Source organism: Triticum urartu, chromosome 4A, assembly GCF_056163025.1.
Source record: "Triticum urartu cultivar PI428250 chromosome 4A, HENAU_Tu73, whole genome shotgun sequence".
Lineage (NCBI taxonomy): Eukaryota > Viridiplantae > Streptophyta > Magnoliopsida > Poales > Poaceae > Triticum > Triticum urartu.
In genome coordinates, this window is record NC_141876.1 from 582,142,508 (window position 1) to 582,214,596 (window position 72,089).

A 72,089-nucleotide genomic window follows, 5' to 3' on the forward strand; every position below is an offset into this window, starting at 1 on the left:
GAGAGGTGCATCATTCCAACCCAGCATTGGGTATGGAGGTAAGGCAAACATCAGATTATCAGGCACCAGATTGCCAGGCAAAGGGTGAGGGTTTCCATCGAGAGGCATAGGGTCTTCGTCATTTGGCATCTGGTCTGCAAAATCTGTGCCAAGAACATAGCAAGCGGCCGTCCAAGATACTTGAGCACCTCCATACTCTGCATAATCACCAAAAACCACATCCCTTGGAACCAAAGGCGTATCTGGGAAACTAGCTTCAACCAAAGTCTGGACAAGATAAGGGTCTTCACTGTCCCAAGAAATAAACTTTCCGAAGGTGCCTACTGCCTGCGAGATGTATTCAGGGGTGCGGTAATCCAGGGGAATCCCAATGAACATTAACCAACCCTTACGAAAACCATGTGTTCCTTTGAAATTATCTCCCTCATCATGCTTCATAAATCTGACAAAACGGTCATTGCCCAAAGGAAAAGGTGCATGCTGAACTAGGGTATATCGAATAGTCGGATCTCTGACTTGAAACAGACATATCCCATGAAACCACGGCTGAGCAGATCGAACCATAATACCTCTATTCTGCAGAAACTGGACGACTTCGTTCCGCACCGGGCCGAACGGCCCCTCCGGCGCCGGCATCACCTCTGCAACCATGTAATCCTCAAGCCGGCGGGGCGGACGCGTTGCAGGCGTGAAGAAGGTGCGTGGAAGCCGACGATCGCCACCATCAATGATGAGATGTCAAGGGGGCACAAAGCGCTGTGGGTCGAGCTCGTAGTTCGCCATAGAAGAGCCCGGAGCTTGTTGGAGGTTTTCGTTGATTTGGGGAAGGGGAAGATGCAATGGAGGCAGCGGCGATGGGACTGGACAGTCTATCCCAATAACTCCGGCTCTGTTCCCATGAGTAGCAGTAGATTCCAATAAACTCGTTTTTTGTTGAACCGAAATTGGTCTCCAAACCAATCCATTGGAGCGCGCGAAATCATTACAGGCCTGGCTAGAGTGACCAGGACGGGAGAAAGCCGTGCAGACTACTCGCCTTCCACAAGTCGTTGACATGTGGCCCTTCTGAGAGCAAATAGTACAGGTGATCACACGGTCCACCATGTCATCGACCATGGCATCAAACTGTCTGGCTGCCTCCTGAGATGAGGGGATATCCGGACGGTGAGAAGGAGATGGGCTCGAAGGCCCCGAGGCATATGGGCCAAATATTGAAGGTGAGGTAGAATCCTGACTGGCCTCCAAAGCCTCTGGGCCAGAATCCGGGCAAATATTTTGAACTGGCGACAATCCCGCCTCTACGCAACTGTCGAGCGAGAATTCTGCATGCACAGGGGAAGGGCCCTCCAAAACCGGATCAATTACCGGCGAAGCAGATTCCGGACGGCTCAACGCCGGCAAGGGAGTAACTGTTCCAAAAACAATAGGTGGACATGCCACCGTCCAACACAAGTCCATGGGTGGTGAAGGATGTATGACTACACGTTCATGTGCAGGAAGATTATACCCCGCATCTGTCATGAAATCAATGCACTCTTGCGTAGCCGGATATCTATATCCCTTGCAAGCAGAGTATCGCTCAAACGTGGCAAAAGAAAGCTTTTTACGAGCAGAAGTAGCAGTCTTAAGAGCTGATCTAACCGGAGGCTTATTCATGGCCAAAAGACCTAAAGATGAACGACGCTTAGTAGGACTAACTAGAATCCATTCGGCGTCACATTCCTTCCTCCAGATCCGGAGCTCTCTAATCCAATTTGGCCCCCCATTTCCCCACAGATGAAAATAGCATTTGAACAGATCGCATGCATAGGAACGGAGATCCATAATAAGAAAACCAACTTGCTTGCAAGAGACATGAAAGGAGTAAACCTTATCCTTGATGTGAAGAACCTGAAGATCAATTGCCGAACCTCCAATTACTGCCTCCAAAACCGCGGCCACAGAATCCTTCGAGAGACGAAAAGTATGGCGGCTGAATGAAACCACTAATATGAATGACCTCCTGTGCCAGGCGGGGTGGACCGTATGTCCAGTAGATCTGAAAACCTCTTCTGCAAAACCCTACCCTTGGAGAAATCCAAGCCAAGGGTAGATCCACCAGGCGAACCCATACTAGATGGGTATTACCTTGATCCCAGAAGAACGTCGAAACAGATGATCGGAGAGAATCCAGAAGTTAGTGGAGAATGAGGCAGATCGCCGGAGAGGGTGGGGGAGCCGAGGTGGAGGGTAGGAGCGCCATCTCCGCGGCGTGTTATGGTCATCGCCGGCCGTGCTCCGGTGAGTGCCGACGTGGCGCATCATTAGCGCTAACCATCGCAGCTAAATCACCCACATATGCTGACAGATGGGCCCTAGCGCCCACTAATTTTGTAATTAGGCTAAACACACCCCTGTTTAACCCTGTGACACTGACGTGTGGACCCCACACGTCAGGTTTGACCTGGACCGAGCCATTGACCTGCTGACGTCACTATGAGGTCATGCTGACGCAATAATTCCTTTTTGGAATTTAAATAAATCTTAAATGATTTATTATTTTTAGAAAATATCCAAAACTTTGAAAAATCATAGAAATTAATCTATAGCTCCAAATGAAATAAATTATATATGAAAAATTATCAGAAAAATTCAGGAATCCATCTGTACCATTTTCATGCATGTTTGAGCAAGTTAACCTCACTGTTTAGGATGAAACATGATTAGGGCAAATTTCATAATAGGTTTGGAGTTGGAATTTGATATAGTTTTGAATTCCACTTCAATTAAAATGACTTACTGTTGCATTAGCCCAAAACACATTCATATTGCCATGTCATAGCATGCATCATATTGTTGCATATCGCCTTGTGTTGATTGTGTTCTTTCTCAGTTGCCGGTGTTTGTCCCCCCTCAGTAGACGTTGATCCAGCGATGAATTCGATGACACCGATGAAGAGCTATACTATCTTCAGAAGTGCCAGGCAAGCAAAACCCCCTTGTTCATTCCGATACAATCCCACTCTCTCGCTCCTGCTCTCTTTTACTGCATTAGGACAACAACGATTCAACTGTTACATGCTGCGGTAGTTGAACCCCTTTTCCTCTACATGACCTGTCATTGCCACAGTAAATAGATGAAACCCACTAGCATGAGTAGGAGTTGTTTGAGCCCTGATGTGCCTACTCATTCGTGCTTGTATGCCATGCCTGCTACTGCTTAGAGTTGAGTCAGGTCTGATTCATCGGGGATGAATTGGAATGTGGTGAACATGTCCTACCGTTGAGAGCTAAGTGTGTGAACACCATTTGGTAAAGGTAGCGGTGAGAGGCCATGTAGGAGTACATGGTGGGTTGTCTCATTGCAGCCGTCCTCAGGAACTGAGTTCTGTGTTTGTGATCCATGAACAGTTACTACCACACATTGGGCTCCGGGCTCTCCAAGCTCTCTCGACTTATTAATCAACTCGATCTCTGTCCAGGAGTCGCAACTAGTTTCTGGTGTTTGTAGGTAGTGTTAGTCGTCTACCAAGTGGCGCCCGGTACAGGTGGGCTTGGGATAGACTAGGCACAGTGGCACGGTGTACCAAGTGGCACCCGGATGGTGGGCTTGGGAACCCTGCTCACATCGTTTGGGGCCGTGAGCGACACCCCGGCCAGATCTCCTTGCGGATGGAACCCGAATAGGCGATAAACCTGGACTAGAGACTTGTTGGTTAGTCAGGTCGTGGCCGACTCCCTCGCCCGGCTTCCGCTTGAAGGTTGCCGAGGTACATGACGTGTATAGGGCGATAAGTGGCGAGAGCGTGTGTGAAGAAGTACACCCCTGCAGGGTTATCATTATCTATTCGAATAGCCGGATTCCTCGGATATGGAAACTTGGACCCCTTGCATAGTTCATGGACAAGTGGAAGTGGATACTCTAAAACTCGCAAGATAAGCGTGAGTGCTATGGATGGCCTTCTCGTAGGGAGACGGGAGCGGATCCATAGTGGTGTATTGATATGGTGAATATGTGGACTCGTGTGCGCCACCTCAAAAGAGTTGCTTGCAGTCGTAGTTCAGGTTAGCCACTGAGTAAAAGCTGGCTTGCTGTAGTTAAACTCCACCACCCCCTTTATTGATACTGATGCATATGTAGATAGTTCTGATGTAAGTCTTGCTGGGTACATATGTACTCACGTTTGCCTATTTTATGTTTTGCAGAGAGACGTCAGTCTCGCTAGTAGTTCCGTGTGGACTTCGACGTTTAGCATGATACCTCAGCTACGATCCTGTGTCCTCGGCGGGATCTGGTAGATAGTCAGGCTTCTCAGCCTTTTTCATTTGTAGATGTCTGTACTCAGACATGTTAAGCTTCCGCATGTGTTTGACTTGTATGCTCTGAATGTTGGGTCATAAGACCCATGTTTGTAATATCTCGCTCCTCGGAGCCTATTGAATAAATACTTGAGTCGTAGAGTTATGTTGTGGTGCCATGTTGTATTTACACATATCGAGCATATTGTGTGTATGATTGAAATGCTTGGTATGTGTGGGATCCGACAACCTAGTTGTTTATCCTTGGTAGCCTCTCTTATGGGGAAATGTAGTCATGTGCTTCCATGAGCCATAGTAGTCCGCTACAGTCTGGTTCACCGGTGTCCTACTAGCCTAGCACTACTGCTCCAGAGCACTTGACTGGCCGGCGTGTGATTCACTTCGTTCCTGTGTCTGTCCCTTGGGGGAAATGTCACGCGGTGGCATCCGGAGTCCTGCCTAGCCTGCTACAGCCCGGGTTCCCGGAGTCCTGTTAGCCCAGTGCTACAGCCCGGATTCACACGCTGCTGACCGACATGCTCGATGTTGATTCATGTATGCCTGTCCCCGTAAGTTAGTGCCACTTTGGGTTCACGACTAGTCATGTCGGCCCGGGTTCTCTGTCATATGGATGCTAGCGACACTATCATATACGTGAGCCAAAAGGCGCAAATGGTCCCGGCCATGGTAAGGCAACACTCGTGGGAATACCATGCGTGAGGGCACAAAGTGATATGAGGTGTTACTGGCTAGATGGATGTGACTTGGAATCGGGGTCCTGACAGATGCTTATGTGAAAAAGCTTCAACCCGATAAGATCGAACCCAAATCAGAGAAATGTGTCTTCATAGGATACCCAAAGGAGATTGTTGGTACACCTTCTATCACAGATCCGAAGGCAAAATATTCGTTGCTAAGAATGGATCCTTTCTAGAGAAGGAGTTTCTCTCGAAAGAAGTGAGTGGGAGGAAACTAGAAATTGATGAGGTAATTGTTGTTGGGGAACGTTGCAGAAAACAAAAATTTTCCTACGGTTTCACCAAGATCCATCTATGAGTTCATCTAGCAACGAGTGATTGGATTGCATCTACATACCTTTGTAGATCACGCGCGGAAGCGTTCAAAGAATGGGGATGAGGAAGGCGTACTCGACGTGATCCAAATCACCGGAGATCCTAGCGCCGAATGGACGGCACCTCCGCATTCAACACACGTACGGTCAGCGTAACCTCTCCTCCTTCTTGATCCAGCAAGGGGAGAGGAGAGGTTGAGGAAGATGGCTCCAGCAGCAGCATGACGGCGTGGTGGTGATGGAGCTGCAGTACTCCGGCAGGGCTTCGCCAAGCACTATGGAGGAGGAGGAGGTGTTGGAGAGGGAGAGGGAGGCACCAAAGGCAAGGGTGAGAGGTCCTCCCTTCGCCCCACTATATATAGGGGGCCTAGGGGGGGCGCCGGCCCTAGGAGATCCAATCTCCTAGGGGGGTGGCGGCCAAGGGAGGAATCCCTCCCCCCAAGGCACCTAGGGGGTGCCTTCCCCCTTTGGGACTCTTCCCTTCTTGAACCCTAGGCGCATGGGCCTCTTGGGGCTGGTGCCCTTGGCCCATGTAGGCCAAGGCACAGCCCCTACAGCCCATGTGGCCCCCCCGGGGCAGGTGGCCCCACCCGGTGGACCCCCGGGACCCTTCCGGTGGTCTCGGTACAATACCGATGACCCCGAAACTTGTCCCGATGGCCGAAACAGGACTTCCCATATATAATTCTTTACCTCCGGACCATTCCGAAACTCCTCGTGACGTCCGGGATCTCATCCGGGACAACGAACAACATATGGGTTACTGCATATACATATCCCTACAACCCTAGCATCACCGAACCTTAAGTGTGTAGACCCTACGGGTTCGGGAGACATGTAGACATGACCGAGATCGCTCTCCGGTCAATAACCAACAGCGGGATCTGGATACCCATGTTGGCTCCCACATGATCCTCGATGATCTCATCGGATGAACCACGATGTCAAGGATTCAAGCAACCCTGTATACAATTCCCTTCGTCAATCGGTATGTTACTTGCCCGAGATTCGATCGTCGGTATCCCAATACCTCATTCAATCTCGTTACCGGCAAGTCACTTTACTCGTACCGTAATGCATGATCCCGTGACCAGACACTTGGTCACTTTGAGCTCATTATGATGATGCATTACCGAGTGGGCCTAGTGATACCTCTCCGTCATACGGAGTGACAAATCCCAGTCTTGATTCGTGTCAACCCAACAGACACTTTCGGAGATACCCGTAGTATACCTTTATAGTCACCCAGTTACGTTGTGACGTTTGGTACACCCAAAGCACTCCTACGGTATCCGGGAGTTACACGATCTCATGTTCTAAGGAAAGGATACTTGACATTGGAAAACTCTAGCAAACGAACTATACGATCTTGTGCTATGTTTAGGATTGGGTCTTGTCCATCACATCATTCTCCTAATGATGTGATCCCGTTATCAATGACATCCAATGTCCATAGTCAGGAAACCATGACTATCTGTTGATCAACGAGCTAGTCAACTAGAGGCTTACTAGGGACATATTGGTGTCTATTATTCACACATGTATTACGATTTCCGAATAACACAATTATAGCATGAATAAAAGACAATTATCATGAACAAGGAAATATAATAATAATGCTTTTATTATTGCCTCTAGGGCATATTTCCAACAGTCTCCCACTTGCACTAGAGTCAATAATCTAGTTACATTGTGATGAATCGAACACCCATGGAATTCTGGTGTTGATCATGTTTTGCTCTAGGGAGAGGTTTAGTCAACGGATCTGCTACATTCAGGTCCGTATGTACTTTACAAATATCTATGTCTCCATCTTGAACATTTTCACGAATGGAGTTGAAGCGACGCTTGACGTGCCTTGTCTTATTGTGAAACCTGGGCTCCTTGGCAAGTGCAATAGCTCCAGTGTTGTCACAGAAGAGTTTGATTGGCCCCGACGCATTGGGTATGACTCCTAGGTCGGTGATGAACTCCTTCACCCAAATTGCTTCATGCGCTGCCTCCGAGGCTGCCATGTACTCTGCTTCACATGTAGATCCCGCCACGACGCTCTACTTGCAACTGCACCAGCTTACTGCCCCACCATTCAAAATATACACGTATCCGGTTTGTGACTTGGAGTCATCCAGATCTGTGTCGAAGCTAGCGTCGACGTAACCTTTTACGACGAGCTCTTCGTCACCTCCATAAACGAGAAACATTTCCTTAGTCCTTTTCAGGTACTTCAGGATATTCTTGACCGCTGTCCAGTGTTCCTTGCCGGGATTACTTTGGTACCTTCCTACCAAACTTACGGCAAGGTTTACATCAGGTCTGGTACACGGCATGGCATACATAATAGAACCTATGGCTGAGGCATATGGGATGACACTCATCTCTTCTATATCTTCTGCCGTGGTCGGACATTGAGCTGAACTCAATTTCACACCTTGTAACACAGGCAAGAACCCCTTCTTAGATTGATCCATATTGAACTTCTTCAATATCTTATCAAGGTATGTGCTTTTTGAAAGACCTATGAGGCGTCTTGATCTGTCTCTATAGATCTTGATGCCTAATATATAAGCAGCTTCTCCAAGGTCCTTCATTGAAAAACTCTTATTCAAGTAGGCCTTAATGCTGTCCAAGAGTTCTATATCATTTCCATCAAAAGTATGTCATCTACATATAATATGAGAAATGCTACAGAGCTCCCACTCACTTTCTTGTAAACGCAGGTTTCTCCATAAGTCTGCGTAAACCCAAACGCTTTGATCATCTCATCAAAGCGAATGTTCCAACTCCGAGATGCTTGCACCAGCCCATAAATCGAGCGGTGGAGCTTGCACACCTTGTTAGCATTCTTAGGATCGACAAAACCTTCTGGCTGTATCATATACAATTCTTCCTTAAGGAAACCATTAAGGAATGTCGTTTTGACGTCCATTTGCCATATCTCATAATCATAGAATGCGGCAATTGCTAACATGATTCGGACAGACTTTAGCTTCGCTACCGGTGAGAAAGTCTCATTGTAGTCAACCCCTTGAACTTGTCGATAACCCTTAGCGACAAGCCGAGCTTTATAGATGGTCACATTACCATCCGCGTCTGTCTTCTTCTTAAAGATCCATTTATTTTCTATGGCTCGCCGCTCAACGGGCAAGTCAGTCAAAGTCCATACTTCGTTTTCGTACATGGATCCTATCTCGGATTTCATGGCTTCTAGCCATTTGTTGGAATCCGGGCCCGCCATCGCTTCTTCATAGTTCTAAGGTTCACCGTTGTCTAACAACATGATTTCCAAGACAGGGTTGCCGTACCACTCTGGTGCGGAACGTGTCCTTGTGGACCTTCGAATTTCAGTAGGAGCTTGATCAGAAGTATCTTGATCATCATCATTAACTTCCTCTCTTGTCGGTGCAGGCACCTCAGAAACATTTTCTTGAGTTGCGCCATTTTCCGGTTCAAGAGGTAATACTTCATCAAGTTCTACTTTCCTCTCACTTACTTCTTTCGAGAGAAACTCTTTCTCCAGAAAGGATCCATTCTTGGCAACAAAGATCTTGCCTTCGGATCTGAGGTAGAAGGTATACCCAATAGTTTCTTTAGGGTATCCTATGAAGACGCATTTTTCCGACTTGGGTTCGAGCTTTTCAGGTTGAAGTTTCTTGACATAAGCATCGCATCCCCAAACTTTTAGAAACGACAGTTTAGGTTTCTTCCCAAACCATAATTCATACGGTGTCGTCTCAACGTATTTCGACGGAGCCCTATTTAAAGTGAATGCGGCAGTCTCTAAAGCATAGCCCCAAAAAGATAGCGGTAAATCAGTAAGAGACATCATAGATCGCACCATATCTAATAGAGTGCGATTACGACATTCGGACACACCATTACGCTGAGGTGTTCCAGGCGGCGTGAGTTGTGAAACTATTCCACATTTTCTTAAGTGTGTGCCAAACTCGTGACTCAAGTATTCTCCTCCACGATCTGATCGCGGGAACTTGATTTTCCTGTCACGTTGATTCTCAACCTCACTCTGAAATTCTTTGAACTTTTCAAAGGTCTCAGACTTGTGTTTCATTAAGTAGACATACCCATATCTACTCAATTCATCAGTGAGGGTGAGAATATAACGATAGCCACCGCGAGCCTCAACACTCATTGGACCGCACACATCAGTATGTATGATTTCCAATAAGTTGGTTGCTCGCTCCATTGTTCCTGAGAATGGAGTCTTGGTCATTTTACCCATGAGGCATGGTTCGCACGTGTCAAATGATTCGTAATCAAGAGACTCTAAAAGTCCATCAGCATGGAGCTTCTTCATGCGTTTGACACCTATGTGACCAAGGCGGCAGTGCCACAAGTATGTGGGACTATCATTATCAATCTTACATCTTTTGGTACTCACACTATGAACATGTGTAGCATTACGCTCGAGATTCATTAAGAATAAACCATTCACCATCGGAGCATGACCATAAAACATATCTCTCATATAAATAGAACAACCATTATTCTTGGATTTAAATGAGTAGCCATCTCGAATTAAACGAGATCCTGATACAATGTTCATGCTCAAAGCTGGCACTAAATAACAATTATTAAGGTTTAAAACTAATCCCGAAGGTAAATGTAGAGGTAGCATGCCGACGGCGATCACATTGACCTTCGAACCATTCCCGACGCGCATCGTCACCTCGTCCTTTGCCAGTCTCCGCTTATTCCGTAGCTCCTGTTTTGAGTTACAAATGTGAGCAACCGCACCGGTATCAAATACCCAGGAGCTACTACGAGTGCAGGTAAGGTACACATCAATTACATGTATATCACATATACCTTTCGTTTTGCCGGCCTTCTTGTCCGCTAAGTATTTGGGGCAGTTCCGCTTCCAGTGACCACTTTCCTTGCAATAAAAGCACTCAGTCTCGGGCTTGGGTCCATTCTTTGGCTTCTTCCCGGCAGCTTGCTTGCCGGGAGCGGCAACTCCCTTGCCATCCTTCTTGAAAGCTTTCTTTCCCTTGCCCTTCTTGAACTTAGTGGTTTTATTCACCATCAACACTTGATGTTCCTTTTTGACTTCTACCTCTGCTGATTTCAGCATTGCAAATACTTCAGGAATGGTCTTTTCCATCCCCTGCATATTGAAGTTCATCACAAAGCTCTTGTAGCTCAGTGGAAGCGACTGAAGGATTCTGTCAATGACCGCGTCATCCGGGATATTAACTCCCAGCTGAGTCAAGCGGTTATGCAACCCAGACATAGTGAGTATGTGCTCACTGACAGAACTATTTTCCTCTATCTTACAGCTGAAGAACTTGTCGGAGACTTGATATCTCTCGACCCGGGCATGAGCTTGGAAAACCATTTTCAGCTCTTCGAACATCTCATATGCTCTGTGTCTCTCAAAACGCTTTTGGAGCCCCGGCTCTAAGCTGTAAAGCATGCCGCATTGAACGAGGGAGTAGTCATCGGTACGTGCCTGCCAAGCGTTCATAACGTCTTGTTCTGTAGGGAGAACAGGTGCGTCACCCAGCGGTGCTTGTAGGACATAATCTTTCTTGGCAGCTATGAGGATGATCCTCAGGTTCCGGACCCAGTCCGTGTAGTTGCTGCCATCGTCTTTCAGCTTGGTTTTCTCTAGGAACGCGTTGAAGTTGAGGACTACGTTAGCCATTTGATCTACAAGACATATTGTAAAAATTTTAGACTAAGTTCATGATAATTAAGTTCATCTAATCAAATTATTCAATGAACTCCCACTTAGATAGACATCCCTCCTGTAATCTAAGTATAACATGATCCGAGTTAACTAGGCCGTGTCCGATCATCACGTGAGACGGACTAGTCAACATCGGTGAACATCTTCATGTTGATCGTATCTTCTATACGACTCATGCTCGACCTTTCGGTCTTCTGTGTTCCGAGGCCATGTCTGTACATGCTAGGCTCGTCAAGTCAACCTAAGTGTTTGCATGTGTAAATCTGTCTTACACCCATTGTATGTGAACGTTGGAATCTAACACCCGATCATCACGTGGTGCTTCGAAACTACGAACTGTCGCAACGGTGCACAGTTAGGGGGGACACTTTCTTGAAATTATTATGAGGGATCATCTTATTTACTACCGTCGTTCTAAGTAAACAATATGCAGAAACATGATAAACATCACATGCAATCAAATAATAGTGACATGATATGGCCAATATCACATAGCTCCTTTGATCTCCATCTTGGGCTCCATGATCATCTTGTCACCGGCATGACACCATGATCTCCATCATCATGATCTCCATCATCGTGTCTCCATGAAGTTGCTCGCCAACTATTACTTCTACTACTACGGCTAACGCGTTTAGCAATAAAGTAAAGTAATTTACATGGCGTTTCTCAATGACACGCAGGTCATACAAAAATAAAGACAACTCCTATGGCTCCTGCCGGTTGTCATACTCATCGACATGCAAGTCGTGATTCTTATTACAATAGCATGAACATCTCATACATCACATATATATCATTCATCATTCATCACAACTTTGGCCATATCATATCACAAAGCACTTGCTGCAAAAACAAGTTAGACGTCCTCTAATTGTTGTTGCAAGTTTTACGTGGCTGAAGTAGGGTTCTAGCAAGAACGTTTTCTTACCTACGTGAAAGCCACAACGTGATTTGTCAACTTCTATTTACCCTTCATAAGGACCCTTTTCATCGAATCCGCTCCAAGTAAAGTGGGAGAGACAGACACCCGCCAGCCACCTTATGCAACTAGTGCATGTTAGTCGGTGGAACCGGTCTCACGTAAGCGTACGTGTAAGGTTGGTCCGGGCCGCTTCATCTCACAATACCGTTGAAGCAAGATAAGACTAGTAGCGGCAAGAAAGTTGGCAACATCTACGCCCACAACAAATTGTGTTCTACTCGTGCAAAAAGAACTACGCATAGACCTAGCTCATGATGCCACTGTTGGGGAACGTTGCAGAAAACAAAAAATTTCCTACGGTTTCACCAAGATCCATCTATGAGTTCATCTAGCAACGAGTGATTGGATTTCATCTACATACCTTTGTAGATCACGCGCGGAAGCGTTCAAAGAACGGGGATGAGGAAGGCGTACTCGATGTGATCCAAATCACCGGAGATCCTAGCACCGAACGGACGGCACCTCCGCGTTCAACACACGTACGGTCAGTGTAACGTCTCCTCCTTCTTGATCCAGCAAGGGGGGAGGAGAGGTTGAGGAAGATGGCTCCAGCAGCAGCACGACGGCGTGGTGGTGATGGAGCTGCAGTACTCCGGCAGGGCTTCGCCAAGCACTATGGAGGAAGAGGAGGTGTTGGAGAGGGAGAGGGAGGCACCAAAGGCAAGGGTGAGAGGTCCTCCCTTCCCCCCACTATATATAGGGGGCCTAGGGGGGCGCCGGCCCTAGGAGATCCAATCTCCTAGGGGGGCGGCGGCCAAGGGAGGAATCCCTCCCCCCAAGGCACCTAGGTGGTGCCTTCCCCCTTTGGGACTCTTCCCTTCTTGAACCCTAGGTGCATGGGCCTCTTGGGGCTGGTGCCCTTGGCCCATGTAAGCCAAGGCGCAGCCCCTACAGCCCATGTGGGCCCCCCGAGGCATGTGGCCCCACCCGGTGGACCCCCGGGACCCTTTCGGTGGTCCCGGTACAATACCGATGACCCCGAAACTTGTCCCGATGGCCGAAACAGGACTTCCCATATATAATTCTTTACCTCCGAACCATTCCGAAACTCCTCGTGACGTCCAGGATCTCATCCGGGACTCCGAACAACATTCGGGTTAATGCATATACATATCCCTACAACCCTAGCATCACCGAACCTTAAGTGTGTAGACCCTACGGGTTCGGGAGACATGTAGACATGACCGAGATCGCTCTCCGGTCAATAACCAACAGCGGGATCTGGATACCCATGTTGGCTCCCACATGCTCCTCGATGATCTCATCGGATGAACCACGATGTCAAGGATTCAAGCAACCCCGTATACAATTCCCTTCGTCAATCGGTATGTTACTTGCCCGAGATTCGATCGTCGGTATCCCAATACCTCATTCAATCTCGTTACCGGCAAGTCACTTTACTCGTGCCGTAATGCATGATCCCGTGACCAGACACTTGGTCACTTTGAGCTCATTATGATGATGCATTACCGAGTGGGCCCAGTGATACCTCTCCGTCATACGGAGTGACAAATCCCAGTCTTGATCCGTGTCAACCCAACAGACACTTTCGGAGATACCCGTAGTATACCTTTATAGTCACCCAGTTACGTTGTGACGTTTGGTACACCCAAAGCACTCCTACGGTATCCGGGAGTTACACGATCTCATGGTCTAAGGAAAGGATACTTGACATTGGAAAACTCTAGCAAACGAACTATACGATCTTGTGCTATGTTTAGGATTGGGTCTTGTCCATCACATCATTCTCCTAATGATGTGATCCCGTTATCAATGACATCCAATGTCCATAGTCAGGAAACCATGACTATCTGTTGATCAATGAGCTAGTCAACTAGAGGCTTACTAGGGACATGTTGGTGTCTATTATTCACACATGTATTACGATTTCCGGATAACACAATTATAGCATGAATAAAAGACAATTATCATGAACAAGGAAATATAATAATAATGCTTTTATTATTGCCTCTAGGGCATATTTCCAAAAATTGTACCTTCTCCCGAATTGGAAAGTAGTTCATCACAGAAATCAGTTCCAGTTATTCCTACACCAATTAGTGAGGAAGCTAATGATGATGATCATAAAACTTCTGATCAAGTTACTACCGAACCTCGTAGGTCAAGCAGAGTAAGATCCGCACCAGAGTGGTACGGTAATCCTATTCTGGAGGTCATGATACTTGACCATGACGAACCTACGAACTATGAGGAAGCGACGATGAGCCCAGATTCCGCGAAGTGGCTTGAGGCCTTGAAATCTGAGATGGGATCCATGTATGAGCACAAAGTGTGGACTTTGGTTGACTTGACAAATGATCGGCAAGCAATAGAGAATAAATGGATCTTCAAGAAGAAGACTAACGCTAACGGTAATGTTACTATCTACAAAGCTCGACTTGTTGCAAAAGGTTTTCGACAAGTTCAAGGAGTTGACTACAATGAGACCTTCTCACCCGTAGTGATGCTTAAGTCTGTCCGAATCATGTTAGCAATTGCCGCATTTTATGATTATGAAATTTGGCAAATGGATGTCAAAACTGCATTCCTTAATGGATATCTTAAAGAAGAGTTGTATATGATGCAACCAGAAGGTTTTGTCGGTCCAAAAGGTGCTAACAAAGTGTGCAAGCTCCAGCGATCCATTTATGGACTGGTGCAGCCTCTCGGAGTTGGAACATACGCTTTGATAGTGTGATCAAAGCATATGATTTTATACAGACTTTTGGAGAAGCCTATATTTACAAGAAAGTGAGTGGGAGCTCGGTAGAATTTCTGATATTATATGTGGATGACATATTGTTTATCGGAAATGATACTGAATTTCTGAATAGCATAAAATGATACTTGAATAAGAATTTTTCAATGAAAGACCTCGGTGAAGCTGCTTATATATTGGACATCAAGATCTATAGAGATAGATCAAGACGCTTAATTGGACTTTCACGAAGCACATACCTTGATAATGCTTTGAAGAAGTTCAAAATGGATCAGTCAAAGAAAGGGTTCTTGCATGTGTTACAAGGTGTGAAGTTGAGTCAGACTCAATGCCCGACCACTGCAAAAGATAGAGAGAAAATGAAAGTCATTCCCTATGCCTTAGCCATAGGTTCTATCATGTATGCAATGCTGTGTACCAGACCTGATGTGTGCCTTGCTATTAGTTTAGCAGGGAGGTACCAAAGTAATCCAGGAGAGGATCACTGGACAGCGGTCAAGAACATCCTGAAATACCTGAAAAGGACTAAGGATATGTTTCTCGTTTATGGAGGTGACAAATAGTTCGTCGTAAACGGTTACATCGATGCAAGCTTTGACACTGATCCAGATGACTCTAAGTCACAAACCAGATATGTATTTATATTGAATGGTGGAGCTGTCAGTTGGTGCAGTTCCAAGCAGAGCGTCGTGGCAGGATCTACGTGTGTAGCGGAGTACATAGCTGCTTCGGAAGCGGAAAATGAAGGAGTCTGGATGAAGGAGTTCATATCTGATCTAGGTGTAATACCTAGTGCATCGGGTCCAATGAAAATCTTTTGTGACAATACTGGAGCAATTGCCTTGGCGAAGGAATCCAGATTTCACAAGAGAACCAAACACATCAAGAGACGCTTTAATTCCATCCGCGATCAAGTCAAGGAGGGGTACATAGAGATTTGCAAGATACATACGGATTTGAATGTTGCAGACCCTTGACTAAGCCTCTCTCACGAGCAAATCATGATCAGCACCAAGACTCCATGGGTGTTAGAATCATTACTATGTAATCTAGATTATTGACTCTAGTGCAAGCGGGAGACTGAAGGAAATATGCCCTAGAGGCAATAATAAAGTTGTTATTTATATTTCCTTATATCATGATAAATGTTTATTATTCATGCTAGAATTGTATTAACCGGAAACTTAGTACATGTGTGAATACATAGACAAACAGAGTGTCCCTAGTATGCCTCTACTAGACTAGCTCGTTAATCAAAGATGGTTAAGTATCCTGACCATAGACATGTGTTGTCATTTGATGAATGGGATCACATCATTAGAGAATGATGTGATGGACAAGACCCATCCGTTAGCTTAGCATAATGATCGTTTAGTTTTATTATTATTGCTTTTTTCATGACTTATACATGTTCCTCTGACTATGAGATTATGCAACTCTCGAATACCGAAGGAACACCTTGTGTGCTATCAAACGTCACAACATAACTGGGTGATTATAAGATGCTCTACAGGTGTCTCCGATGGTGTTTGTTGAGTTACATATATCGAGATTAGGATTTGTCACTTCGTGTATCAAAGAGGTATCTCTGGGCCCTCTCGGTAATGCACATCATTCTGAGCCTTGCAAGCAATGGGTCTAATGAGTTAGCCACGGGATGATGTATTACGGAACGAGTAAAGAGACTTTCCAGTAACGAGATTGAACTACGTATGATGATACCGACGATCGAATCTCAGGCAAGTAACATACCGATGACAAAGGGAACAACGTATGTTGTTATGCGGTTTGACCAATAAAGATCTTTGTAGAATATGTAGGAGCCAATATGAGCATCCAGGTTCCGCTATTGGTTATTGACTGGAGATGTGTCTCGGTCATGTCTACATAGTTCTCGAACCTGTAGGGTCCGCACGCTTAACGTTCGATGACGATTTGTATTATGAGTTATGTGATTTGATGACCGAAGTTTGTTCAGAGTCCCGGATGAGATCACTGACATGACGAGGAGTCTCGAAATGGTCGAGACATAAAGATTGATATATTGGGCGATGTTATTCGGACACCGGATGAGTTCCGAGAGGTACGGGATAATTATCGGAGTGCGGGAGGGTTATTGGAACCCCCAGGGGAACTAATGGGCCTTGATGGGCCTTAGTGGGGAGATAGGAGGGCCACAAGGGGCTGGCCGCGCCCCCCCTTTGGGGTCCAAATTGGACTAGGGGAAGGGGGTGGCGCCCCCCTTTCCTTCCCCTGTCCCTCTCCCTTTCCTTCTTCCCCCTTCCTCCAGGTGGAATCCTACTAGGACTTGGAGTCCTAGTAAGACTCCCCTCTCTTGGCACGCCCTACAAGGGCCGGCCGGCCTCCCCCTCCCCTCCTTTATATACGGGAGCAGGGGCACCCTAGAACACACAAAGTTTCTCTTAACTATGTGTGGTGCCCCCCTCCACAGTTACACACCTCGATCATATCGTCGTAGTGTTAGGCAAAGCCCTGCGTCTGTAACTTCATCATCACCGTCGCCACACCGTCGTGCTAACAGAACACTCCCTCGTCCTCAAATGGATCAAGAGATCGAGGGACGTCATCGAGCTGAACGTGTGCTGAACGCGGAGGTGCCGTACATTCGGTGCTTGGATCGGTTGGATCGCGAAGACGTTCGACTACATCAACCGCGTTACTAAACGATTCCACTTTCGGTATACGAGGGTACATGGACATACTCTCCCCTCTCGTTGCTATGTATCTCCTAGATAGATCTTGCGTGATCTTAGGAATTTTTTTGAAATACTGCATTCCCCAACAGTCTGTGTGTGGGAGTGGGAGCTATATGAGGTCGTTACATCATGTACCTAAGATAAAGTGTGCTCTACTACACCATTCAACGGTTGGAGGTGCAACAATTGACAAAGCATCCCACGAGAACAAACTGGAGGACAAGTCATCAAGGAGTCCCACACCTTGACAACACTATGTGCATTTAGAACTTTGTATATATTGATATCCACTAGTAGAAAACAGGGCTTTGGTTCGGCCAGAAAAGAGCATTAATGACGGTTGCATTACGAACTGGGACTAATGTGAGCATTAGTCCCGGTTCGAGCGGCTAGGGCACCATACAGGCATTAGTCCCGATTCAAATGGGACCTTTAGTCCCGGTTGGTGCCACGAACCGAGACTAAAGGGTGTGATGCCCATTAGTACTGGTTCGTGGAATGAACTGGTACTAAAGGTTAGACCTTTAGTCCCGGTTCGAGCCACCAACCGGGACAAATGGGTTTGAGGCATTAGTACCGGTTCGTGGCACCAACCGGTAGTAAGGGTTACCTTTAGTACCGGTTGGTGCCACGAACCTGTATTAATGGTGTAATTTTCAAATTCTAACCCCCCCCCCCCCCGTGTATCGCCTTTTTAGTTTTGTAAAAAGCAAAAAAATGATAAAAACTTCGAAAGTTAAAATCCTTCGAGATGTAGTTATGTTACTACATCTACTAGTTAGGAAAATTTAAAAACTTCAAAAGTTAAAATCCTTCGAGATGTTTTGCAAAAAGTGTAGGGAAAATGTAAAACGACTATAACTTTTGCATATGATGTCAGAAAAAAAAACGTATAATATATCAAAATGTTCAGCATGAAAATCCGCATTCCAGTTGGCAGCCTATGGCCTGTTTGCAAATTTTTAGAATCCTCAAATTCTAAAAGGAAAAAAAGTTATGCTCAAATTTCAGTTTTTTTGAATTTTCATTAAATCTGGTCAAACTATGGTCAAACTACTTATTCAAGAAGTATTAGTGTTACTAAATAATTATTCAAGAATATTAATGTTACTAAACAATTATTTCAGTTTTTTGAATTTTGGTCAAACTATGGTCAAACTACTTATTCAGGAAATATTAGTGTTACTAAATAATTATTGTTTTTTAGAACGATAGTTTCAAACTCAAACAGTGAAATGTCTGACTTCATGCTCAAGCTAAACTCCTGATAGTTAATAGGATTGACATCTTACTATTGTCAGGAAAACAACATGTGCAGACTTGGAAACGAGGGAGAATAGAACCTGGAAGTTAAGCGTGCTCGGGCTGGGGTAGTGAGAGGATGGGTGACCGTCCGGGAAGTTAGATGATTTGGAATGATGAGGGGTGATTAGATACTAGATGTTAAATTGAGCAGTGATGAGGGATGATTAGAGGTTAGAGGTTAAAATAATTCAAAAATTGGGAAATTTGGAAAAAAAATTCAAAAAAATCATAAAATTTCCTTTAGTACTGGTTGGTATTACCAACCGGGACTAAAGGTGGACCTCCACGCAGGGCCACGTGGAGGGCCTTTAGTCCCGGTTTGTATAAGAACCGGGACTAAAGGGGGGGCCTTTAGTAACGACCCTTTAGTCCCGGTTCCAGAACCGGGACTAAAGGCCCTTATGAACCAGGACAAATGGCTCTTTTTCTACTAGTGATCTAAAATACACAATCATTTACAAGTTTAGATATTTATATTCACTTGCACCAAAGGTAGGAAATCATACAATCTAGAAATATCTATGCAGATTTTTTTTCAAGGACATGCTTTAGAGTTAATTACGAAGATTTCAATGATACTACAATGGACAAAATACATGCATATACCATCTGATTTGTATATGTAGGCACATACTTGTCCCCCTCCCCTTCATATTTAGGGGGGATTAATGTGGTGAAACATTTTTCAATAGTAATTGTATCAACAGGAGAAACAACTAACATAATTACAAAACACTATTTAAATTTACTGCAATTATATTCGCTACATTTGTTGAAAATCCACGCTATTAAATTTGTGGAAGTATATTTGTGACTACGATGATAGCACATTTTGAAATAGGATACATTATATCTAACAAACAACTAGAAGTATATTCGCAACTAAATATTGTAGAATTATCTACCAAATAAATTGCATCATAATATCTCTTTGTTAAGTGTAATAGTGAACTATATCGGTTAAGATCATATTGTACATTGATAGAACTTTGTGTCATTTAATTGAACTCAGGATGGGCACAGTCTGGTCGAGTCCTTGGTCAAGCTGACCATCGACCACCCGTGAGCTAGCTAGATATCGCACCGAACTGGCAGCCGAGTGAGATAAAATTGCTAGGACCGATCTGGCCATACTTCGGCTCACAAGCTCATCCAACGAAAAATATATAGGATCAACAGTAGCACTATACAGTTTTGGTGCCATTTTTCATTTTGAAAGCAAATGGATTAACAACATATTCATGAGCTAAATTTGTACATTTAGCATGTTATGTTGCAAAAGAGGGACAAACTGATGAAAAAGAAACATGTTTGGTACAAAAGATTTTGGAACGAAACAAATATGACATAAGAAAGTTTGGACGAAATTTCCTTTGAATTTTGAACATAAAAAATTCATTTTTTTACGACACCAGTAGCACAAATATCATATATGGAAACATGAATTCATATCCATTATCAAGTGGCACAATTACAAACTTACAATGAAAATTCATAGTTCATGACAATTGACAAGTTTACATGACAAGAAAAATAGCACAACTGTTCCACATCAGAAAAATGAAAGAGAGAGTGAGCAACATTCACATAACAAGATCACTTTGACATCCATCTCCAAACTAGCAAGAGAAACATCCACAATTCCATATGATGAATGTCTAGAAGCAAGAATAATTGTCGTTAATAAGTTGGGGGGGGGTCATATAACAAGTGAAGAAACATGTTGATATAATAATTACCAATTTTTTCTATCCTCCACACTCTTGGGTAACTTGATTTTATCAACACCATCCTCATCCCTCGGCTAAAATTTTGAAAGTCAGACAGGTGATCACATCACATACAATAAAAATCACATCACATACAATAAACAAAAGAGTGATAATGTGAGAAAAAGATAGAGAACATACGGCATTCAAGTATCTATGTTCACCTTTAATATTACTTGCGCCACACACCAATGCGTCCACCATAAACGTTTCTAGAGGACTCCTAGAGTCATCTAATATCGCACAAGTAGACAAATCTAAGTTCAAGGGTGACAAGCTCACAAGTTCATATACAAATTTAAAGATTACTAGTTGACATACCTAAAATCGCTCCACATGTGTTAAAAGTTTATTCCAATGACACAGAGGTACCTGGGATAGTTAAGAACCTTCTTGCTATATTTGCCATCAATGGTAACTAACTGGATTCATATTCTACCACCCGAAAAGATCAAAACTACCAGTGATTTACTCATTGTCATCCTCTAGACAGTCTGTCAACTCACTCTTTCATATTATTGTTGATGTGGCCAATAAGGAGGACTTGAATGCAGCTTGATGAGGCATTAGGATGGTAGGGATGATACTAGACTTGGATGATGATACACTTTCTCCTTTTCTAGCTAGCTTATCTTGGGCAAGACACTTGTCATACAAGGTCTCCAACTCTTTTTCCACAACTGAGATCTCATTTTTACTTGTCTCCTCACCATAAATTTGCATAAAGGCTCATTCCATGTATTTCATCTTCTACCTTAGATAGAAGACGGTTGCAAGCACCATGACATTGTTCTTTTCTTTCGGATACTAGTTGACTTTGTCCATCATTACATTACAAAAAATTGACTTGTAGTGTTTATTTTTATTTGCCATTTGGTTGTCTTAATGTAATCTCGATGTGTGGTCAGAATATTTTTGAATTGCGATATGTTTGTCCCCAAAATATAGTTGTCACCAAATTCAAAGACTCGAGCCATGGTTTTGATAAGTTCAAACATCTTCGACTCATCGTTTGTCGCCTCCCTGATAGTTGGTATAAGAAGGCGCATAAAAGGTCAATGCTTCCCTATATTGACAAACAATGCTAATCATCGTATAGGTTGAACTCCACCATATTCGAAAATTTAGGTGCAAATGGTGACCAACCTTCACACCCAAGCTCTTGCAAGCCACAACAAATGAGTGGATGCGATAAGGTGGATTCTTGGGGTATTTTGTGGTCCCTCTTAACCTTTATATCAAAAAGGTCATGACATATGTCCCATATTGTACCACCAAGTTGTTTATGTGTGTGCAACAACGTACATGGAAATATCAGGGTTCGAACCATGTAACTATACAAAAATAGCTCACATATGAGTAAAAAAGTTATGCATGCAAATAAAAAAATGCAGATTCAAGTAAAAACAACATGCATATAAGTAAAAGTACCGAACATTCAAGTAAAAACAGTATGCATGCAAGAAAAACAATACACATTCAACTTAAAACAACACACATGTGTCATGTCCATATCTCTTCGGACGACAAACTTCGCCATCAAACTGTTGACCGCACCATGATTGTTTGAAGCATCACAAGTATGATGGATATAATCCTGTTCTCTATCTTCTATTCAGTCACACACAGAGATGGATAACATTGGCCATCACATGTCCAGAGTAAGTAGGATCCAGCTCTATGAAAGCAAGCACACAAGCTTGCATCCTCCAACGCATCTTTATAGCGTGCAACCACAAACATGTAAGATATGGTCTGATTGCTAGTCCACAAATTCGCAGTTAGACCAATGAAATCCACATCCTTCAAGACAAGTTTAAGCACCTCCTTTTGATTTTTGAAAACCCTTATGCACTCGGCTCTTCTTACCTTCCTTCCAATGGATTGATATTTTTTATTCATGTACTTCATGAGAATGTTGAACCACTCATGTTCAACCATTCTAGATGAGTGCTCATGCACATATCATCTTGGCAATAAGCCCTTGTTACATGATTACATTCTATGGAATACATCATTGGACCACTTGTTGTAGCATTGTATTTGCTTCTGAAATCAAGAGTTGGTTAGATGGCTACTCTAACTCGTAAACAGAGGCACTTTTTAAATAGAACACATAAGTTAGACAATAACAATAAAACAAACAAATTGCAAAGCAGTCTAGAAACAGAGCACAGCGAGATCGAAAAGACAAAGGGTATATATAAAATAGAAATGGAAAAGACCCTTCAGTTCCACGTTGGGAGTTCCTATTTGACGCATTGGGCCGGTCCCAAGCATGCCCGTTCGCCCTGCTACGAATCACACTTCGCCAAAAGATCACAAAATGCGACCGAACTTCAGACTTCTAGTAGGTACCTGTAGCGCTCGGTATCTATGGCATGAAAAGCTTTGTATTCTCTTTGCCAAATTTGATATATCTGATCGTACATCTTTTCCGCAAGTACTGGTTTTGATACTGTAGAAGTTTGATCAGGTGGGCTTTAACAATCAGCCGAAAATTTGTTTCAGGCAAAGTAAGCGGTCGCTTATTTTCGAGCCCATCCACTTCATTAAGATCCCAGTTAGAATTTTGAATGAGGATTGAGAGGCGCGAGATATTTTTGTTCCATCTCTTGAGATCATATCTCAAATTTTTCATTTTTCTGCATAATAGAGCTGGGCTATTACCAGTGCAGCCAACAAATGTTAGATAAAATTGAGGAGTGCACATGGTTAAGAACTAACTACAACGCAGAATCTGTGAACTTATTTTTTTAAATTTTTTTGGAAAATGTGAATAACTTTTTTAAAAAAAATAATGTTTGAAAATCCAACAATTTTTTGACCAATTAGAATTGTTTTTCAACTTTCAACTTTCTAGAAAGGGGTGAACAATTTCTGAATTTTGAGAACATTTTTTTGAAATCGAGAACAATTTCTAATTCACGAGCAAATTTTTAAAACACAATCATTTTCTGATATGTGTGAAGAAAAATTGAAACCGAGAACAATATGGTATCCAGGACAAATTTTGCAAGCACGGAATTTTTTTAAACAAGTGAAAAACAATTTGAAAATATGAACATGTTTTACATCTATGAACAATTTTTGAAACTGCAGTCAATTTTGAAAAGGCGGAACATTTTTTCCAATTTTCCAACATGTTTTAGAAATCACGAACATTTTTTGAATTGGTGAACAAAAATTGAAAACAAGAACAGGTTTTTAACTTCTTCACAATTTTCTAAAAGTGTGAACATTATTTAAATTCCTGAAAGGTATTCGAAAAAGTGGTCATTTTTTGAATTTGTGAACAAAATGTGAAAAAAAATGAATTTTTTTAAGTTTTAAACAAAATGCAAACCCTTTTAAATTAATGATATTTTTTCAAAAAAAATAAACTTGAAAAATAAGAGAAATGTAAAAAGTAATAAAGAAAAGAGAAAAAGAAACACGAAAAGGAAAAAAACCGTAAAAAAAATCAGAAAATGAAACAAATGGTTCAGGAATCTCCTAAAAGTGTTCTGCATCTGCTGTTCAGGTGTGGAAGAGCAGCCGAACTGTGGAATCAAATGGGACTCTCCCAGCTAATTGCGGATGCAGTGACACAGGAGAGATCAAGATCCGTTGTATTAGAACATCTACTGCGAATGCCTAACGCTTAGTTACCAAATTTACCCACGGTTGGCCAGAAGGAAGGAATTGCGACGACATGTTGGTACCTTTGGTGGATGCGGCGCCAGCAGACACACCATGGCCAAATCTCCCCTGTGGCTAAATGTGCGATGTCCGTGAGAGCAATCCGTTTGAACTATTAGACAAGTTTAAAAACAAGAAATGACCCAGTTAACCGTGTGGGTGTTCGGTGAATGAAACCGGCTGCGGGATCTGTCAAAGTTAACGTTGACGCTCCTTTTCATGTCCAGATAGGGGATGGCTCTACAGGCGTTGTTATCAGAGAGACAGAGACAGCCATGGTGTATTCCTCGCTGGCTCATGCTCGCTACTCCCCCATGTTTTGGATGCTCATACAGCGTAGACTTTGGCTATAAAGCATGGTTTGATGCAGCAAATGAGACGAGTTTTCACTCAATTCAAGTTGAATCAGACGCGGTTGGCATGATTGATGCTTGTTCAGATCAAGATATATAGGAGCCTCAGCAGTCTGGATTTACAAATTCTAGCTATGGGGGATGTTTCATCCTAGCAGGAATGATTGGATCAGTCCAATTTATGTACTGTAACCGGAAAGCCAATGTGGCTGCGCACAACTTAGCTAAGTATGCTTAGAATTACAAAATACAAATTCAACAATGCACTGTAGTACAAACATAAGCACGTGAGAGATAAATTAAGGTAAAGCAAGGCGCAAAGATTATTAGCCATGGGTTGCGGCGGCATCGGCGAGAGTGAGCGCGACGGAGCAGAGCTTGCCGAGGTCGGTGATCTTGCGGATGATGGTGGGGTCGGCGCCGCCCTCCTTCATGTGGCACCCGTCCATGCACGTCTCGCCGTCCGCCCTCGCCGCCCTCACCCACCTCTTCACGCGGGCCACGTCCCTGTGCTCGATGATCGCCGCCCTGTTCTTCTGCAGCGCCGCCACCGCCGTCTGGAACTTCTCCACGCACTTCTCCACGCAGTCCAGCGGCATCGTCCCGCCGGCGAGCATCTCCATCCTCTTGATGAACGCCAGCGCCGCGGCGCCGCTCGCCGCCGCATGGGTCACCGCCAGTTCCGCCAGCACCGGCAGGGGCATGGGCACCACCGGCATCCCCGGGGCCTTCGCTAGGGCGTCCGTGCAGGACACCGCATGCTTCGCGTACAGCTTGCACGCCTGCCCGATGGTGACCGGGGGGTTGGCCCGGGCGGAGTGCGACACGGCGAGAACGACGGCGATGAGGAGGAGGTGACGGGTTGAAGCGGACGCCATGTGATCGTGATCGACTGTTGTCTTGTCCCGTCGATCATTCGACCGTGGTGTTGTTATAGAGCGTGAGGCCGTTGCATGCACGGGAAGGCGAACGTACGGAGAGGAGAGAAGCCACGTCATCGTGTCAACGGACGGTCTCAGCTTTGACCTGGTAAATATAGCTTGATGCACGTGCTGACCAATAATCTGCTGCATATATAGCACACACTGGACCTCATCCACGCTAACTAGCGCGGAAGAAGCTCGTTCGGTCGTACGTTGTGTCCTGATGTATATTCGGTTTCCGTTTGTTTTTGGTTAACCATGCTAAATTCGAACTGGCCGTAGCAGAGATGAAAATCGAATTTTTATACAAGTATCAAAAAAATTGTTCTTTTCAGGTTGGATGTCGGTTTGGCCTTTAATTCGTCGGTTTTTATGCCCACCCTGAGCATTAAGGCTCACTGATGTGTCTCCTTGCTAGGCGACCGATGATTCTTTCACGATACTTGGCCGACGCTAGTTAACCACCGTGGATCAAATTACTACTTGAAATGAGACGCGGGATCACGGTGTTCTGTGCGGGTCGGACCTAAAAGGTCATGTGCAAAGACATTCCGAGTGAATACAGTTTTTTTTGTGGGGGTTGGGGGGGGGGGGGGGGGGGGGGGGGGGGTCGATTGATCAGACATGAGCGACGTGATGTAGCTGTGTGAGACCTCAGTCGGGGGTGGGGGCTTCCTTATCTTGTGTAATCTCGTTCGTGACATGCCATGAGCGCCATATGGTGATGATCAGCACCAATGCACCATACGCTAAATGTCCAAGAGCGGCTCCAGAACCTCAAACAACCATTTCGGCCTTGTGTTGGGAACAAACTGACGTCTAGCAGTGACCAATCCTTCGTAATCGCATGCCACAAGTCCACCGCTCAAGGGCACCTAAATGTAGCATGGAAGTTAGCCTCATTCCATTCCACACAGGGGGAAAATATTAATGGGCTACAAATGGCAAGAAAATTTGTTAGACCAAGTGGCCAGATAATTAGTCACGAGCCGCCATGCGAAGACGCATACCTTAGGGGGGCAGGGCACCTCATATGGTCATCCAAGTGGCGCGACGACCATCCAGTGCTCTGCTCGTAGCACATATCGATGGACGCCCCGAGCTCATCCATGGTTAGGCTGTAGGCCGATCGAATGGTACACATGTCATTCTTTTCTAGAGCCCATATATACGAGGATATCATCGAGGACATGCAGCGACGTCCAGGTACGGTGATGGCGTCGAAGTCAACCAGAAAAGTGTCATCGTAGGGGGTCCATCCGCCTAGAACCACGCTCGTACAGATAGTCCACCGCGCAGTCCGCAGGTACCATGTGATGTGATGGGCTTCCATCATGCTTCCTCAAAAGCCATCTATCTCGCGAGATGCAAATATTTTTGGTGTTGCCAACTTGACAATCGGCCCTTTCTTCACAAGTTCAAGACCGTGTTGGATGCCTTGCCAAGTTACAGAAGCATTGCCGGAGAAAACCATATCTTTGAGGCACCCCTCCGGATAGTACCGAGCTTTCAACACTCACGCACATAAAGCTATCAGTTTTAGTTAGGAGGCGTCAAGCCTGCCGAGCGAGCGGCGATTGATTAAACACCTTGAAGTCTCCGAAGGCCAAGACAACCTTCATTTTGCGCTTCAAAATATTCGGCTAGGACTGCCAATGTGTCTTCCTCATTCCTTCTAACTCGCCCCACCACAAGTTCCGAACCATTATGTTCAAGTCATCACAAACTGAGATCAGAGGCATGAAAACACCCACTATATATGTGGGTATGGTCTGGGTCACCGCTTTGATCATCATCTCCTTTCCTAACAGAGAGAGAGAGAGAGAGATTGAGGGATTGAGAGAGGGGGGGAGGGGGGGGGTCGCTCCATGCAATAATTTTTTGGGTTAAACGAGCTCGGAGAACAGGGGCGGAATCGGTGGTTGGTGAGATTGGCAGTGATGTGGGTTGGAAGAACGAGCTAGGGCGCAAGGGTCCGAATCAAGGCGCTGCTGGCGAACAGAATAGTGGCGGTACAGTATCGCTTGCTCAATGATGAGAAACAAGGGGCAAGGATTAATTCCGGAGAGAGGAAACTAGCGAGCGATTAGGGGGATTTCGGGAACGTGGCAATCTAAAAGTCGGGGGGTTAAAACGTGGTGGCATACCTTGGTGATCAGCTAAAACACCTATCCTTAGTGCACGAGGCGTGTGGGGATTGCTTAGTAGTGTTTCCCTGGTCTAATTTCTAAATGTGTCTTTAGCTGTTTATGCGTTTCACAGATAGTACGATTTTCATTCTGGCAAAGTGTCCACTCAAAACCTCCAAACAGTGAAAAATTGAAAAATTTAATTAGAAGATGGACCATCTGGTTGACAAGGAACGGCACAACGCGAATGTGGGATCATAAGCAGCCACTTAAACACAATTTCTCATAGATAACCCTCTCTTGAAGAAACTTGTTCATCACCGAAGCCTCGAGTTAAAACCCCTGTGGGGATTGCAGCTTTGTGGATGCTGGGGGGAGCATCACCACCCGCTGCCGTCAAATGCCCGTAGGTGCCACAACGACTCGTCGTACCCAATGCGCTGCCACGAAGGTGGACGCCGCGGAGGTAGTGCGTCCGCGTGCTGTGTGCAAGTGCGTCCGAGTGATGTTGTGTGTGCTAGTGCGTGTGTTGTGCTGCAGCTGGCCTGCTGGGGTAAAGGCAGGGTGAGCTTTCGGAGCGACCGTCGAGGAGCGCGTTCGCGATCAACCCCAGCAGCCGGGTGGTGGTGTTCCAGTTCCTGCTCCCACCGCCGGGTGTTGCCGCCATGGAAGGGTGCGGTGGCGGCGTTCTTGCCGATGCACAAGATGTGTTTGACATAATGCCAAGAGAGAGAGAGAGAGAGGAGTCAACATGTGGCGTTTTTTACCAGGTCAGCCCTGACGGGTGGGCCCGCCGTGTCATAATCCGGGTTAGTTTTTAAGCAAATGGTCATCAGTGTTTTCTGAAACGATATGCCAAAAAGGTGGTAGGACAAAATAAGAATAGGTAGTCTTTCGGAACCCTGACCGTAATACCGGTAATGTTATGCTATTTACTCCTATGCTAGCACAAGGGATTGGGAGGGATGAACTGAAGGTGCTCCTGAAAGCAAAACTTTGATGCTTGTAGGTTTATTTTTGCTAATAGAAATTGTACTAACAGGGTAGCAACACAATCCGGCAACTTATGGCTATTCCATGAACATGTTATAAGGATATGCAGCACTATGGAATTGCACTGTATGCAGAGTGTTTGGCTCTACGGCAAGTGACTAAATTTTGTGTTTTGACCCTTTTCTGTAACCTATTTGAGATTTGACCCTAGTTTGATTTTTTTTAGATCTGATCCTTTTGCTACCGCCAGAGACCATGACGGTAGGGTATAACAGCCTACCGTCAAGGTCCCTGGCGGTAGGGTTGCATGTCCTACCGCCAAAAAACTTCTAAGTATTGAACACAGTGCGTGCTCGTGCCTACCGCCAAGCACCTTGACGGTAGGGTTGTGCAGGCTACCGCCAGCCCGGTTGGCGGTAGCGATGTTTCGTACCGCCAAAGTCCCTGGCGGTAGGCTGTTAGATCCTACCGCCATGGACTCTGGCGGTAGCAAAAGGGTCAGATCTCGAAAAAATTTCAAACTAGAATCAAATCTCGAATAGGTTTAAAAAAAGGGTCAAAACACGAAAATTTGCCACGGCAACAAGTGCCAAACCACAGCACTCAGCAAACAGATATACGCCGATTGCGTTTGTCTGCAAACTGCAGAACACGGCAAGAGAGATTGCTTTGTCGAAACTCGGCAAAGAACATATATGCCGAGAGCCATACAGTCGACACACAGCAATAAGCTGCCACGTGTTACGTCCGTTTGCACTTGAGACGTCTGGGTTGACTTTTCCCAAGCACCATGGTAATGATCTCAGCATAAATTTCACATCGTAAAAGATGGCCCACATGTCAGTGACAGCTGTCTCCATGTCTAGTAAGCAGCTACGTTATCCAGTCCTGGCCCACGTCGACCTGACAGATGGGCCCACAGGCCCCACCTGTCATTGAGTCATTCGTGATTATTTTCATTGCATAAATTAAATCCAATAAAGTTTTTGCCTAGTGTGGCTGCTCTCAGCAAAGACATGGGCAATGTGTCAGGTGCCACGTCTACCAAGAGCAGCCTCTCGGCCAAAGTTATGTTTTCTGAGTGGTCCACTCAGAAAAGTCTTTGCTATCGCACAGGTGACCCCTATACCGACCGCCTCCTCTCGGCGAAAGGTTTTATTTCCGAGTGGGTTCTAAAATGATATACCAAACTGGTGATAGGTTTTTGTGACAAAATAATAATACGTAGTTTTTGGACCCTAACCTTAATATCAGTAGTCTTATGCAATTTATTCCTATGCAAGCACAAGGGATTGAGAGGGATGGTACTGATCGATTATCAGTGTGCAATGTCAATTATGTCATGGCTAAACTGAAGGTGCTCCTGAAGCAAAACTTTGATGCTTATTATAGGTTCATTTTGCTAATAGAAACTGTAACAGGGTAGTAGACAATCCGGCAAACTATGGCTGTTCCTTGAACATTTGCTTTCAGCTAGAGAATATGGCTTTTTGATATGCAGTTATGTTACACATAATCTAGCCAAAAAGCTTTTAAATTGTACCTGAACACAAAAGTGTGTATGCACTGTGAATGATGATTTTTTACTTCGGTTTATGTGATTCAGTGGAGTGAATATAGTACAAATCTGCTGAGTTGAGCTTTTTTTTACTCCCATAAAGTGACAACTACAGTGAAAGTTCCGCAAACTGAATTTCTTTCATAGGAAGCAAGGCTGGGGGCCGATGGTTCTCTGTGATGACTAATGAATGAACCTTGAATCTAGTTTCTCTCATGTTCTCTTTGAATTGAAAAAGAGCTGTGATGGAAGCATAGAATTCTGTTTAGAGCATGGAATCAAACCACTTATGTTCTCTTCGAATTAAAAAGGAGCTGTGATGGAAGTATATAATTCTGTTTAGAGCATAGAATCAACACGAAAATGATGAAGAGCCATTCCTTGCTGTGGATATGTCATATACGCATTGCTCTAATTCGGAGCCTGAAAGACCAACTCGAAAATGAAGCTCCACCCCTGCGAGAATTAAAAAACCTTAACCTAAACTATTAGCAGCCGAGACCCCCAGGATTCCCCTCCCCGTCACCCGCCGTGGCGAACAGAGGAGAAACGAATCCACAGGCTTGCCAGCGGAGCCTAGAGGCGACAAGGCTTTGCCCCATCATGGATTCGCAGGTGCACGCATGCATGAGGAGGCTCAACTTTCACAGGCTAATTTTATATAGTTGAAAAAAGAGAGGAAGTAGCAATGCTCATCGAGACCATATTTCCATTGATATAAAAGAATTGGATATAACCATGACTGAGTTCTACAACAGTTTCACGAATCATCTGGTGCTGTACTTACAATGTTATCGCTCTGAAGCTGTTCCAACAATAACTCCATTGTACTTATGTAACTAGGCATGTAATGCTCGTCTATCATATTTGGCGCGAGCCTTATTCTGCCATACAATTCTCTTGGCGTTTCATATATACTGATGGCCTCCTTGCTGCTGGTGCCTTCTCCAGGATTCCGGTCCGGTGAGGGCTGCGCGACCATATGAATAATTCTCCCGGGAGGGAAAAGTTGGCGCAGTGCAGGGGCGGACGGTGATTCTTTCTGTTTTTCTTTACCGCTACCGTTCAGATTCTGGGACGCTTCTTCCTTTGCTGTCGACGCCGCTTGCTCGGTGTCCAATGTTGCGTTGCTTTCAACATCCCCTTGTGATGCAGATACTGCTGACCCAGCAGCAGCCTCGACACTGACATCATCATCATTGTTAACTAGTATGACCCGTTCTTCAGAAGCGTCGACAGATACAACTGAAAGGTCATGTTCTGGATTTGCCACGAAATATGCTTCATGGATACAGTTAATCTTCAGCCCATTTTCTTCAGAGTGTGTGATTTCTACTGCTTCTTTCAGTAAGGGCTGCATGACAGAAGGAGCAAACTGTAAAGAAAAAGAACCTATATTCTCTATGTACACACCAGCATCAACTGATTAATATAAGCAAAATTGTGAGTTTTTTAGCCTTGTAGGTGCCCCTGGCTAGTTTAACCTTAGGGAAGCAGGGGCTCCTGAATCCGGATGTTACTCAGACAGGACCAGAAATGTGCATGGTGATGCTGGCACATTGTTTTATTGAGCAATGAACACGTATTGGTAAAGCTTGCATCGTCACCGAAAGGATAAGCATTGGCACTAATTGCACCAACTGCTAAATAAATAACAGCAGGATTTCAGACCCACTTTTGCTAGTGACATTGGTGCTGATTGTGACTGGATACCAGAACGAACCAGTGGATGGATCCCGACTGTTAGTAGTATAATGGCCACTGGTTTATCAAACTGCTGCACTACCAACGTTGCTTGAGAGGTTTTTCCTCTCCAAATTTACGTCGTGGAAATATCATTGGATTGTTATTAAGTTCCGACAGTAAACTTCACATCTAGAAACGGCAGCATTTTTCGTTACCTCAGAAATGCTAGAGTTGGGATCTCCAGTCTTTCCCGTTGAATGAGAGATGGACAGCATGTGAGACTTCGCAAAAGCTATACGCTGACTTATTTTCGCGAATAAACTAAGGTGATCTTGATCCTGCAGATCATCCAGCTTCGATGATACCATTACCTGCAGTAGTAAGACAAGCAGCAATTCAGTCGTCACATAATCTTTTGGGGGGAATCTGATGTCATTATTCATAAAATAAGCATCATCGCTTTCACGATTTCGTGTCAGAATATCAATAGGTACGATTTACAATTTTAAGGAAAAAGGAAAGCTCCGTAATAAGATATAAGGAATATTTGTCCGTCTAAATCTATGATTTGACTAACAGTTGGTCCAACAATATGTGTGCCATGTTAAAAGAAATGACAAGCTCGGAATCATATCCAAAAGCACGTTCTAATGATTTTGAATTTTCGAAATATAACAAAATAATGCACAATAATTATATGGTCAAAGTCCAAAATTGCATCCAATATTTTGAAACCTATGCAGTATATACGGGATAATAATGTATTACTTGCCGAGCACTTTAGTGTTTTCGTGTCAACTGCAAAAGAACTTCACACTGTGAAGGTCCAGTTTATAGTTTTTTTTTTACTATGTTGCTGTAAAGGACAGTGACCATCAGAATACCTCAGATCGCAAGCTCTCCATAGCAACTTTCGAAAGTGCTGGCACCACATCATCTCTGTTGACAAGAGAAGTGATGAAATCTTTGCCTGATTCCGCCAGCTCCCATGTCATACAGGCAGCTAAGTAGCAACAAAAGGTACTTCAGAGTTATGGTATTGTTTCTTTACAAACACAATATACTGCTATCAATTCTCAGTACCGATGATAGAATAATCTCACAAGTCAAATGCGATTGAACTAAAATTTGTGATCAACCATTAAATTGCTCAAAGGCATAAAGATATCTTTCTTATATCTGCTATGTCACAGTGAAGTAATGTTATTTTCTTGAAAGATTTTTCTGCCTAACAGGTAGCATGGAGGAAAAGTTTATGTGACTACCAAGTACCAACTTGATCACCATTTAAGAAGAATCAAAAGGGCTAAAAGTTACAACTTGGCATACGCAAAATCAAAGGAAACATCTGATTATCTTAAAGGCAAACAGGATCCGAAATGCTCAGACAACTGTGATTGCAATGATAAGCAAAAATATATGTATCATGTGTTCAACAAGATAGAAAGCATGTCGAAGCACTTACCAGGACCAAAGGCCAGACATGTGCATGATGTAAAATCATGATGCTCACGAAGAATATATGTCAGAATTGCTCCAATGCCTGCTCCCATTGAGTGTCCAATGACCTAGCGCACAAGGTACATCATGTATTGGATTGGATCATTCGGACATGTAAAATGCTGTGCTAGAGGCAGAGGAATTTTATACGTGCTGTTAAATTGTTCCAGTCATATTAATTCAAACAAAACCTTATTCTTTCTGGTTTTCTGCACAGGAGTAAAACTAGCAGCACTGGATGAACCAGCCTAGGAGGCACACATCAATGTATATGTACACCAAGTTCTACTAAAAGAATATCAACACTAAAATGCATATCACATACAGCATAGATCATATAAACTGTAGCTGTGTAGAGCAGTGCTACCAGACAAGAAGTAGACTCTGACTTCAATAGTTCAACAATAAATGCTGAAATTGAAATGGTATAAATATCAAGCAGCTTACTGCCAGATCAAGGCTTATCGGTTCTATTGTACTTCATAGCACATGGTCAAATCAGTAAACTTTACACGGAGTCTCACAGTATAGACAAGCTTATAAACTTAATTCTCCTTACTATGCATCAACCTCCAATAGCTACTCACACATCAATAAATTCATCAGGAAGGTAAATAAAATAAGAACTTGACAAAAAATACCTTTATTTGGTAGTCAGGAAATTCTCGTACTGCATTGCGAAGAGGGGGCATGGCAAGGTTAGCGATCCAACGAGCTGCAGCAAGCATTCCACAATGTGCATACCCTAAAATTACGTTGTCAATCTGTCCTTCATTCAGAACTATATGGTGGAAAGGAACTTCAACAGAACTTGCTGCTGTCAGGCGCTCCTTAGGACTGATAGCACCGCGGATGAAAAGAAGAAAACACTTGGCTTTTTGGTCACGCACAAGTACGAAGGAAGGCTGCATAAGCTGCATGAAGTGAGGAGTCAAGAATGAGTCAAAATATGGGGGGCATTGCACAGAAATACAGAATAAGCAGAGTACCATAAAGCACGAGATAAGAAGAATATAGTGATACTTACTCACCCTCGCCCTAGACTTGTGGATGAGAACGTCTTCTTGACTGTACCCACCAAACTTCAGAAATTCAGAAAACCTATTCTTTGAGTAGAACATGCAAAGCTTCAGGTGGTCAAGAAGATAAGCTACTTCAGTATGTGCATCGTGACCTTTTAGTTGAAGGCAGTCACTTCCACTATACTCATGCTGCAAATTACCCTGGAGCACATGAAAAGAATAAAACAATAATCACCACATGTTTCGTCCATTGCATACACAATGTTTTCAAGAGCGCAATACAGAAGCATGACGGTAATACTTGGGGTATGTGGCCACACTTCATGTAATCAAAAGAAAATGGTAAACTTATGCTGATTGAAGATGTTGTGAAAATACAATTAGAAGCGTCTCTTGTTAATATCTGTAACTTCTGATTCTTCCGTACAGAACCACCATTTAGTGTTGGCCCTTGATACCATTCTCTGTACAAGTAATGACACTAGGAAAACTGATGAAACTGATCTGACAGATTCATGAAAATTAACAATGCTAACCGAAACGATCTTAACTGAAGCCCAAGTAAGCACTCACTGTGATCGGACACAGATCCCTCAAACAAAAATGACCGGAAATTACCAGGATCCTAATCCACTCCAGTAGGTGAACCAATTCAAGATATTGACCAAAATGAAAGCATTGGTTTCTCGGGATGGGAAACAGTAAGTTCAAACCTTCCTTGCAAGTCAACTCAAGTCAAATTTTAGACTGGTCAGGAATCTTGCCTTCGCAGCAAAATTTTCAGCACACACAGAATGAAAAGGCAAAAACACTACTGAATTTGTCTACTAGAACAATCTGCTGAAAAGCAACTTGCCGAACAGTTGAGCCAATCTTAGCACCCCGTCTCGCCCTGTGGGATTAACCACGCAGTATTAGCCTTAGAACTTCATGATCAACTACTTACCTTCAGCCATTGGTACAAAAGATCCCTTCTTTTAGTTAAGCACAAAAGCAGAGCAAGCAGGTGCACGAACAGAGACACGGAGCACAAGCGTAGTGCTGCCACGCAGAGACTGGCTACGGAAGCAAGAGGAAGAAGGGGACAAAAAAGCTTTCACACTGACCTGGCGCTTCATGTGGCGCTTGATCCCGAAGGCGAGGCCGTGGAGGCCCCACCGGCCGACGGTGAGCTCCCACGCCCGGCGCGCCGTGCGCGCGGCCACCGACGCGGCCTCGCAGCACGATACGGGAGGGCTGTGCGGCCAGGGACCCTCGCCGTCCTCCGGCCGCGACGCCTCCTCCTCCGCCGACGCCGGCCCCTCGGCGCCCGGCGGCCGGCAGGTGGTGATGAGCAGGTATACTAGGAGCGCGCCGCCCGAGGCTGCGACCGCCGCCGCGGCGGCCACGGCGGCGGGCATCGGGCCGGCGGGATTTGGGCGATCGCGTCGCTGGGGGCCGACTGGAGGCGTTGAAGAATTGAAGTGGCGACGAAGACGGGGGAAGAGTGAAGCTTGCCTTTGTAGAGGGGTGGATTTGAAAAAGTTGCAGTGGCTTGCAAGTGAGGGAGACTTGCCTTGCGGATCCCATGAAAATTTGAAAAAAAAAAATACAATTCCAAATAGCAAAATAGTTGCAGCATAAAGTGAATTCCCAGTTTCCCTTACTTCACCGAATTTACAACGCATAGCTAGTGTTTGATTCACTGCTAAAATTATCAGCTCATCGTACTTTCTTGACGTTGTCGCAACAATTTTTATAAATTCACGGGCTCACAGCTCAAACAAAGAAAAACTCACCTTCGCTTTGTACACGATGGTGAGTTTTCATTGATTTGGAACGATGCATGGAAAATATGGATTGCAGTTCAGACATGCCAAATGTCTCAAAGGTGTCGTGCAACTATTTATCTGACGATGAGACCGGCGTAGTGAACATGAGGCCCATACATTGTTGTCAACCGTAAGAAAATCCGAGGCACGATAACACGTCGAGGAACAAGCCGTCATGGCAACACGACATCTAGGCACGACGTCTAATGCCAGAGTTCGGCCGAACCCTGCATCTCCAAGTGGCCTTGCAGGGACGTCCTTCCCTCTTTTTTTCAAATTGACATTAATCATCCGACAATGGAACCCGCGAGGACCTGATAATGTTTTTGACCATAAGTCACCGTGGCAGTCTAGATCGTCCCTCTCATGATTTACTTTGAGTTTTCCAACTTCTCAAATTTGTGTCTACATTTTTTCTGCGAGATGATTTTGTGTCTACTTTGTGCTATAGAACTACGCCAAGTCCAATCTTGTACTCCCTCTATAAACTAATATAAAAACGTTTAGATCACTATTTTAATATTCTAAACGTTCTTATATTAGATCACTATTTTAATATTCTAAACGCAGTACACAATGAATGAGTCACAACTAGTAATAAACTCTCTAAATTTTGACCTGAACCTGTCTGAAAAAAAGAGAGAAGAAACCATTGGCACGAAGTAAGTATGTACACATTTGAGAAAAAGCCCTCAGCAAAACTTGTAATCTTGACGCGGCACAGCAGTGAGCTCTCTGGAACATGGAAATCTGGATAGTCATGGAAGGTGGTGGGCCCGGGAGGACAGCGTGGACGTCACATGGAGGCGCCAATTGGTCAGCTCGACCCGACGACAGGGTCGCACACATACATGATTGCTCGGAACCCAAACCCAACCGCAATTCCCTCGCCCTAATATCCTAAGCTAACGCCGACACGTGGGCCCGATGTCCGCGGGACCGACATAGCAGTGGGTGGAGGCTCACGCACGCTCCAGGCGTGACGCCTGCTGCAGGTATGCTGCGCCCTCGTGGAGAGATGCGGCCGATAGGGCCGGTTGTTGGCAAACGGGCCCACCTGCAGTCCTTGCTGGTCCACGTGCGGTTTAGGTTTACATGATGCCAGTGGGCCTACGCCGAGCGAGCCGTTGGATTGAGCCACGGACGGCCAGATCCAAAACGATTTTCAAAGAAACTGGTTGTATTAAGTTTATCCTTTTTTGAACTTTTTTTACGGGTAATCCTTTTTTGAACTTTGGTTGGATTAAGTTTCAATTGGAGTGACCACATGAAACATGTGGTAAGCAATCCAAACAATTCAAAAAAAAAGTTCCAATTGGAGTGTTCGTCGAATTTTTGTAGAAGCTACTCGAGGTCCCTTGACAACGCACAAAAATACTTGTCTGAGGAGATACTCAAGGAGAAGATGACGCTTCATGCTCCTGTTAATGTTTCCCTGCCAAAGGCTGAAAAAACTGCATTGTCTTGGCCGGCACCATCAGTGGACAAGGCAGCTCTAAGTGTTGATGGTTCTTTTTCGAAGGCGGATGGTCCAATGTCGGCAGGTATGATATTAAGGAGGATTGACGGAACCGTTAATTTTGTAGCATACAGATTCTTGTTCAATTGTAATGACGCCCTTGAAGCAGAAATCCATACACTAATGCAAGGCATGGCTCTTGCTCTGTAACACACGGATCTTCCCGTCATTGCTCAGTCAGACTCGGCAGTGGCCCTATCTGTTTTGACTGACAACTCTTTGGATTGTTGTACTTATGGTCACTTGGCTCTGGAGATTGAAGCATTCTTGGTAGAGCGGGAGTTTATCCCACAAAAGCTTCATTGAAATCAAAGCATTGGTTCAGATTGCTTGGCAAAGTATAGTCGTACTGAATGTACCACAGCTGTGTGGCTACATAGAGGGCACCCATGTATCGAGGAACTCTTGTCTCTTGACTGTAACTCTATTATTATGGAATAAAACTCATATTTACCTTGAAAATAAAGTTCCAATAATAAAGATTAAAAAATCATCAGTGAGCAACTCTCCAGTGACAATGTGTAGGCAACTCGTGGCGTAGCTAGAGTCAACATCTTGCTTTCAGAAAGAAAAAGGTTAAAATCTTCGTGTGGTCATGAGCCTAAACAGTCTAAAGAAAAAGATCAAAATCTTCGTGTGGTCATGAGCCTAAACAGTCTAAAGAAAAAGGTCAAAATCTTCGTGTGGTCATGAGCCTAAACAGTCTAAACACATGGGAGATCTTTATCATAACCAGTGGCGGAGCGTCAGCAGGACAATTCCTGAAAGACTTGTGTGAGATCTCATATTAGGTGAGATCAACGAGATCAATTTTTTTAAATAAATTACATGTTCAAACATTCTCAAAAACCTGTAGACACACATCAATGGTTGCAACCTCAAAAAGTTTCAGCTCCTAATTTGACCTACATTAATAGAAACAAAAAAAGACAAAATTAGACATGAATAGTGTCAAAGTACTATTCACCCAAAGCTGCCACTATTCAAATTTGAATTTGTCCTTTTTAAATCGTCAAACATACATCGAGTTTTGAGCTGGTTTTTTCGAAGTTGTAGACATACCCCATGTGGATGTTGTCAAATAGTTTCAGTTTTTTTAAATGTCTAAACATGTATTTTTGGGGTTGATCTCATTTATCTCACCTGACGTGAGATAGTACACAAGTCTCCTCAGACAAATCCTGGCCTTGCCTCCCCCTTCCTAGAGGACCCCCCCCCCCCAAATATGCTCATCTATCTGCTAATCGCCCTACTAATGCTTCGGTGTTTTGATCAGCCCTAGCCTTTTCTATGTCATACACCCATTTGGCCCCCTTAATATTTGGTTCATGCTCCGCCACTGATCGTAACCACATTAATGGTAGCACCTGATGCATGTGATTCTGAAGAAGGGCAAAACCTTATGACTCAAACACTATGAAAGATCTAAGAGCATCTACAACAACCGCAGACACCAAATTCTTGTTGGGGAATGTAGCATAAATTCAAAATTTTCCTACGTGTCACCAAGATCTATCTATGGAGTCATCTAGCAACGAGGGAGGAGTGGATCTACATACCCTTGTAGATCGCGCGCGGAAGCGTTCAAGAGAACGGGGTTGATGGAGTCGTACTCGTCGTGATCCAAATCACCGATGATCCTAGCGCCGAACGGACGGCACCTCCGCGTTCAACACACGTACGGAGCAGCGACGTCTCCTCCTTCTTGATCCAGCAAGGGGAAAGGAGAGGTTGATGGAGATTCAGCAGCACGACGGCGTGGTGGTGGAAGTAGCGGGATTCCAACAGGGCTTCGCCAAGCGCTGCGGGAGGAGGGAGATGTGTCATGGGAGGGAGAGGGAGGCGCCAGGGCTTAGGTTATGTTTGCCCTCCCTTCCCCCACTATATATAGGGCCAAGGGAGAGGGGGAGGGCGCAGCCTTGCCCCTTCCTCCAAGGAAGGGTGCGGCCAAGGGGGGGAGGAGTCCATCCTCCCCAAGGCACCTCGGAGGTGCCTTCCCCTTTTAGGACTCTCCCCTCCTCTTGTCCCTTTGGCGCATGGGCCTCTAGGGGCTGGTGCCCTTGGCCCATGTAGGCCAAGGCGCACCCCCTACAGCCCATGTGGCCCCCGGGGCAGGTGGCCCCACCCGGTGGACCCCCGGGACCCTTCCGGTGGTCCCGGTACAATACCGGTGACCCCGAAACTTGTCCCGATGGCCGAAATAGCACTTCCTATATATAATTCTTTACCTCCGGACCATTCCGGAACTCCTCGTGACGTCCGGGATCTCATCCGGGACTCCAAACAACTTTCGGGTTACCGCATACTAATATCTCTATAACCCTAGCGTCACCGAACCTTAAGTGTGTAGACCCTGCGGGTTCGGGAGACATGCAGACATGACCGAGATGACTCTCCGGTTAATAACCAACAGCGGGATCTGGATACCCATGTTGGCTCCCACATGTTCCACGTTGATCTCATCGGATGAACCACGATGTCAAGGACTTAATCAATCCCGTATACAATTCCCTTTGTCTAGCGGTACGATACTTGCCCGAGATTCGATCGTCGGTATCCCGATACCTTGTTCAATCTCGTTACCGGCAAGTCTCTTTTACTCGTTCCGTAACACATCATCCCGTGATCAACTCCTTGATCACATTGTGCACATTACGATGATGTCCTACCGAGTGGGCCCAGAGATACCTCTCCGCCACACGGAGTGACAAATCCCAGTCTCGATTCGTGCCAACCCAACAAACACTTTCGGAGATACTCGTAGTGCACCTTTATAGTCACCCAGTTACATTGTGACGTTTGGCACACCCAAAGCACTCCTACGGTATCCGGGAGTTGCACAATCTCATGGTCTAAGGAAATGATACTTGACATTAGAAAAGCTTTAGCATACGAACTACATGATCTTTGTGCTAGGCTTAGGATTGGGTCTTGTCCATCACATCATTCTCCTAATGATGTGATCCCGTTATCAACGACATCCAATGTCCATGGTCAGGAAACCGTAACCATCTATTGATCAACGAGCTAGTCAACTAGAGGCTTACTAGGGACATGGTGTTGTCTATGTATCCACACATGTATCTGAGTTTCCTATCAATACAATTCTAGCATGGATAATAAACGATTATCATGAACAAGGAAATATAATAATAACTAATTATTATTGCCTCTAGGGCATATTTCCAACAGTCTCCCACTTGCACTAGAGTCAATAATCCAGTTCACATCGATATGTGATTAATACTCAAGGTCACATCCCCATGTGACTAACACCCAAAGAGTTTACTAGAGTCAATAATCTAGTTCACATTACCATGTGATTAACACTCGATGAGTTTTGGGTTTGATCATGTTATGCTTGTGAGAAATGTTATAGTCAACGGGTCTGAATCTTTCAGATCCGTATGTACTTCGCAAATCTCTATGTCATCTTGTAGATGCAGCTACTACGCTATATTTGGAGCCATTTCAAATAACTGTTCTACTTGGAGCTATTATAAATTGTTGCTCCATTATACGTATCCGGTATCTCTAATCAGAGCTTATCCGGATAGGTGTTAAGCTTGCATCGGCGTAACCCTTTACGACGAACTCTTTTACCACCTCCATAATCGAGAAAATTCCTTAGTCCACTAGTTACTAAGGATAACTTTGACCGCTGTCTGTGATCCATTCTTGGATCACTCTTGTACCCCTTGACTAACTCATGGCAAGGCACACTTCAGGTGCGGTACACAGCATAGCATACTGTAGAGAGCCTATGACAAAAGCATAGGGGACGACCTTCGTCCTTCCTCTTTCTTCTGCCGTGGTCGAGCTTTAAGTCTTAACTTCATACCTTACAACTCAGGCAAGAACTCCTTCTTTGACTGATCCATCTTGAACACCTTCAAGATCATGTCAAGGTATGTGCTCATTTGAAAGTACCATTAAGCGTTTTGATCTATCCTTATAGATCTTGATGCTCAATGTTCAAGTAGCTTAATCCAGGCTTTCCATTGAAAAACACTTTCCAAATAACCCTATATGCTTTCCAGAAATTCTACGTCATTTCTGATCAACAATATGTCAACAACATATACTCATCAGAAATTCTATAGTGCTCCCACTCACCTTTTTTGGAAATACAAGTTTCTCATAAACTTTGTATAAACCCAAAATCTTTGATCATCATCAAAGCATACATTCCAACTCCGAGATGCTTACTCCAGTCCTCAAAAGGATTGCTGGAGCTTTTGCATACTTATTAGCATCTTTCAGGATTGACAAAACCTTCCGGTTGTATCACATACAACCTTTCCTCAAAAAATCGTCGAGGAAACAATGTTCTGATATCCTATCTGCAAGATTTCATAAATAATGCAGTAATCGCTAATATAATTCCAACAGACTCTTAGCATCGCTATGAGTGAGAAAGTCTCATCGTAGTCAACTCCTTGAACTTGTCGAACAACATCTTAACGACAAGTCGAGCTTTTAATGGTGACATTTACCATCATTGTCCGTCTTCCTTTTAAAATCCATCTACACTCAATAGCCTTACGACCATCGAGCTGTTCTGCCAAAGTCTACACTTTGTTTTCATACATGGATCCTCTCTCGGATTTTATGGCCTCGAGCCATTTATCGGAATCCGGGCCCACCATCGCTTCTCCATAGCTCGTAGGTTCATTGTTGTCTAGCAACATGACTTCCAAGACAGGATTACGTACCACTCTGAAGTAGTACGCATCCTTGTCATCCCACGAGGTTTGTTAGTGACTTGATCTGAAGTTTCATGATCACTATCATAAGCTTCCACTTCAATTGGTGTAGGTGCCACAGGAACAACTTCCTGTGCCCTGCCACACACTAGTTGAAGAGACGGTTCAATAACCTCATCAAGTCTCCACCATCCTCCCACTCAATTCTTTCGAGAGAAACTTTTCCTCGTGAAAGGACCCGATTCTAGAAACAATCCCTTATTGCTTTCGGATCTGAGATAGGAGGTATACCCAACTGTTTTGGGTGTCATATGAAGATGCATTTATCCGCTTTGGGTTCGAGCTTATCAGCCTGAAACTTTTTCACATAAGTGTCGCAGCCCCAAACTTTTAAGAAATGACAGCTTAGGTTTCTCTAAACCATAGTTCATACGGTGCCATCTCATCGGAATTACGTGGTGCCCTATTTAAAGTGAATGTGGTTGTCTCTAATGCCTAACCCATAAACTATCGTGGTAATTCGATAAGAGACATCATGGTATGCATCATATCCAATAGGGTGCAGTTATGATGTTCGGACACACCATCACACTATGGTGTTCCAGGCTGTATTAGTTGTGAAACAATTTCCACAATGTCTTAATTCTATGCCAAACTCGTAATTCAGATATTCATCTCTATGATCATATCATAGATCTTTTATCCTCTTGTCACGACGATCTTTCAACTTCACCCTGAAATTACTTGAACCTTTCAATAATTCAGACTCGTGATTCATCAAGTAAATGTACTCAACATCTACTCAAACCATCTGTGAAGTAAGAACATAACGATGTCCATTACACGCCTCAGCACTCATTGGACTGCACACATCAAAATGTATTACTTCCAACAAGTTGCTTTCTAGTTCCATTTTACTGAAAAACGAGGCTTTCAGTCATCTTGCCCATGTGGTATGATTTGCATGTCTCAAGTGATTCAAAATCAAGTGAGTCCAAACGGTCCATTTGCATGGAGTTTCTTCATGCATATACACCAATAGACATGGTTCGCATGTCTCAAACCTTTCAAAAATGAGTGAGCCCAAAGATCCATCAACATGGAGCTTCTTCATGCGTTTTATACCGATATGACTTAAGTGGCAGTGCCACAAGTAGGTGGTACTATCATTACTATCTTTTGGCATGAACATGTGTATCACTATGATCGAGATTCAATGAACCATTCATTTTAGGTGCAAGACCATTGAAGGTATTATTCAAATAAACAGAGTAACCATTATTCTCCTTAAATGAATAACCGTATTGCGATAGACATAATCCAGTCATGTCTATGCTCAACGCAAACACCAAATAACAATTATTTAGGTTTTAATACCAATCTCGATGGTAGAGGGAGCGTGCGATGCTTGATCATATCAACCCTGGAAACACTTCCAACACATATCGTCAGCTCACCTTTAGCTAGTCTCCGTTTATTCCGTAGCCTTTTGTTTTGAGTTACTAACACTTAGCAACCGAACCGGTATCTAATACCCTGGTGCTACTAGGAGTACCAGTAAAGTACACATCAACACAATGTATATCCAATATACTTCTATCGACCTTGCCAGCCTTCTCATCTACCAAGTATCTAGGGTAATTCTACTCCAGTGGCTGTTCCCCTTATTACAGAAGCACTTAGTCTCGGGTTTGGGTTCAACCTTGGGTTTCTTCACTAGAGCAGCAGCTGATTTGCCGTTTCATGAAGTATCCCTTCTTGCCCTTGCCCTTCTTAAAACTAGTGGTTTCACCAACCATCAACAATTGATGCTCCTTCTTGATTTCTACTTTTGTGGTGTCAAACATCGCGAATATCTCAAGGATCATCATGTATGTCCCTGATATATTATAGTTCATCATGAAGCTCTAGCAGCTTGGTGGTAATGACTTCGGAGAAACATCACTATCTCAAATGGAAGATCAACTCCCACTCGATTCAAATGATTGTTGTACTTTAGACAATCTGAGCACAAGCTCAACAATTGAGCGTTTCTCCCTTAGTTGCAGGCTAAGAAAATCGGCGGAGGTCTTATACCTCTTGACGTGGGCACGATCCTGAAATCCCAATTTCAGCCCTCGAAACATCTCATATGTTTCGCGACATTTCAAAACGTCTTCGGTGCCTCAAATCTAAGCCGTTTAACTGAACTATCACGTAGTTATCAAAACGTGTATGTCAGATGTTCACAACATCCACAGACGACGTTCGAGGTTCAGCACACTGAGCGGTGCATTAAGGACATAAGCCTTCTATGAAGCAATGAGGACAATCCTCAGTTTACGGACCTAGTCCGCATAATTGCTACTATCAACTTTCAACTAAATTTTCTCTAGGAACATAACTAAACAGTAGAACTGAAGCGCGAGCTACGACATAATTTGCGAAGACCTTTTGACTATGTTCAGGATAATTAAGTTCATCTTATGAACTCCCACTCAGATAGACATCCCTCTAGTCATCTAAGTGATTACATGATCCGAGTCAACTAGGCCGTGTCCGATCATCATGTGGGACGGACTAGTCAACATCGGTGAACATCTTCATGTTGATCGTATCTACCATACGACTCATGCTCGACCTTTCGGTCTCTTGTGTTCCGAGGCCATGTCTGTACACATGCTAGGCTCGTCAAGTCAACCTAAGTGTTTCGCGTGTGTAAATCTGTCTTACACCCGTTGTATGTGAACGTAAGAATCTATCACACCCGATCATCACGTGGTGCTTCGAAACGACGAACTTTCGCAACGGTGCACAGTTAGGGGGAACACCTTCTTGAAATTTTAGTGAGGGATCATCTTATTTACTACCGTCGTTCTAAGTAAACAAGATGTATAAACATGATAAACATCACATGAAATCAAATAATAGTGACATGATATGGCCAATATCATATAGCTCCTTTGATCTCCATCTTGGGGCTCCATGATCATCTTGTCACCGGCATGACACCATGATCTCCATCATCATGATCTCCATCATCGTGTCTTCATGAAGTTGTCTCGTCAACTATTACTTCTACTACTACAGCTAACGGTTAGCAATAAAGTAAAGTAATTACATGACATTTATGTTGACACGCAGGTCATAAATAAATTAAGACAACTCCTATGGCTCCTGCCAGTTGTCATACTCATCGACATGCAAGTCGTGATTCATATTACAAGAACATGATCAATCTCATACATCACATATATCATTCATCACATCCTTTTGGCCATATCACATCACATAGCATACTCTGCAAAAACAAGTTAGACGTCCTCTAATTGTTGTTTGCATGTTTTACGTGGCTGCTATGGGTTTCTAGCAAGAACGTTTCTTACCTACGCAAAGACCACAACGTGATATGCCAATTGCTATTTACCCTTCATAAGGACCCTTTTCATCGAATCCAATCCGACTAAAGTGGGAGAGACAGACACCCGCTAGCCACCTTATGCAACTAGTGCATGTCAGTCGGTGGAACCAGTCTCACGTAAGAGTACGTGTAAGGTCGGTCCGGGCCGCTTCATCCCACGATGCCGCCGAATCAAGATAAGACTAGTAACGGCAAGCATATTGAACAAAATCAATGCCCACAACTACTTTGTGTTCTACTCGTGCATAGAAACTACGCATAGACCTAGCTCTGATACCACTGTTGGGGAACGTAGCATAAATTCAAAATTTTCCTACGTGTCACCAAGATCTATCTATGGAGTCATCTAGCAACGAGGGAGGAGTGGATCTACATACCCTTGTAGATCGCGCGCAGAAGCGTTCAAGAGAACGGGGTTGATGGAGTCGTACTCGTCGTGATCCAAATCACCGATGATCCTAGCGCCGAACGGACGGCACCTCCACGTTCAACACACGTACGGAGCAGCGACGTCTCCTCCTTCTTGATCCAGCAAGGGGAAAGGAGAGGTTGATGGAGATCCAGCAGCACGACGGCTTGGTGGTGGAAGTAGCGGGATTCCAACAGGGCTTCGCCAAGCACTGCGGGAGGAGGGAGATGTGTCATGGGAAGGAGAGGGAGGCGCCAGGGCTTAGGTTATGTCTGCCCTCCCTTCCCCCACTATATATAGGGACAAGGGAGAGGGGGAGGGCGCAGCCTTGCCCCTTCCTCCAAGGAAGGGTGCGGCCAAGGGGGGGGGGAGGAGTCCATCCTCCCCAAGGCACCTCGGAGGTGCCTTCCCCTTTTAGGACTCTCCCCTCCTCTTGTCCCTTTGGCGCATGGGCCTCTAAGGGCTGGTGCCCTTGGCCCATGTAGGCCAAGGCGCACCCCCTACAGCCCATGTGGCCCCCGGGGCAGGTGGCCCCACCCGATGGACCCCCGGGACCCTTCCGGTGGTCCCGGTACAATACCGGTGACCCCGAAACTTGTCCCGATGGCCGAAATAGCACTTCCTATATATGATTCTTTACCTCCGGACCATTCTGGAACTCCTCGTGACATCCGGGATCTCATCCGGGACTCCAAACAACTTTCGGGTTACCGCATACTAATATCTCTATAACCCTAGCATCACCGAACCTTAAGTGTGTAGACCCTACGGGTTCGGGAGACATGCAGACATGACTGAGATGACTCTCCGGTTAATAACCAACAGCGGGATCTGGATACCCATGTTGGCTCCCACATGTTCCACGTTGATCTCATCGGATGAACCACGATGTCAAGGACTTAATCAATCCCATATACAATTCCCTTTGTCTAGCGGTACGATACTTGCCCGAGATTCGATCGTCGGTATCCCGATACCTTGTTCAATCTCGTTACCGGCAAGTCTCTTTTACTCGTTCCGTAACACATCATCCCGTGATCAACTCCTTGATCACATTGTGCACATTACGATGATGTCCTACCGAGTGGGCCCAGAGATACCTCTCCGCCACATGGAGTGACAAATCCCAGTCTCGATTCGTGCCAACCCAACAAACACTTTCGGAGATACCCGTAGTGCACCTTTATAGTCACCCAGTTACGTTGTGACGTTTGGCATACCCAAAGCACTCCTACGGTATCCGGGAGTTGCACAATCTCATGGTCTAAGGAAATGATACTTGACATTAGAAAAGCTTTAGCATACGAACAACATGATCTTTGTGCTAGGCTTAGGATTGGGTCTTGTCCATCACATCATTCTCCTAATGATGTGATACCGTTATCAACGACATCCAATGTCCATGGTCAGGAAACCGTAACCATCTATTGATCAACGAGCTAGTCAACTAGAGGCTTACTAGGGACATGGTGTTGTCTATGTATCCACACAAGTATCTGAGTTTCCTATCAATACAATTCTAGCATGGATAATAAACGATTATCATGAACAAGGAAATATAATAATAACTAATTTATTATTGCCTCTAGGGCATATTTCCAACAATTCTAGATGTCCGAGCGTGTCCGCGGACAGTGACTTGGCAGCCCTTATTTTTACCTTATATTTTATATTTTAGATCCATACAAAACATGCGAAGAAAACATACGGTACTAGCTAGATCACTAAGCTAGCCTACACTACTTGTCGTCATCGAAGATGTCCATGATCTCTGTGCTGGACTCCCGGTACATGGGTAGCAGCCTCAACTCTGACTCCTACGACTGTTGTAGCTCATCCTCCACCTCCGCATCCAGATCAGCAAATAGCTCGTCGATCTCCGTGTTTCGCTGGCGAAGGAAGCGGTGGTTGGCCTTCGCCTCCGCCTCTGACTGGATGGAGGCGAGGATGGCCACCCCCCCGACTCCGCCGCCTGGGCCAGCTCGTACACCGCAAGTGCCTTGGGCATGCCGAAGCCTAGAGCAAGAGGTGTCGGATCCGCATCGACCTCCTTTGTCGCGTCATCCTCTGGCTATGCGACCTCCATGGCCATGTTCTGCTCCACCTCTTCCTTCGGCGGCGTTGGCCTCCTCCTCGTCCTGCTCCGATCCTCCCCACCTCCTCCCTCGCTCTGATAGTCCGAAGGCAGGCCAGCTGCGATCCGGGCTTCACGCTTTGTCTGGATCTTCTCAAGTAGTTGCAGTGGCGGCTTCGACGTGAGCATGGCATAGTTGGCGATCTTCTTGCGGGCCATGGCTAGTGGATAACGGCAGGCACGAGAGATGGGTGGGTGGCGTGATGAAGGGGAAGGAATGGGGTGCGGCTAGGGTTGCGGTCGCCATCCGACTTAAATAGATGGGATTCAATCATCGGGTGGCGCCACACGGTGCCCTTAATGAGTCCTCACCACCCTACTCGAAATGGGAAGGGACGAACGTCGGACCGATTGTTCTTGACTGATTCCATGTGGGAGTGAGTTGTCAGTCCGACATGGCGTATGTGCACGGGCGCGTACGGACCACCCAGATATGGATTGAATATGAGGGGTGCTGATTAGCCCGAATGTATATGGCTGGTTTGAAGAGCTCACCCGAGTCATGATTTTTGTGACTAGTAAGTGATCAGGCTGTCCGCCTGGACGTATACGGAATATTTTGAGTTAGTTTGCTAATTTTAAGCATTAACTAATTTTTCGGCCAAAAAAGGCAAAAGCTCTTCAGTTCAAGATAACATGCAAACGAGCTCGAAAATGGAGGAAACTTGGCATGTTGTGTTCATAAGCCCCTATAAGATGTGGTGACAATTTGAGAGTGTTACAACAAAAACTAAATGCACTTCATGTACAAACCGAACACTCTCCGGCAAAGTGTCGAGGTTTCGAATAGAAACCACCGCCTTCCACACACAACTCCATGTTTTACATCATTTCAATTTTAACCTTTTTCTATGATTAATACACACCTTTGGAAGTCCTATGCTCAAATTTTAGCACTTTATTGAGTTTGTTTGCTATTGTCAAAGCATTAACTGATTTTCAGCCACTAAAAATGGTAAAATGCTCTTTGGTACTAAATAACATGTAAATGAGATAAAAATGGATGAAACTTGGCATGATGTCTTCATAGGGCCCGTGTAGCGTGTGGTAAAACTTTGAGAGCATTACGGCAAAAACTAGATGCACTTCTTGTACAAACCGAACACCCTCTAACGAAGTGTCGAGGTTTGAAACGGAAACCCCCGCATTCCACACACAGCTCCATTTTTACACCATTTCAAATTATAACTTTTTCTATGATTAATGCACACACTTGAAAGTCCCATGCTCAAATTTGGCCACTGTATTGAGTTGGTTTGCTATTTTCAAAGCATTAACTGATTTTTCGACCACTAAAAAGGGCAAAATGCTCTTTGGTACCAAATAATGTGCGAACGAACTTGGAAATGGAGAAAACTTGGCATGATGTCTTCATTCCCCTGTAGGGGTGTGGTAAAATTTGAGAGCATTATTGCAGAAATTTGATGCACGTCTTGTACAAAGTGAACACTCTCTAACGAAGTATCGCGGTTTCGAACGAAAACCACCGCCTACCACACACAACTTCATTTTTACAACATTTCAACTTCAAAACTTTTTATGCTTAAATATACACACCGTCTTGGAAGCTCCATGCTCGAATTTTTGAGCTTTTTGAGTTTGTTTGCTATTTTTAACCATTAACTGATTTTCCGACCATTAAACAGGGCAAAACGCTCTTCGGTTCGACGTAACATGCAAACAAGCTCGGAAATAGATGAAACTTGACATTGTCTCTTCATAGGACCCCTGTAGGATGTGGCAATTTTTTTTAGAGAATTGCGACAAAACTAGATGCATTTCGTGTAAAACTTGAACAATATCCGGCAAAGCGTGAGGTTTTTGAATGGAAACCACCGCCTGCTATTTTTTTACATGATTTGAACTTCAAACTTTTTATCTAATTAATACACACCATTGGAATCCAATGCTCAAATTTGGTCACTTTTTGTGTTGGTATCATATTTTCGAAGCATTAACTAATTTTCTGGCCACTAAAAATGGCAAAACACTCTTCTATTGAACAAAGTGTGCAAACAAGCTCCGCGATGGATCAAATTTTTTCTATGTTTAATACAAACCATTAAAAGCCCCATGATAAAATTTGAGACTATTATGGGTTTAGTAAACATGAATTTTTTTCAAGGATATTTTTTACTTAAGATATGTGCGGTGGGTGGTTCAGTATGCCCAATACTGTTAATTTTTAGAAATTTTGAAATTTTTGGATGCAAGCTTCCTAAATATTTCTGTGATGGAGAAGACTTTTGCCCGCCACTGGTGCATGACAAAACAGTGGCGTGCACGAGTTTGTTGCCCGCCACTGCTACTTTTGTCCAACGAGTAAATTTGTAAAAGTTTACAAGTAGGGGGTGGTAATTTTTGCCCACCATTGCTGCTCACATAGTAGTCTTCGGTGACCTTTTTTTACCCATCACTGCTATTTTTCCAAAATAGCAGTGGCGGGTACCTATCCACGCCCATCACTAAATTGAGCCCACCTATAAGCCTTTTTTTCAATAGTGTGTATCCGCATAGTCCAGATTTTAGTGTGTATCTCCATAGTCCGGATTTGAATTTGATAGACCAAGCTCATGTTGAAGGGATGCTTAGATGTTCACCTACTGAAGGATCTGCGACTTCATATCAATGCTATGACTAAGTCTTTTATAAGGAGCAAGCTAGGCTTTCGCAAGAAAAAGAAGAATAACATGTTTTGCGTTGTACTTTCTCTTAGAATAATCGGGTCTTCTGTGTGCATTATTTGTTGTGTCATACAATAAATATTTGAATTGCATAGGGTGAGCATAGAAGGCACCAGGAATAAACAATGGATCAAAGAAATTACAACTTTCATGGATTAGTTCAAATTGTTCGCATTCCCTCTTTGTTAATTTGCAAGTTCAGCTCCCGTCGCTTCTTGCTCCGATGATCGCTGGTCCTATTCAGGTTGTCATGTACACCACACTCTTATTCTATATTGAGGAAGCAATGGCATTATCTTTTCTTGGTTTGTTTGGGATGGAACGGTGACTGGTGGAGACCAGTGTAGGCCCGTGAGGATGGAATTGTTAATACCAATGCTTGTTGAGCTGTGATCATATTAGTCCTTGATAGTTAATACTTTTTTTGAGGTGATTGATAGTTAATACTTAGTCATGCCATTCAAGTACTGAAAATGATCTTCTTATGTATCACTTGATATGAATGTGACTCTCCTGTGTTGAGTTGGATGGTCCAGTTTGCCATGTGTCTTTTTTCTTGTTATGCTTGAAGGGGATGGCTTGATTTTCTCATGTGCTCACATATTTGTGATATATGTAGACATATTTTTTAGTGACAAAGAAACCACTAATGTACTGAAATACTTCCTTTGTTCTTTTTTTAGAAAAGGAGGAGGACCCCTGGCCTCTGTATCTGGACGATGCATGCAACCACTTTATTAGTAATTCACACAAGACCTTACAAAGTCATACAACAGTAAGACTAAAGCCATCGTCTAGGCAACATCTGTCACTACTTCTATCCAGTTGATGAAGGGATGCTGATAGTCTGGGCCTAATACCAAACAGACCTTGCAGCCAAACCTAACATCTAAGACCCGAGGTCCCAACCAGGACTCCTGCCGGGTATGGGGCACCCACCAGTCCGGCACACTCCTCAACCAGGACGCCTGCCGGGTATGAGGTCGCCGCAGCCACCTACCACCAATCCATCTTTAGTGAGGTACTGCTGCATCTAACTTGCCCGGTCTAGTTGCCATCGATGACACCATCCTGCGCTCGTCCATCATCACACGCCCACCGCACGAGACCCCGCTGCTCCATGCCATTGAGACCCGCCGTTGTCGACGTGCCAGATGCCACGCCGCTCCTCCGTCGTGAACACCACCTATTGCCACTAGTCCCATCCCCTCCGCTTGAAGTTCCTCTAACCGAGCACCCAACGCCCCAGGCAACGCCTCCAAGAAGGGCACGACACACGCAGTATCGCTGCTACCCAATCTAAGGGGATTTTAGGTTTTCACCCGGGCACGGTGTCGGGGTGGAGGGCATGGACCTCGACGACGTCTACAAGGAGGAGAACGACGACTCTGGTCGTCGCCACCGTCGGGATGAACGAGTCATCCAGAATTTCCTCCGGTTCGGTGGCACCTCTACCAGCCCCCGTGAATGCACTGAGGCCGACGACTGCGGTCGTAAACCACCAAGTGCAGCGGGAGAGAGCCTGCAGCGTGGAGGAGATCCACCGGCAACTCACTGCCCACGCGGTCAAGATGCCGTCCATCCACCTCCCGCAAACGTTGCCAGCCGAGGGCGCCGTCGCCAAGCCTAACAAGGCCGCCGCCCTAGGTCCAGGTTCCTCCATGATGGCCGGATTGGCGAGATCCGCCCACAAGCGACGAGATCCGGCACCGCGCGGCCGACGCCATCGCCCAGGCCCACCATGGACCGATCCCGCCGCCGCCGGGAGCCCGCACGCTGCCGGGAGTCCCACACCCATGGATCTGGGCGCCCGTGCACCATCGCGAGCCCGCCACCTCCGGGATCCGCCACACGAATGGGAGGGCCTGATAACCCACAAGTATAGGGGATCGCAACAGTTTTCGAGGGTAGAGTATTCAACCCAAATTTATTGATTTGACACAAGGGGAGCCAAATAATATTCTCAAGTATTAGGAGCTGAGTTGTTAATTCAACCACACCTGGAAACTTAATATCTGCAGCAAGATATTTAGTAGCAAAGTAATATGATAGTAGTGGTAACGGTGGCAAAAGGTAACGGTAGCAAAAGTAATATTTTTGGGTTTTGTAGTGATTGTAACAGTAGCAACAGAAAAGTAAATAAGCGAAGAACAATATATGAAAAGCTCGTAGGCATTGGATCGGTGATGAAAAATTATGCAGGATACGATCAATCATGTAACAGTCATAACCTAGGGTGACACAGAACTAGCTCCAGTTCATCAATGTAATGTAGGCATGTATTCCGAATATAGTCATACGTGCTTATGGAAAAGAACTTGCATGACATCTTTTGTCCTACCTTCCCATGGCAGCGGGGTCCTATTGGAAACTAAGGGATATTAAGGCCTCCTTTGAATAGAGTACCAGACCAAAGCATTATCACCTAGTGAACGCATGAACTCCTCAAACTACGATCATCACCGGGAGTGGTCCCGATTATTGTCACTTCGGGGTTGCCGGATCATAACACATAGTAGGTGACTATAGACTTGCAAAATAGGACCAAGAACTCTCATATATTGATGAAAACATAATAGGTTCAGATCTGAAATCATGGCACTCGGGCCCTAGTGACAAGCATTAAGCATAGCAAAGTCATAGCAACATCAATCTCAGAACATAGTGGATACTAGGGATCAAACCCTAACAAAACTAACGCGATTACATGATAAATCTCATCCAACCCATCACCGTCCAGCAAGCCTACGATGGAATTACTCACACACGGCGGTGAGCATCATGAAATTGGTGATGGAGGAAGGTTGATGATGACGATGGCGACGGATTCCCCTCTCCGGAGCCCCGAGACTCTAGATCAGCCCTTCCGAGAGAGTTTAGGGCTTGGCGGCGGCTCCGTACACTAGTAGAAAAGGGGGCAAAGGTCCAGGCTGGGTCAGCCCATTAGTCTCGGTTTAGTCACGAATCGGGACTAATGTGAGCATTGGTCCCAGTTCGTGCGGCTAAGGCATTAGTCCCGGTTCACCTGAGCCCTTTAGTCCCGGTTTGAGGCATGAACCGAGACTAAAGGGTGCGATGCCCTTTAGTCCCGGTTTGTGTCTCAAACCGGGACTAAAGATTAGACCTTTAGTCCCGGTTTTAGACACAAACCGGGACTAAAGGATGCAATGCCCTTTAGTCCCGGTTTGTGTCTCAAACCGGGACTAAAGGTCCCATTTTCAAACTCTACCCCCCTGTTGATCGCCTTTTTTGTTTCAAAAAAATCAAAAGAAAATGATAAAAACTTCAAAAAATAAAATCCTTCGAGAGGTAGTTATATTACTACATCTACTAGTTAGGAAAATTTAAAAACTTAAATTTGGACATGTTTTGCAAAAAAGTAGGGAAATGTAAAACGGCTATAACTTTTGCATACGATGTCGGAAAAAACATATAATATATCAAAATGTTCAGAATGAAAATCCGCTCCCGATTTTGGCAGCCTACGGCCTGTTTGCAAATTTTTAGAATCCTCAAATTCTAAAAGGAAAAAAAGTTATGCTCAAATTTTAGTTTTTTTTATTTTTTGTTAAATCTAGTCAAACTATGGTCAAACTACTTATTCAAGAAGTATTAGTGTTACTAAATAATTATTCAATAATATTAGTGTTACTAAATAATTATTTCAGTTTTTTTGAATTTTGGTCAAATATGGTCAAACTGTGGTCAAACAATGGTCAAACTACTTATTCAAGAAATATTAGTGTTACTAAATAATTATTTCAGTTTTTTTGAATTTTGGCCAAATCTGGTCAAACTGTGGTCAAACTAGGGTCAAACTATGGTCAACCTACTTATTCAAGAAATATTAGTGTTACTAAATAATTATTGTTTTTTAGAACAATAGTTTCAAACTCAAACAGTGAAATGTGTGACTTCATGCTCAAGCTAAATTCCTGAGGGTTAATAGGATTGACGTCTTACTATTGTCAGGAAATCAACAAGTGCAGACTTGGAAACGAGGGAGAATAGAACCCGGAAGTTAAGCGTGTTCAGGCTGGAGTAGTGAGAGGATGGGTGACCGTTCAGGAAGTTAGATGATTTGGAATGATGAGGGCTGATTAGAGATTAAAGGTTAAATTGAGCAGTGATGAGGGGTGATTAGAGATTAGAGGTTAAAATAATTCAGAAATTTGAAAATAAAAAAAATTAAAAAAATTCAATTTTTTTTTTCAAACAAATCATAAAATTTCCTTTAGTACCGGTTGGTGTTACCAACCAGGACTAAAGGTGGACCTCCAGGCAGCGGCCACGTGGAGGGCCTTTAGTCCCGATTCGTATAAGAACCGAGACTAAAGGGGGAGGCTTTAGTACCGACCCTTTAGTCCCGGTTCCAGAACCGGGACTAAAGGCCCTTATGAACCGGGACAAAAGGCCCTTTTTCTACTAGTGGTATCATAAAACACGATGAATCCTTCTCTCTGGATTTTTTCTCCCTGAAAGTGAATATATGGAGTCAGAGTTGAGGTCGGTGGAGCATCAGGGGGCCCACGAGGCAGGGGGCGCGCCCAAGGGGGTAGGGCGCGCCCCCACCCTCGTGGACAGGTGGATGCCCCCCTGACATGGATCTTTCTTTCAGTATTTTTATATATTCCAAAATAATTCTCCGTTGATTTTCAGGTCATTCTGAGAACATTTATTTCTGCACAAAAATAACACCATGGCAATTCTGCTGAAAACAGCGTCAGTCCGGGTTAGTTCCATTCAAATCATGCAAGTTAGAGTCCAAAACAAGGGCAAAAGTGTTCGGAAAAGTAGATACGACGGAGACGTATCAACTCCCCCAAGCTTAAACATTTGCTTGTCCTCAAGCAATTCAGTTGATAAACAGAAAGTGATAAAGAAAAACTTTTACAAACTCCGTTTGCTCTTGTTGTTGTAAATATGTAAGCTAGCATTCAGATTTTCAGCAAAGATTATGAACTAACCATATTCACAATAACACTTAGGTCTCATGTTTACTCATGTCAATGGCATGATCAACTAGCAAGTAATAATAATAAATCTTGGATGGCAACACTTTCTCAAAACAATCATGATATGCTATGACAAGATGGTATCTCGCTAGCCCTTTCTGATGCACGGGTGGCTGGTGTGCCATTGCTATCTAAAAAAGTATACTTATGGCGCACTGTCCCGCTGGTGCGCCATTTCTATGAAAAATACATTCTAATGGCGCACCGCCTGGGGGTGCGCCATTAGTAATCTTCCCCATCCATACACTTCGTCCCTCCCTCGTCCCTCCTTCTCGCCAGACACTCCGTCCCTCTCCCTCCACCGCGCCGCTCCCTCCCTCATCCCTCCCTCCACCGCGCCGCCGCCGCCCCGACCCACTGCGCCGCAGCCGCCCACGCGCCCCCGCCGCCTCCCTCTCCCCTTCCTCCCCCTCGAGCGCTGCCTCCCTCAAAACCCTAGAAGCCCGTGACCTCCCCGTCGCCTATCCCTGCCTCCCCCAAGCTCGCCGTCTCCGCCCTCCGTCGTCTCCGCTCCGGCCACCACCAAATCTCTCTCGTCGGAGCTGCCCCTCGACGGCGGCTAGCCTCGTCGGACGCGCTCCTCGACGGTGGCACGAGCCTCCCCGCGCGGCCTGGTTAGTCTCTCTCCCTCCCTCCCTATCTCCCCTGCTCATCCCCATGCCCCCACGGGGCGGCGACCTAGGGTTAGGTGTGGCCACCGTTCCCGCGTGCTCGCGCGCTCCCGTGCTCTCGTACTAGACAGTAGCATCTTCAGACATTCAGTAACTAGTAGATAGATAGTACAACTTCCGTTGCTGAATTTGGGTTGTTCTGTTCGTCATGCAGTTCATATCTCCCCCGGATCGCTGCCAAAGGGCCTGCACTCGCTGGATCTGTCGCGGAACAAGATTGCCAACGTCGAGGGGCTTCGGGAACTGACGAAGCTTCGCGTGCTCAACCTCAGCTACAACCGAATTTCATGCATCGGCCACGGTAAGTCGCAGACTTGGGGTTCTTGCGTTGCACTGCACATCTTCTGTAAATTCCTTAGTACTAGATTTCTTTCTGGTCCATGTACACCTGCATCCTATCCAAGACAGACATGTAACATTCCATAGGATGTATGGATCATATCTTGAATGATATGATAGTGGCCACATTTGTTGGTGGCTGGGACCGACCACATTCAGTAATTATTTTTTTCCTAGAAAAGTTCAATGTCTATGCATCACATGTTATAGTCCGAGGAAAAGTTCACTGAAATTGTTGTAGTTTAAAAAACAGTTAACTGAAACTGTTGTAGTCTGAAACTGTTAGGAGTTGGTAATTATCGGCAACTGTAGTCTGAAATTGTTCTAGGTTGGTTCAATTGTCCATCATTTTAGCGACGACTGCGCCTTGCCTCCCCCACATTGTTGTTGCTGTGCTTGCGCCGGTTGGAGCTCTCTAGGAAATTTTGTGATCTAGTAATCCACTGTTCTTTCTTTATAGACGGCGTGTGCGAGCAGAGCCACCTACTTGTTTGCAACACATGCTTGCATTTTGACAGAATCAGATAGTAAAAAAGAGCACCATTTCTATGTGCATGCTGTACTAGTATGAATCTGAATGTGCCCCATATCACTATGCGTGCCTAACATGTGATTTTCCCTTCAAATGCTCTATCATAGTGACATGTATGGTGAGGGTCACAGGACTGACTGTATGGTTCTGCTGGTGTGGTAATTGATTTACTTAATTGGTTTGGTAGCTGGAGCACTGTATCAGTGGTGCTAAACTGCTCTTGTTATCTGACTGGTTGGTGCGTTATGAGCCACCGTGTTGTGTATGGCCTGCCTAAGAATTGGTTAAGTAGTAAGTTGTTTAGGCTTGGCCATTTCCACTCATTGTAGATAGATAGAGTTACACTTTTGTTACATTGTGTTATCTTTCTGTAGAGTAGTAATGGTCCACTTCCACATATTTTTAGTTAGTTATCTTCCAGTAGTATTTCAAATTGAAGCCCTGAGCAGCAGCACCTCTTGTGTTGTTCACTATCACATAGTTGCAGTTTGGCAAACACATGCTAGTAAATATTCTACTGTTTTGAAGTGCTTGTTGGAATATGTGTGTGAAATTATTTTGTGGCAATTTCTGCTTCTGATCAAAACAGGTACCTTATAACATCATGGAATCACAACCTTATAACAAATAATTTAAGAGGCTATGTTCTGGTTTGCTGTATCTCCACCAGTTTGCGTTGGTGAATGTGGATGATTTTTTATCCTGTGAACTCATTGTACTGCTACAAGAATTTGGTATCATCATGGTGTAATTTTGTCAACTTGTGATGCTGCTGCTGTACCCCGAGAGGCCCTTGAGTTTGCCAGAATGTCGATTAACTTCCGTTCCGGCAAATTCGGGTACTCCATATGTCCTATTTTCAGCAAAGGTCATGCTGAAATTTTCCGTGAATTTTAGCATGACTTTGTTAAAAATAGGACATATGGGGTACTTGCGACTAATGCATGGGCCGGGGTATCTTAGTACTTAGTTAAGTAGGATCAACTGCCCCGCCATTCTTGCTGCATTAAACCATAGGTGGCAATAGAGCCAAGTGATTAGGCCCAACTTAGAATTCTCCTTAGCATCGATAAACCCTAGATGATAAACCCAACATAGGTGGCAATAGAGCCAAGTGATTAGTGCCAAGTGATTAGGCCCAACCTAGGGTGCCTCGGCATCGATAAACCCTAAATGATGAAAACTTAACTTGGCTTCTATAGGGTGCCTCGGTGTCGATGAGATCCTAAATGATGTATGCTTAGGCTTTTAGGGTGCCTCGGCGTCGACAAACCCTAAATGATAAAAGCTTAGCTTTTAGGGTGCCTCGGTGTCGAAAAACCCTAAATGATGAGACCATGATCTTGTTCCTTGACAATAACCAACTTTTTGACCAAACTTTTTTCCTATTTAGAGCGAAACATCGCCCACAACGATGAGGCCAGTGGTTCGGGCGCAATCAATTCTGGGAGCTGTCCCAGGAGTTGGAGGAAGAACCTCACCGCTATGAGGATGCCGCGGAAGACACCGATCCTGACTACACAACCCCTAGTGGCGTTGGGGATGACACCACTGATGATGGCGCCGCGGATGCCACCACTGATGATGGCGGCGCATGCACAGATGGCAGCCAACCGAAGAGGCAACGGAAGGACCGGCGCCCGAGCGTGCTCGGCACCGTCAGGGAGGAATTTACTGAAGTGAACTCCCACAGGCATCCGACGGCGCCCAAACACGTAGTCAAGGGGTACTCGGTTCAGCTCGGGTGCATTCTTCAAAGCACCGTCTCGATCAACACCGACAACCTAAGGCATAAGGACCGAGGGAATTTGCGCAGCCTCCTCTTCACGAAGCTGCACGAACGATACAAGTTCCCCGCTGAGTTTGCAAACACACGTCTCTCAGGGAATAAAGTGAACGGTGCCACCCTCACGAGGATGAGCACGGCCCTGTCTACTTGGAAAAGCACGGTGAAGGCAATGATTGAAAAAGGTGATAGTTATGAGAAGATCAAGGCGAAATATCCTTTGATGAGCGAAGATGACTACAAGGAGTTCAAGATCAAGTGCGAGAGCAGCGCAACCTCTGAATCAAGTCAGTGGGGGAAAGAAATGCGGAAGTTGAACTTAGGGTCCACCAACTCGGTCCCAGCGGTTACAGAGTGGCGGAGCCTATATGGGACAAGGAGGACGCGGAGCGTGCCGAGCAAGGCCTACCGCCCCGCTTCGAGAAATACCGTGACAAGCACACCAGAAACTTTCTCAGGGCCCGGTAGAAGGAGGACCCGGTAACAAAGGAGCTTACCATGGATCCGAAGACCAGGGCGCTTGAGCTTGTTCTGGTAAGGAATACATCCCCCGCGTAATTAGCTCCATATGGTTGCATTCTAATTAATCCCCAATATTTCTAAATGGTTCACGTTCGTTCCGCAGGATAATGAAAGCAGTAGTGCGGGGTCGTCTCAGAGCTCCCCTTTCGACACCCCTTTAAATAGGGCGTTGAACGTAATGAAAAACAAGGATAAGCTTAGTAAGCCGACGTCAGCTGGTCATGTGGCCGGCAAAGGCTTGTCTACAAAATGGTCGTCATACTATACCGCTGGTGGGCGAAAGGAGAAAAAGACCAGCTCGGAAAGCCAGTCGCGCGAGGTTGAAGCACTCAAGGCACAAGTGGCGCAGATTCCGGAGATTGTCCAAGAGCAAGTGCAACAACAACTGGGAACGACGCTCAACGCCATGGTGCCTATGTTGATTCATGGGCTGACGACGTGGATTGCGGGCGGCCAACAGGGGCCTCCCCGGTTCCCAGCTTCGCGTCCAGCAACTCGCACAACGTGCAGGCGGCGCCATTGGTGTCTCCGGCGGAGGCGGTATTTGTGTCTTCGGCGCCGGCACGGGCATTGGAGCTTAATGCACCTGGGTGTATGCCGGCCGGCACATCAGCAAGCGGCCCCTCCGTCAGTTGCACGCCCGCCGTTGGCGGTGCCTCAACATTAGCCGAGCTCGACGGCATCACGATAACTAAGCCTCTCGGCCGATGACTTCATCTCCTTGCCTTTGACTGGGCATCCCTGACGCCCTACATGTTTTCGCAGGGCGCCGCCGATGTTCCTTGCACTCTCCTGCACTTCGTGGGCGGCGAGTTGGTCGATGTCGCCAAGGGCAGAATCGTTCAACCGGGTAACCCTGTGTTCCACGGTAATCCGATGCCACCCACAATGTATAGGGTTGAAGTGGTTCGGTTGCTTCTAGGCTGCGACAAGCTCTTACCTCCGATTCGACCCGCTGGGGCCAACGAAGAAGAAGAGATGACCCTCAGTGTCTGTGTAAGCTGGCCCCTGCTTTGGCCGAAGAGCCAGATTCGTTTGGGGGCGGGGGACACCACCCCACAGACAAGACCGCCAGTCGTGCCGGCGCCAAGCCATGGCAAGAACGCCGCAATGCTACCGGACATGCCGGACATTCCTATGGCACAGGATCTGGACATGCATATGGCACAGGATCCGAACGACGACGACAATGACGACGGTACATTTACCAACGTCGATAAGTACTTTGCCGAACATGGGTACGGCGACGAGTTCTGCGGGCCTCCTTCTCAAGAACCCAACCAAGACGACCGCGATCTAGCTGGTACGGCGGAGAAACCCAATTGCAACAGGCGTCGTCTGGCGTTCAGTTCTCAAGAGACGTCTCCAGCTGCCGCCTTCACCGAGCCTCAGATAGCCGAGGTGCCAAATATTGTCAGCCCCAACACGCTCAAGAAGGCGGTCTGCGAGCAGAACTCGGTCCCATTACAGCAGATCAAGAAGAAGGGACGGAAACGAAAGGCTAAAAAGGGCGCCGGTGTAGACAGAAAAATCATGGTATGCATTTCCGTGTATTAGCTAAAGCATTGCGTATGTCTAGGGGAGATCATATCCACTCCGGTACAGTAGTAGGTAAGTTAGAAGGGTGAGCCAGCCGGCACCGAGTACGATCCGTGCTCAGGACGGGCCACCTTCACCTAAGGATATCTCGAGAAGGGTGCATGTGGCGGGTAGGGCGATGCTACCGACAAATATGCTCAATGCTGCAACCGATGCTATGCGGAGTCTGCATGATAGTGTTCTTTCTTTGGAGAAGCGGCGTCTCAGAGAGAATGATGTGGCATACCCGGTTTTCGTGGCCAAGGTGTCAGAGGGCAAGGGCTTTGTGGATGGCGCCATCGGGGGTACGGTTGTCCTGCGGTTTGATGACATCTTTGCTATGTTTAACCTTCATCCGCTGCAGTACACCTTCGTTCGGCTGTTTTCGCTGGGTATGGAGATGCGGATCATTAGAGACAAGACCCCGGACATCGTGATAGTCGACCCCTTCTACATGCGTGCCAAGCTCTTGGGCAGCGCTGGGGACCACCAAGTCGCGAGTTCACACCTCAAAGGCGTCATTCTGGCAAACCCAGATAAGGATAACTTCCTCGTGTCTTACTTTCCCGAGTAAGTCCTCCCCTAACCGCCCCGAAACATATGATTTCTTAGATTTCGATCGTTCTTTTTTTTCTAACATTCCGTGTTCTGTGCAGTGACATACATTGCACACTCATCCTCTTAAGCCCGAAATATTCCATGGCCACGTATTTCGTCCCAAACAATGACTCCAAGATGGACTACACAAATATCAAGAAAGTTCTTGATGATGTTCTCCCCGGCTACGCCAAATCTGGAGGCACCTTCACCAGGCCAGTTCGTAGGTACGGCAAGCACGTGTTTGCACACAATACTAAGTTCTGCTGCGTCAAGCAGCTGCCTGGCGGTCAGAAGGATGCCTACTACGCCCTCCATCACATGCGGGCGATCGTACGAGACCATCATCACCTTCTGCTACCAGATAATCTCAAAGATTGGGCCACTAGCTTGTCGGCAATCCAGGACGCGGACATCAGACAAGAATTCTTTCGCATCCAGTTGGAGTTTGCAGACATCATCCATCAAGATGTCCTTCATACCTCGCGGCAGTTCTACCTCAGATATCAACCGTCCAACAGTGAGATAGACACAACTACAAATGCAGGCTGACAACGCCCGCGATTTCATGACCATCACGACAGACGGCGGCTTCATCCACGCTCCGGTCCCATGAGTCGAGTCAAAAGTAGTGATGCTATGTGTAGTTCTGAAACATTGATTGGCTCATGTTGTAATTAAACTTTAATGAATTGTATGTCTCTTTGGTTTGGACAGTCGTTCAACTTAGATGTAATCGATGCTATTTATTAGTAGGACCATGAATCATGCTATTAATGTCTTGTTTTTCTCTTCCGATCCTTTTGTTGCATACTTATATATTGCTTATGTATTGTCAGTTGTTTGGCTTGTGCATAGAGATGCCGTCGTATGTCGTGTACAAGGGTAAGGTTCCCGGAGTCTACGACGACTGGGAGGAGTGTCGGAGACAGGTTCACCATTTCAGCGATAACAGTTACAAAGGGTACACCACTAGGGCGGAGGCGGAATCTAGATACGCCCGCTATCTAGCGGGAGAGAGGAGGGAGCGTTGGAGGAACCGGATGAAGACCAGTTTCATCGCGATGATGCTCATCATGATGACCGCAGCTCTCTTCTATGTGATGGTAGTTTAGATGATCGATATCGACTTGTAATGTAAAGACAAACTCGCTACTCGCGGTCTCGAGACTTGTAATGTTTTATCTTTGTTCGGTCTTTTGAATTCGGAGACTAATATGATGAATTGTATTCGGAGAATAATCTTCTATTGTATTCGATGAATCTGCTATTGCTGTGTGCTGCTGTCTATATTTTGGCCAATAATATATTTTGTAACCTGTGCAAAAATCAGAAAAGTAAAAAAAACCTAATATTCATACTAATGGCGCATCACCTCAAAGTGCGCCATTAGTATGCCAAAGGATACTAATGGCGCATCACTACACAGTGCAACATTAGTATGCCAAAGGATACTAATGGCGCATCACACCACAGTGCGCCATCAGTATGCCAAAGCACGTGGGTAAATATGGCCCCCTGGGAGGCATACTAATGGCGCATGGTGGTCTATACTAATGGCGCACGGCATGGTACTAGTGGCGCACCAGTAGTGCGCCATTAGTAGGCAAAACTGGTGCACCACTAGTAGGCCTTTTCCTAGTAGTGCCGACTCCTGCCTGCATCTACTACTATTACTCCACTCATCGACCGCTATCCAGCATGCATCTAGAGTATTAAGTTAATGAAAACAGAGTAACGCCTTAAGCAAGATGACATGATGTAGATGGATAAACTCATGCAATATGATGAAAACCCCATCTTGTTATCCTCGATGGCAACAATACAATACGTGCCTTGCTGCCCCTACTGTCACTGGGAAAGGACACCGCAAGATTGAACCCAAAGCTAAGCACTTCTCCCATTGCAAGAAAGATCAATCTAGTAGGCTAAACCAAACCGATAATTCGAAGAGACTTGCAAAGATAACCAATCATACACAAAAGAATTCAGAGAAGATTCAAATATTGTTCATAAATAGACTTGATCATAAACCCACAATTCATCGGTCTCAACAAACACACCGCAAAAAGAAGATTACATCGAATAGATCTCCACAAGAGAGGGGGAGAACATTGTATTGAGATCCAAAAAGAGAGAAGAAGCCATCTAGCTACTAACGATGGACCCGTAGGACCGAGGTAAACTACTCACACTTCATGGGAGGGGCTATGGTGTTGATGTAGAAGCCCTCCGTGATCGATGCCCCCTTCGGCGGAGCTCCGGAACAGGCCCCAAGATGGGATCTCATGGATACAAAAAGTTGCGGCGGTGGAATTAGGGTTTTGGCTCCATATCTGATCGTATGGGGGTACGCAGGTATATATAGGAGGAAGGAGTACGTCGGTGGAGCAATAGGGGGCCCACGAGGGTGGAGGGCACGCCTGGGGGGGGAGGCGCGCCCCCTACCTCGTGGCTTCCTCTTTTGTGTCTTGACGTAGGGTCCAAGTCTCCTGGGTCTTGTTCATTGAGAAAATCACGTTCTCGAAGGTTTCATTCCGTTTGGACTCCGTTTGATATTCCTTTTCTTCGAAACCCTGAAATAGGAAAAAAACAACAATTATGGGTTGGGCCTCCGGTTAATAGGTTAGTCCCAAAAATAATATAAAAGTGGATAATAAAGCCCAATAATGTCCAAAACAGTAGATAATATAGCATGGAGCAATCAAAAATATAGATACGTTGGAGACGTATCAGTAGATACCGTATATAGGTAGGTATGGTGGACTCATATGGAACAACTTTGGGGTTTATGGAATTGGATGCACAAGAAGTATTCCCGCTTAGTACAAGAGAAGTCTAGCAAAAGATCATGGTAATGCATAGCAACGAGAGGGGAGATTGTTGTCCATGTACCCTCGTAGATCGAAAGCGGAAGCGTTAGCACAACGCGGTTGATGTAGTCGTACGTCTTCACGATCCGACCGATCAAGTACCGAACGCACGGCACCTCCGAGTTCAACACACGGCCCGATGACGTCCCTCGAACTCCGATCCAGCCAAGTGTTGAGGGAGAGTTTCGTTAGCACGACGGCGTGGTGACAATGATGATGTTCTACCGACGCAGGGCTTCGCCTAAGCACCGCTACAGTATTATCGAGGTGGACTATGGAGGAGGGGGCACCGCACACGGCTAAAAGATCAAACGATCAATTGTTGTGTTTCTAGGGTGCCCCCTGCCCCCGTATATAAAGGAGCAAGGGGGGGGGGGGTGCGGCCGACCAGGAGAGGGGGCGCGCCAGGAGGAGTCCTCCTCCCACCGGGAGCAGGACTCCCTCCCTTTTCCTAGTTGGATTAGGACTTGGGGGGGGAGAAGAGGTGGAGGAGAAGAAGGAAAGGGGGGCGCCGCCCCCTTCTCCTTGACCTATTCGCACTAGGGGGGAGGGGCGCGCGGCCCTTGCCCTGGCCGCCTCTCCTCTCTTCCACTAAGGCCCACTATGGCCCATTAACCTCCGGGGGGGGGGGTTGGTTCCGGTAACCTCCCGGTACTCCGGTAAAGTCCCGATTTCACCCGGAACACTTCCGATATCCAAACATAGGCTTCCAATATATCAATCTTCATGTCTCGACCATTTCGAGACTCCTCGTCATGTCCGTGATCACATCCGGGACTCCGAACAACCTTCGGTACATCAAATAATATAACTGTCATCGAAACGTTAAGCGTGCGGACCCTACGGGTTCGAGAACTATGTAGACATGACCGAGACACGTCTCCGGTCAATAACCAATAGTGGAACCTGGATGCTCATATTGGCTCCCACATATTCTACGAAGATCTTTATCGGTCAGACCGCATAACAACATACGTTGTTCCCTTTGTCATCGGTATGTTACTTGCCCGAGATTCGATCGTCGGTATCTCAATACTTAGTTCAATCTCGTTACCGGCAAGTCTCTTTACTTGTTCCGTAATACATCATCCCGCAACTAACTCATTAGTTGCAATGGTTGCAATGCTTAAGTGATGTGCATTACCGAGAGGGCCCAGAGATACCTCTCCGTCAATCGGAGTGACAAATCCTAATCTCGAAATACGCCAACCTAACAAGTACCTTCGGAGACACCTGTAGAGCACCTTTATAATCACCCAGTGACGTTGTGATGTTTGGTAGCACACAAAGTGTTCCTCCGGTAAACGGGAGTTGCATAATCTCATAGTAATAGGAACATGTATAAGTCATGAAGAAAGCAATAGCGACATACTAAACGATCGAGCGCTAAGCTAACGGAATGGGTGAAGTCAATCACATCATTCTCCTAATGATGTGATCCCGTTAATCAAATTAAAACCCATGTCAATGGCTAGAAAACTTAACCATCTTTGACAACGAGCTAGTCAAGTAGAGGCATTCTAGTGACACTCTGTTTGTCTATGTATTCACACATGTATTATGTTTCCGGTTAATACAATTCTAGCATAAATAATAAACATTTATCATGATATAAGGAAATAAATAATAACTTTATTATTGCCTCTAGGGCATATTTCCTTGAGTCTCCCAATTGCACTAGAATCAATAATCTAGATTACACAGTAATGAGTCTAACACCCATGGAGCCTTGGTGTTGATCATGTTTTGCTCGTGGAAGAGGCTTAGTCAACGGGTATGCAACATTCAGATCCGTATGTATCTTGCAAATTTCTATATCTTCCACCTGGACTAAATCCCGGATGGAATTGAAGCGTCTCTTGATGTGCTTGTTCTCTTGTGAAATCTGGATTCCTTCGCCAAGGCAATTGCACCAGTATTGTCACAAAAGATTTTCATTGGACCGGATACAGTAGGTATGACACCTAGATCAGATATGAACTCCTTCATCCAGACCCCTTCATTTGCTGCTTCCGAAGCAGCTATGTACTCTGCTTCACATGTAGATCCCGCCACGATGCTTTGTTTAGAACTGCACCAACTGACAGCTCCATCGTTCAATGTAAATACGTATCCGGTTTGTGATTTAGAATCGTCCGGATCAGTGCCAAAGCTTGCATCAACGTAACCGTTTACGATGAGCTCTTTGTCACCTCCATAAACGAGAAACATATCCTTAGTCCTTTTCAGGTATTTCAGGATGTTCTTGACCGCTGTTCAGTGATCCACTCCTGGATTACTTTGGTACCTCCCTGCTAGACTTATAGCAAGGCACACATCAGGTCTGGTACACAACATTGCATACATGATAGAGCCTATGGCTGAAGCATAGGGAACATCTTTCATTTCTCTCTATCTTCTGCAGTGGTCGGGCATTGAGTCTTGCTCAACTTCACACCTTGTAACACAGGCAAGAACCCTTTCTTTTCTTGATCCATTTTGAACTTCTTCAAAACTTTGTCAAGGTATGTGCTTTGTGAAAGTCCAATTAAGCGTCTTGATCTATCTCTATAGATCTTGATGCCCAATATATAAGCAGCTTCACCGAGGTCTTTCATTGAAAAACTCTTATTCAAGTATCCCTTTATGCTATCCAGAAATTCTATATCATTTCCAATCAACAATATGTCATCCACATATAATATCAGAAATGCTACAGAGCTCCCACTCACTTTCTTGTAAATACAGGCTTCTCCAAAAGTCTATACAAAACCAAATGCTTTGATCACACTATCAAAGCGTTTATTCCAACTCTGAGAAGCTTGCACCAGTCCATAAATGGATCGCTGGAGCTTGCATACTTTGTTAGCTCCCTTTGGATGAACAAAACCTTCTGGTTGCATCATATACAACTCTTCTTCCAGAAATCCATTCAGGAATGCAGTTTTGACATCCATTTGCCAAATTTCATAATCATAAAATGCAGCAATTGCTAACATGATTCGGACAGACTTAAGCAGCGCTACGGGTGAGAAGGTCTCATCGTAGTCAATCCCTTGAACTTGTCGAAAACCTTTCACAACAAGTCGAGCTTTATAGACAGTAACATTACCGTCAGCATTAGTCTTCTTCTTGAAGATCCATTTATTCTCAATTTCTTGACGATCATCGGGAAAGTCAACCAAAGTCCACACTTTGTTCTCATACATGGATCCCATCTCAGATTTCATGGCCTCAAGCCATTTCACGGAATCTGGGCTCACCATCGCTTCTTCATAGTTTGTAGATTCGTCATGGTCTAGTAACATAACTTCTAGAACAGGATTACCGTACCACTCTGGTGCGGATCTTACTCTGGTTGACCTACGAGGTTCAGCAACAACTTGATCTGAAGTTTCATGATCATCATCATTAACTTCTTCACTAATTGGTGTAGGTGTCGCAGAAACCGGTTTCTGCGATGAACTACTTTCCAATAGGGGAGCAGGTATAGTTACCTCATCAAGTTCTACTTTCCTCCCACTCCTTTCGAGAGAAACTCCTCGAGAAAGATTCCGAATTTAGCAACAAAAGTCTTGCCTTCGGATCTGTGATAGAAGTTGTACCCAACAGTCTCCTTTGGGTATCCTATGAAGACACATTTCTCCAATTTGGGTTCGAGCTTATCAGGTTGAAGCTTTTTCACATAAGCATCGCAGCCCAAACTTTCAGAAATGACAACTTTGGTTTCTTGCCAAACCACAGTTTATAAGGCGTCGTCTCAATGGATTTTGAAGGTGCCCTATTTAACGTGAATGCGGCCGTCTCTAAAGTATAACCCCAAAATGATAGTGGTAAATCGGTAAGAGACATCATAGATCGTACCATATCTAGTAAAGTACGATTACGACGTTCGGACACACCATTACGCTGTGGTGTTCCGGGTGGCGTGAGTTGCGAAACTATTCCACATTGTTTCAAATGAAGACCAAACTCATAACTCAAATATTCTCCTCCATGATCAGATCGTAGAACCTTTATTTTCTTGTTACGATGATTTTCAACTTCACTCTGAAATTCTTTGAACTTTTCAAACGTTTCAGACTTATGTTTCATTAAGTAGATATACCCATATCTGCTTAAATCATCTGTGAAGGTGGGAAAATAACGATATCCGCCACGAGCCTCAACATTCATTGGACCACATACATCTGTATGTATGATTTCCAACAAATCTGTTGCTCTCTCCATAGTTTCGGAGAACGGCGTTTTAGTCATCTTGCCCATGAGGCACGGTTCGCAAGTACCAAGTGATTCATAATCAAGTGATTCCAAAAGTCCATCAGTATGGAGATTCTTCATGCGCTTTACACCGATATGACCTAAACGGCAGTGCCACAAATAAATTGCACTATCATTATCAACTCTGCATCTTTTGGCCTCAATATTATGAATATTTGTATCACTACTATCGAGATTCAACAAAAATAGACTACTCTTCAAAGGTGCATGACCATAAAAGATATTACTCATATAAATAGAACAACCATTATTCTCTGATTTAAATGAATAACCGTCTCGCATCAAACAAGATCCAGATATAATGTTCATGCTCAACGCTGGCACCAAATAACAATTATTTAGGTCTAATACTAATCCCGAAGGTAGATGTAGAGGTAGCGTGCCGACTGCGATCACATCGACTTTGGAACCATTTCCCATGCGCATCGTCACCTCGTCCTTAGCCAATCTTCGCTTAATCCGTAGCCCCTATTTCGAGTTGCAAATATTAGCAACAGAACCAGTATCAAATACCCAGGTGCTACTGCGAGCATTAGTAAGGTACGCATCAATAACATATATATCACATATACCTTTGTTCACCTTGCCATCCTTCTTATCTGCCAAATACTTGGGGCAGTTTCGCTTATAGTGACCAGTCTGCTTGCAGTAGAAGCACTCAGTCTCAGGCTTAGGTCCAGACTTTGGTTTCTTCTCCTGAGTAGCAACTTGCTTGCTGTTCTTCTTGAAGTTCCCCTTCTTCTTCCCTTTGCCCTTTTTCTTGAAACTGGTGGTCTTATTGACCATCAACACTTGATGCTCCTTTTTGATTTCTACCTCCGCAGCCTTTAGCATTGCGAAGAGCTCGGGAATCGTCTTATCCATCACTTGCATGTTATAGTTCATCATGAAGCTTTTGTAGCTTGGTGGCAGTGATTGAAGAATTCTGTCAATGACGCTATCATCTGGAAGATTAACTCCCAGTTGAATCAAGTGATTGCAGTACCCAGACATCTTGAGTATATGCTCACTGACAGAACTATTCTCCTCCATCTTGCAGCTGTAGAACTTATTGGAGACTTCATATCTCTCAATCCGGGCATTTGCTTGAAATATTAACTTCAACTCTTGGAACATCTCATATGCTCCATGACGTTCAAAACGTCGTTGAAGTCCCGGTTTTAAGCCGTAAAGCATGGCACATTGAACTATCGAGTAGTCATCAACACGTGACTGCCAGACATTCACAATGTCCGCAGTTGCTGGCGCAGGTGGTACACCTAGCGGTGCTTCCAGGACGTAACTCTTCCGTGCAGCAATGAGGATAACCTCAAGTTATGGACCCAGTCCGTGTAATTGCTACCATCATCTTTCAACTTTGCTTTCTCAAGGAACGCATTAAAATTCAACGGAACAACAACACGGGCCATCTATCTACAATCAACATAGACAAGCAAGATACTATCAGGTACTAAGTTCATGATAAATTAAAGTTCAATTAATCATATTACTTAAGAACTCCCACTTAGATAGACATCCCTCTAATCCTCTAAGTGATCACGTGATCCATATCAACTAAACCATGTCCGATCATCACGTGAGATGGAGTAGTTTCAACGGTGAACATCACTATGCTGATCATATCTACTATATGATTCACGCTCGACCATTCGGTCTCCGTGTTCCGAGGACATATCTGTTATATGCTAGGCTCGCCAAGTTTAACTTGAGTATTCCACGTGTGCAACTGTTTTGCACCCGTTGTATTTGAACGTAGAGCCTATCACACCCGATCATCACGTGGTATCTCTGCACGAAGAACTTTCACAATGGTGCATACTCAGGGAGAACACTTATACTTTGATAATTTTAGTGAGGGATCATCTTATAATGCTACCGTCAATCAAAGCAAGATAAGATGCATAAAAGATAAACATCACATGCAATCAATATAAGTGATATGATATGGCCATCATCATCTTGTGCTTGTGATCTCCATCTCCGAAGCACCGTCATGATCACCATCGTCACCAGCGCGACACCTTGATCTCCATCGTAGAATCGTTGTCGTCTCGCCAATCTTATGCTTCTACGACTATCGCTACCGCTTAGTGATAAAGTAAAGCATTATAGGGTGATTGCATTGCATACAATAAAGCAACAACCAAATGGCTCCTGCCAGTTGCCGATAACTCGGTTACAAAACATGATCATCTCATACAATAAAATTTAGCATCATGTTTTGACCATATTGATGTCTACTACACAACCTTCTTCTTATAGACGTTGTTGGGCCTCCAAGTGCAGAGGTTTGTAGGACAGTAGCAAATTTCCCTCAAGTGGATGACCTAAGGTTTATCAATCCGTAGGAGGCGTAGGATGAAGATGGTCTCTCTCAAGCAACCCTGCAACCAAATAACAAAGAGTCTCTTGTGTCCCCAACACACCCAATACAATGGTAGATTGTATAGGTGCATTAGTTCAGCGAAGAGATGGTGATACAAGTGGTATATGGATAGTAGATAATAGTATTTGTAATCTGAAATTATAAAAACAGCAAGGTAACTAATGATAAAAGTGAGCGTAAACGGTATTGCAATGCGTTGAAACAAGGCCTAGGGTTCATACTTTCACTAGTGCAAGTCCTCTCAACAATAATAGCATAATTGGATCACATAACTATCCCTCAACATGCAACAAAGAGTCACTCCAAAGTCACTAATAGCGGAGAACAAACAAAGAGATTATGGTAGGGTACGAAACCACCTCAAAGTTATTCTTTCCAATCAATCCGTTGGGCTATTCCTATAAGTGTCACAAACAGCCCTAGAGTTCGTACTAGAATAACACCTTAAGACACAAATCAACCAAAACCCT

The 72,089-nt window shown here is 44.9% G+C and overlaps 2 protein-coding genes across 2 annotated transcripts; both read right to left on the minus strand.

The window, feature by feature from the left end:
* Positions 1-24,648: 24,648 nt before the first annotated feature.
* Positions 24,649-25,501, minus strand: LOC125554316 (uncharacterized). Its single transcript, XM_048717895.2, has one exon. It carries the CDS (start codon positions 25,462-25,464, stop codon positions 24,913-24,915), a length of 552 nt encoding a protein of 183 aa, XP_048573852.1. The 5' UTR covers positions 25,465-25,501; the 3' UTR covers positions 24,649-24,912.
* A 5,377-nt stretch (positions 25,502-30,878) lies between these two features.
* Positions 30,879-35,883, minus strand: LOC125552958 (uncharacterized). The gene is made up of 7 exons (XM_048716681.2): positions 35,504-35,883; positions 34,407-34,598; positions 34,017-34,289; positions 33,341-33,443; positions 32,760-32,878; positions 32,091-32,246; positions 30,879-31,543 (listed from the first exon to the last, which is right to left on the minus strand). The coding sequence occupies exons 1-7, from the start codon at positions 35,795-35,797 to the stop codon at positions 30,950-30,952; spliced, it is 1,731 nt and encodes a 576-aa protein (XP_048572638.1). The 5' UTR covers positions 35,798-35,883; the 3' UTR covers positions 30,879-30,949.
* Positions 35,884-72,089: the final 36,206 nt, after the last annotated feature.

What these genes read in the sequence shown, in the direction of transcription:
- LOC125554316 (XM_048717895.2), bottom strand. Translation starts at nt 25,464, where the DNA reads ATGGCGTCCGCTTCAACCCGTCACCTCCTCCTCATCGCCGTCGTTCTC.
- LOC125552958 (XM_048716681.2), bottom strand. Translation starts at nt 35,797, where the DNA reads ATGCCCGCCGCCGTGGCCGCCGCGGCGGCGGTCGCAGCCTCGGGCGGC. An exon ending in TCCACAAGTCTAGGGCGAGG is followed by an intron (nt 34,290 to 34,406) that starts GTGAGTAAGTAT and finishes CACTTCATGCAG; the next exon opens with CTTATGCAGCCTTCCTTCGT. An exon ending in CCAACTCTAGCATTTCTGAG is followed by an intron (nt 31,544 to 32,090) that starts GTAACGAAAAAT and finishes TCTGTCATGCAG; the next exon opens with CCCTTACTGAAAGAAGCAGT.